The 72,089-nt window shown below is 36.6% G+C and overlaps 1 protein-coding gene and 1 pseudogene across 3 annotated transcripts; both read right to left on the reverse strand.

The window, feature by feature from the left end:
* Nucleotides 1–13,282: 13,282 nt before the first annotated feature.
* On the reverse strand, nt 13,283–42,851 carry LGSN (lengsin, lens protein with glutamine synthetase domain; the record flags this gene model as incomplete). 2 transcript variants are annotated; one of them, XM_079939467.1, is made up of 5 exons in its annotated part: nt 13,283–14,482; nt 16,637–16,803; nt 25,947–26,144; nt 28,896–29,025; nt 42,822–42,851. In XM_079939467.1, 5 exons carry the CDS (start codon nt 42,849–42,851, stop codon nt 13,283–13,285), a joined length of 1,725 nt encoding a protein of 574 aa, XP_079795593.1. The 2 variants fall into 2 exon arrangements, with proteins under 2 accessions (XP_079795593.1, XP_079795592.1); XM_079939466.1 differs by lacking the exon at nt 25,947–26,144 and adding an exon at nt 26,217–26,414.
* An 11,120-nt stretch (nt 42,852–53,971) lies between these two features.
* Nucleotides 53,972–55,529, reverse strand: LOC307195560 (Krueppel-like factor 4; annotated as a pseudogene). The gene has a single exon. The product of its transcript is annotated as a Krueppel-like factor 4 (transcript).
* Nucleotides 55,530–72,089: the final 16,560 nt, after the last annotated feature.

Raw genomic sequence — 72,089 nt, forward strand, 5'->3', positions numbered from 1 at the left:
CTACAAAATCCCCCAAAACTTTAAAAAACTGGCAACAAGTACACATCAATAATTACTTTATTAATGAACTAAGTGCTCTGATCATAACACATAGAGTGGCTAAATTGATGCAAAAACAAGACCCATATATATGCTGCCTATAAAAGACTCACTTCAGTACTAAAGACACACACAGACTGAAAGTGATGAGATTGAAAATGGTATTCAAAGAAATGGAAAGGAAAAGAAAGTTGAGGTAGAAATACTTAGACAAAATAAACTTCAAAACAAAGACTGTAAGAAGGACTAAAAAGGGTATATAATGATAAAGGGATCAATTTAACAAGATATACAGTTCTAAATATATATGCACCCAACATAGGAACACCTAAATACATAAAGCAAATATTAACAGACATTAAGGGAGAAATTCACAGTAACACAATGATAGTAGGGGCTTTAACACCCTACTTACATCAGTAAATTGGTAACCCAGACAGAAAATCAATATAGAAGCACTGTCCTTAAATGACACATTAGATCAGATGAACATAATATGTATGTATAGCACATTCCATCCAAAAGCAGCAGAATACACATTCCTTTCAAATGGACCTGGATCATTCTACAGGATAGATCACACGCTGGGTCACAAAAAAAATCTCAGTAAATTTAAGAAAATTGAAATCATATCAAGCATCTATTCCAATCACAACACTATGAAACTAGAAATCAATTACAAGAAAAAAACTGCAAAAAACCACAAATACATAGAGGTTAAATAATATGCCACTAAACAACCAATGGGTCACTGAAGATATTGAAAAGAAAATTTAAAATGCTTGGGGACAAATGAAAACAGAAACACAATGACCCAAAATCTATAAGATGCAGCAAAAGCAGTTCTAAGAGGGAAGCTTGTAGCAATACAATCCTACCTCAGGGAACAAGAAAATGACAAATAAACAACCTAACCTTACACCTAAAGGAACTAGAAAAAGAAGAGCAAACAACATCCAAATGTAGCAGAAGGAAATAAATAATAAAGAGCAGAGCAGAAATAGAAACTTAAAAAAGCAATAGAAAAGATCAATGAAACTAAGAAGTGTTTCTTTGAAAAGATAAGCAATATTGGTAACACTTTATGCAGACTCCCAAAGCAAAAGAGAAAGAGGGCCCAAATTTAAAATCAGAGATGAAACAGAAGTTACAAACAGCACTATAGGAATACAAAGGATTATAATAGATTACTACAATTATATGCCCAAAGAAAAGGGCAGCCTAGAATAAATGAATAAATTCCCAGAAACAAACAATTTCCCAAGAGTGAATCAGGAAGAAATAGAAAAAAGGAATAGACCAATTACTAGTAATGAACTTGAATCAGTAATCAAAAACCTCCCAAAAAACAAAAGAACAGATGGCTTCAAAGGAGGATTCTACAAAACATTTAAAGAAGAGTTAACACCTATCCTTTCAAACTACTCCAAAAAATTAAAGAGGAAGGAATGCTTCCAAACTCAGTCTTCAAGGCCAGCATCACCCTGATGCCAAAACAGGACAAAAATATCACACACATACACACACACACACACACACACACACGACAGTCCAATTTCAAACATAGATTTTAAAATTCTCAAGAAAATATTAGCAGACCAAATTCAACAATTCATTAAAAGGATAATATACCATGATCAAGCAGGATTATTTCCAAAGAATGAAGTATGTTTCAGCGCTCACAAATCAATCAGTGTGGTACACTTCATTAACAAATTGGATAATAAAAATCATATGATCATCTCAATAGATGTAGAAACAACTTTTGACAAAATTAAATATCCATTTATGCTAAAAGCTCTCAACAAAGTGAGCAGAGAGGGAACATACCTCAACATAATAAACCTCAACATAATAAAGGTTATATATGACCATCATACTCATCAAGCAGAAAATACTTTTCTCTAAGATCAGGAACAAGACAAGGATGACCACTCTCGCCACTTTTATTATGTAGTATTGGGAGCCCTAGCAATCAGACAAGAAAAAGAAGTTTAAAAATTCAAATTGGAAAGGAAGTAGTAAAACTGTCACTATTTGCAGATGACATGATAATAAACATAGAAAATACTAAAGATGTCACCAAAAAAACATTAGAACTAACAAGGGAATTCAGTAAAGTTGAAGGACACAAAATTAATATACATAAATCTGTCACATTTCTATATACAAATAATGAACTATCAGAAAAAGAAATTAAGAAAACTATCCCATTTACAGTCACATCAAAAAGAATAAAATACCTAAGAATAAATCTAACCAAGGAGTTAAAAGACGTATACTTGGAAAATTATAAGGCATTGGTGAAAGAAATTGAAGATGACATGAACAAATGGAAAGATATGTTGTCCCATGGATTGGAAGAATTAACATTATTAGAATGAACAAACTCCCCAAGGCAATCTACAGATTCACTGCAATCCCTATCAAAATACCAATGGTATTCACAGAACTAGAACAAATAATTCTAAAATTTGAATGGAAACACAAAGAGCCCAAATAACCAAAGCAATCTTGATAAGAAAAAGATCAAAGTTGCAAGTATCATGCTCCCTGATTTCAAACAATACTACAAAGCTACAATAACCAAAGCAGTATGGTACTGGCAAAAAAATAGACACATAGATCAATGGAGCAGAACAGAGAACCCAGAAATAAACCCACACTTATATGTTAAACTAATTTATGGCAAAGGAGGCAAGACTATATGATGGGTTGGCAAAACTGGACAGCTACATGCAAAAGAATTAAACTGGACTACTTTCTCACATCATATACAAAAGTAAACTCAAAATAGATTAAAAACTTAAATGTAATACCTGACACCATAAATCTCCTAGAAGAAAACACATATTGCTAAGTCTTAGCAAAATGTTTTTGGATATGTCCCCTTAGGCAAGTGCAACAAAAACAAAAATAAACAAGTGGGACTATATCAAACTAAAATCCTTTTGTACATATCAATAAAATGAAAAGACAGTCTACTGATAAATGGGGAAAGATACTTGCAAATGATATAGTGGTTAATGATAAGGGGTTAAAATTCAACATATACAAAGAACTCAACATCATACAAAAAACAGCAAATAACCCTATTAAAAAATTAACTGAGGACCTGCATACACATTTTTCCAAAGAAGACATACAGATGGCCAGCAGATACATGAAAAGATACTCAACATCACTAATCATCAGGGAAATGCATATCAAAACACAACAAGGGGCTTCCCTGGTGGCTCAGTGGTTGAGAATCTGCCTGCCAATGCAGGGGACATGGGTTTGAGCCCTGGTCCAGGAAGATCCTGCATGCCGTGGAGCAACTAAGTCCATGTGGCACAACTACTGAGCCTACACTCTAGAGCCTGTGGCTCACAACTACTGAAACCCGGGTGCCTAGATCCCGTGCTCTGCAACAAGGGAAGCCACCGTAATGAGAAGCCCATGCACCGCAACAAAGAGTAGCTCCTGCTCACCACAACTAGAGAAAGCCCGTGCACAGCAATGACCCAACACAGCCAAAAATAAATAAATAAAATAAATAAATTTTTTAAAAACACACAAAAATATATCACCTCACACCTGTCAAAATGGCTGTTATCCAAAAGACAAATAACAAATGTTGGTGAGAAGGTGGAGAAAAGGGAGCCATCATACACTGTTGGTGGGAATGTAAATTGGTGCAGCCACTGTGAAAAACATTATGGAGTTTCCTCAAAAAAATTAAAAATAGGATTACCATGTGATCCAGCAATTCCACCTCTGGGTATTTTTCTAAAGAAAACAAAAACAATAATTTGAAAAGACATATACACCCCATTGTTCATTGCAGCATTATTTACAACAGCCAAGATATGGAAGCCACCTAAGCATATATCAATAAATGAAGGGATAAAGAAGATGTGGCATACATGTACACAATGGGATATTACTCAGCCATTTAAAAAGGATGAAATCTTTCCATTTGCAACAATATGGATGGACATAGAGGGTATTATGTTAACTGAAATGTCAAAGAGAGAAAGAAAAATTTCAGAATCATAGATAAAGAGAATAAACAGATGGTTGTCGCAGTGGGAGGGTTGGGGATGAGTAAACCGGGCGAGAAAGATTAAGAGGTACAAAGGTCCAGTTTCAAAATGAGTCACAGGAATGAAATATACAGCATGAGGAATAGAGTCAATAATACTATAATAACTTTTTATGATGACAAATGGTTACTAGACTCATATGGTGATAATTTTGTGATGTATAGGTATATCAAAGCACTGTGTTGTGCACCTGGAATAAACATAGTGCTGTAGGTCAATTTTACTTCCATTTTAAGAAAAGGATACTATGGAAAAACTAAGCAAATTTGTATAGAGTATGGGCTTTGCTTAATAATAATGTATCTATAGTGGTTCATTAATTATAACAAATAGACATACTAAGATATTAAGAATAAGTGATACTGGGTGTGAGATTTATGGTACTCTGTGTAGTACCTCTGCAATTTTTCTGTAAATATAAAGCTGTTCTAAAATAAAAGGTTCATTTAAAAAATAAATACAAATAAAAAGCATTTGTAAACTTTAAAATATCTAACCATCCTTTTTCACTGTGAACACTAAAGAATAATAATTTCTGATTACTTCATAAAAACTGATTGGGTGTATGTTTCCTAGTGATCTCAGAAATAAATCACAGCAAGATCCTTTTTGACCCACCTCCTAGAGAAATGGAAATAAAAACAAAAATAAACAAATGGGACGTAATGAAACTTAAAAGCTTTTGCACAGCAAAGGAAACCATAAACAAGACCAAAAGACAACCCTCAGAATGGGAGAAAATATTTGCAAATGAAGCAACTGACAAAGGTTTAATCTCCAAAATTTACAAGCAGCCCATGCAGCTCAATATCAAAAAAAAAAACAACCCAATCCAAAAAAGGGCAGAAGACCTAAACAGACATTTCTCCAAAGAAGATATACAGATTGCCAACAAACACATGAAAGAATGCTCAACATCATTAATCATTAGAGAAAAGCAAATCAAAACTACAATGAGATATCATCTCACACCAGTCAGAATGGCCATCATCAAAAAATCTAGAAACAATAAATGCTGGAGAAGGTGTGGAGAAAAGGGAACTCTCTTGCACTGTTGGGGGGAATGTAAATTGATACAGCCACTATGGAGAACAGTATGGAGGTTCCTTAAAAAACCAAAAATAGAACTAGCATATGACCCAGCAATCCCACTACTGGGCATATACCCTGAGAAAACCATAATTCAAAAAGAGTCATGTACCAAAATGTTCATTGCAGCTCTATTTACAATAGCCAGGACATGGAAGCAACCTAAGTGTTCACTGACAAATGAATGGATAAAGAAGATGTGGCACATATATACAATGGAATATTACTCAGCCATAAAGAGAAACGAAATTGAGTTATTTGTAGTGAGGTGGATGGACCTAGAGTGTGTCATACAGAGTGAAGTAAGTCAGAAAGAGAAAGACAAATACCATATGCTAACACATATATATGGAATCTAAAAAAAAAAATTGTCATGAAGAACCTAGGGTTAAGACAGGAATAAAGACACAGACCTACTAGAGAATGGACTTGAGGATATGGGGAGGGGGAAGGGTAAGCTGGGACGAAGTGAGAGAGTGGCATGGACATATATACACTACCAAATGTAAAATAGATAGCTAGTGGGAAGCAGCCGCATAGTACAGGGAGATCAGCTCGGTGCTTTGTGACCACCTAGAGGGGTGGGATAGGGAGGGAGACACAAGAGGGAAGAGATATGGGGACATATATATATATGTATAACTGATTCACTTTGTTATAAAGCAGAAACTAACACACTGTTGTAAAGCAATTATACTCCAATAAAGATGTTAAGAAAAAAAGAAAGGAATTTAGCACTTTGTAAAATTTATTTAATTTGTAGATGTTTTAGAGGTTTTTATAATCTGATTCATTTACATCAACCTCCAAATAAGTAACAAATTATAGCTAGATTTTTTTATCCTTTCATGGTTTGTTAAATAGTAAATATTTCTTTCTTAGTCCTTTTCAGACTATTTATTCCAAATGCATTGCAGAGTAATCCAGAATTTTTAAAACCTGGATTAATTTCAGGCATCCCATAATGCATGTAGTGTTTCCATAGTTTCATATTTCTACTGGCTCTTGAATATACCCATAGATGTCAGTAATATTAAATATGTTCAATGTTCCTCTCTCCTCTCCCCACTGATATTGAGCCTGTACTTAATATCTGTAGACTTAAATATATTCACATGTAAGCCCTGTGATTGTAAATGCATATGTTATTAGTATTTTAATACATTGTTTATTTTTCAAGTATAATTGACCCACAGCAGGACATTAGTTCCTGGTACACAACATAGTGATCCGATATTTCTGTACATTTCAAAATGATCATCATGATAACTCTAGTTATGATATGTCACCATACTAAGGTATTACATAGCTATTGACTATATCTCCTACACTGTACACTTCATACTCATGAATTATTTATTTTGCAACTGGAAATTTGTACCTCTTAATCTCCCTCACCTATTTCTCTCAAGCCCCCACTTCTCCCTTTTGGCAACCATCTATTTGTTCACTGTATCTATACCTCTGATTCTGTTTAGTTATGTTTGTTCATTTGTTTTGCATTTTTAAATTTCACATATAAGTTAAGTCATACAGGATTTGTCTTTGTCCAATTTATTTCACTTAGAATTATACCCTCTAGGTCCATCTATGTTATCACAAATGGCAAGATTTCATTCTTTGTTATGGCTGAGTAACATCCCATTGTATATATATACCACATCTTCTACATCTATTCATCTATTCATGAGCACTTAGGTTGCTTCCATGTCTTGGCTATTTACAAATAGCCAAGCTATTTACAAATAATGCTGCAATGAACATAGGGGTGCATATATCTTTCCAAATTCATGTTTTCATTTTCTTTGGAAAAATACCCAAGAGTGGAATTGCAGCATCATAAGGTAGTTCTATTCTTAATTTACTAAGGAATCTCCATATTGTTTTCCATAGTAGCTGCACCGATTTACATTCCCGCCAACAATGCATGAGGGTTTCCTTTTCTCCGTATACTTGCCAACATTTGTTGCCTTTTTGATAATAGCCATTCTGACAGGTGTGAAGTGATCCTGATGATTGGTGATGAATCAACTGATCATATTGACCTTAAAAGGAAAAACTCTAAAAAGGAAAGAAAAGAAAAAAACTCTCATTGTGTGCTAGGTTCTAGTCAATTCACTTTAATTTATACCTTTTCCCTTCAGGTAAGCTGCCTGTTTTTTTAAAAAAAACATCAATGTACGTTCTTATGTGTTATTCCTTAAGCAGACATAGAGAAGTATCAAATATTTTATGCCCTCAGTGATTGCAGATTTCTTGTCAAGGAAGATTTCTGAAGGTGGAACAAAATAATTTCAGTTTAAATCCCAGGGACTTAGGGATTTCAACCAGGTATTTTTATATTCAAAAAATGATAAAAAATTTTATGGCTTAAATTACTATTCTTCTCTGAGAAAAGTTCTGAATGTAATATAAATGCTGTTATAGCATGATCTTCCTTTTTGATGAGATTTTCTGGCCTGTGTGGAGTAGCTGGCAGATAGCTATTACCTGAACAATCCCACATCTGGTTTGTTGAGATTTGTTTGTAGTCAAACACATTGAATAAAACTTAGTGAAACTACTTTAAATTGAAGTACATATTAACAAAAAAGAAAAGGTCCAATTATTTAGTTATCTAGCTAAAGAACCTACCTGTTGGTGCCCAGAAGCCTTAAAATTGAAACATAACATTCTTTTTAGTGACTCTGCTGGAACTCTACAGTGAATGGTGTTTCGGTGTGTAGCACGGAGACCATGAGACTCAAAGTGTGGGGCCTGGATTCACCTGCCAATTGTCTCCACACTTAACTTCTCTGAGTCTTACATCTCTTCCTATTAAAATAATGAGCATACTATTCTCATGAAATTGTAGGGAGCATCAAATAAGGCAGCGAACGAGAAAGCACCAGTGTGATGTAGCTTAATAAACTGGTACAAATCTACATCTAATATAAACATTAACTTGTTCCTACTTTTCTGATTAAAGAGCACTCCCTGCTTTCCCCCTTCCCCCTTATCAAAGTGTCTTGCTCTTTCTGTGTCCTTTCATAGACTGTTTTCAGTCAGGATACTTTTTGCAAATTCTAGCTAGCTTAAGCAGACAAGGAATGTATTAAAAGATATTAGATAATTCACAGAATCTGGGAAGGTCAGAAAATCAGGTTTGGAAGATAAGTCTGACTGCTCTGAGAGGCCCTAAGCGACTAACACTGGCAGAGTAATCCAGCTCGGTGCTTTGTGACCACCTAGAGGGGTGGGATAGGGAGGGTGGGAGGGAGATGGAGACGCAAGAGGGAGGAGATATGGGGATATATGTATATGTATAGCTGATTCACTTTGTTATAAAGCAGAAACTAACACATGATTGTAAAGGAATCATACTCCAATAAAGATGTTAAAAAAAAACCCGGATTAATTTCACACATCACATAATGCAGTTAATGTTTCTGTAACATTATGGATACATTATCCCTGGGTAAGCCTGAGGGAGGCCAGAGTGACAAGAGTCCAAGGATGCTGCCCCTGGGACTCTTGCCACCGTGGCCTCCCTCAGGCTTACCCAGAATGGAGTCCACAAAGGTTGAATGATTGCATCTGATTGACAGTCTTTGTACCATAGCTGTGACAGAAACTGGAGGTGAGGTTCTGACTTCTACCTTGCAAGACAGGAGACAAAAGGAGGGAAATTCCACAAACATAAAAAGAAACGAAATTGAGTTATTTGTAGGGAGGTGGATGGACCTAGAGTCTGTCATACAGACTGAAGTAAGTCAGAAAGAGAAAAACAAATACCATATGCTAACACATATATATGGAATCTAAACAAAAAAAGAGAAAAAGGTCGTGAAGACCCTAGGGGTAAGACAGGAGTAAAGACACAGACCTACTAGAGAATGGACTTAAGAATATGGGGAGGGGGAAGGGTAAGCTGTGACAAAGTGAGAGAGTGTCATGGACATATATACACTACCAAACATAAAATAGATAGCTAGTGGGAAGCAGCCAGGTGGGATAGGGAGGGTGGAAGGGAGGGAGACTCAAGAGGGAAGAGATATAGGAACATATATCTATGTATAGCTGATTCACTTTGTTATACATCCAAAACTAACACACCATTGTAAAGCAATTATACTCCAATAAAGATGTTAAAAAAGAAAAAAAAAAAAAAGAAAGCCATTGAAGGGTTCTGCTCGGCAAATAAGCATGACTATTCCACCCTGATCTCTGTTTTTTATGATCCCCATCAAGCTGATCAAATAGTGTTTACACATGAGTTTCTGAAAACAGAGGAAGCTAAAGAAGTTCACCTAATTGCAGGAATTTTAGGGCCAATAACAAATCACTGATTCTTTCAGTTTTCCCCATCTTTATTTCTCACTCTCTCTGGGTATGTGCATGTGTGTGAGAGTATTATACTATACTATAGAACTGTATTATGCCTATAGCATATAAGCTGTTTGATCAATCGATTGGTTAAACAGTTATTGAATTTCAGAATATCTGCAAGGAATAAAAAATATAAATATGAACAAGATCTGTGCCCTTCCTTCTTGGAACTCATATTCTAATTAGAAAATCTGTCATGGAAACTACTAATTATAGGCAATATGAGAAGAGTTTTAACAGGGAAGATACAAGGCACAGTGCACATATGTAACGTTTAGAGATACAGGTTTTAACACCTGTAATTGGAAACCCAAGATTAAAGGTATTGCCCCATAATATCCATATTACAAATATATTGGTAACCTATTTTGTCAAACAGTTGACTGAGGATATGTCAGTAAACTGTTATGTGTCACTGATAAGTTCAGACTTTACTACGTGCTTTCAATTTTTATTCATATTAAAGTCTTTAAATCTCTCATTGCCTTCAAATAAGTATTTCAAGCTTCGTTGTTATTCAGACAATCACTGTAAAATGAAATTTTAGATCATAAAATGTCCTTGAAAACAGAAGCTTCCTACTATGATACTGATATTTCTTTCCTTGCCTTATTATAGTCTTTAGTTTATACTTCTAATGGGTACTCACTTAAAAATCAGCCTTAAATTCAGTAATCACATTTCCCCTAATCTTTGATTAGAACAATTATAGTAATTGAAAATAAAGGAGTAATTTCGTGAAGAGATTCATAAAGTATCCTTTTCCAGCTAAAGTGCAGCCTTCTAACTAGTTTTTTCAGTATTAGGGCTACAAAAAATTCTTGCTGTTCTGTTTAAAATACACAGATCCCAAACCCTTTCATTGTCTGCTCATATTTGTCTTGGTCTCCCCTAGAACTGTGAGTCCCAGCAAAAGGCTTAGCACACAACAGATGTCCAATAGATGCTGTTGAATGACTGCTTGGCCCTCTTAACCTAGACTAAGACAGTAGAAGCATCAGAGAAAGTCCCTTCAAAAATAAAAAGCCTGTGAATGGATAAATAGGAAAGAAACATACAACAGAATTTGTATGTCTACTCCAATTTTTCTTTAGCTCTGAACTCTCTTAGCCAATGTTTATTTTTGGTTTGCCTTTAAAAGCAAGAATATATACATCAGAACACCCTAAAGGAAATCTCTGTGAAGATTGCCACACCAGTTTATATTATAAACCGATTGGTAACACATGGCTGAATATTTTCTGTCAACTCACTACTGTATACTGAACACCGATGATAGCGTTCCCAGTTACATAATTCCCTCACACTGCCATCCTGAATATTGTGGGTTTTTAAAGTTATTTTGCTAATATCATATTCCAGGAGAAAAAAAGGCTACAAACACCTTGATTAACAGAGTTTTTATGCCATCTTTTACACATTGTGGTAAAACTAAGCCAAAGCACTAGACACGTGTCATGAAGGCACATTAGGTGCATAAGGGGTCTGAAAGAAAAAGGCACAATGTAAGATCTGTGAGTTTAAGTTTTATTCAGGGTCTTACTGTGGACTGTAGCCTGGGAGACAGCCTCTCAGACAGCTCTGAGGAACTGCTCCAAAGAAGTGGGGAAGGAGCCAGGATATACATGACTTTGGGCTAAGGAATAAGGGCAGTCAACCAAGCATACATCTCAGTAAAAGATTATGTCTAGTCACAATGAAAAGGTAGTTCAGTTAATGATTTTAGTGCTTTTCTATGCATGGGAAGATACAAGAATCTGGGTTCATTAAAATTCTTCCTCAGATATGCATCTCACTGTCTAAAGGCCTGTTTTTCCAAAGCACATTTCATCCTGTTTTTCATCCTGAATTCTTTCTGGGGTACATTGTTCGTCAGTGACTGCAGTGGCTAAAGACTCGATCCTTGTAGAACTGAAGGGTGGGAAACACTCTTTGCTGTACAGGTCTATACAGCTCTGTTAGGGTGGGTGACAATGTAACTTTTTTGCATGTGTGAATCCCTCTAATTCAGATTCTCCTAGAATAGAAAGGTTGAGGAACTGATCTTTCTCTGGTTCTTTTACCTTTATTCTTTCATCCCCAAATCCCTCACATTTTCCCCACACACACTCAGACACACACACACACACACACACACACACACACACACACACACACACATACAATCACACTCACACACAAGCAAGAAAGGTGATTTTTGTCCAAGTAACGAAGACCCAAACTCATGGTGCCTTAAAGGAGATAGAAGTAAAAATCTGAATGTGGGCAAAGTGTGCTCTGCCCACAGGACAAAGCTTCCACCCCGTTACTATCCTGTGCAGCTCCATTCCTCAGTGCATCACTCTGGCCACATCACCTGCAGGTTAGTCGGCAGGAAGGTGAGGGCAGAAGGATGGGGAAAGGACAGGGAATGGAGAATCTGTCCTTGAAGGAAGTTTCCTAGAGTTTCCATGCTCAAAGGAAAGAGGGTGAGCAATTAGAAGAAGACAGTCTGACTTTCAGTATTAAAGCTACTGAGTACCATGGATTTGAATTAGGAGGATCTGAGCCATATTCTAATCCTGTGCCTGCATGTTTGCTCGCTCAACTGAGACCACAGTTGTTTTTAATTGAACATAAAATCTCCTATTTGATTCTAAGCAGTGGAATAGGGTTTTTATTTGCTAGTAAGTGGATTTTGAATTTCCTCCCAAAAGAAGCTAAACTTTGGTGATAGTTACAATAGTATCTCATTCACACAAAGGTCTAGAACATTTAAGATTCTCTGGGGAGATACCAACTTCTGTGAGCAGGAGACTCAGTAATTTAAAGACAATTTTAGCTGAAAGCATTGCCCTGGTTATCAAGGCAGTTGCTTTCATGCTCCACAAAGCACCAGAGGTATCTTTGAAATCTCCAGTTTCAAAGAGTGGTACAAACCAGGCAGAGCCCACCCACCACAGCCCATCCCCATTCCATCCGCATTTTATGAATATGGCTTCTATATGAGATACTGTTTAAAGAAACATTTTCACTACTTTTAAATATTTGACCTCATTGTTCCCAGCTCAAAATCTATTTCTTGTGGATTTGTTTCTAGTGGACATTACAGCCTTGAAATTCCTTGGCCTTTTAGGAACTGGTGACAAAGGGTAGAAAGAGAAGGGACATATGTGAAAACTTCTGCTAACTTGTCATCATGACATATTTTTGTAAAACTTAATTAAATCATTTAGAAGCACCACAATGATGCTTGCAAAGTAGACCTTCAGAATGCCTTGATGAGTGAGATTATATTAGCAAATACCTTTGTTTTCCTGGCAGTCACAACCTATGTGTATATTTGAAATTATTTCATTTTTTATAGTTATTTAAATTTTGCATTCTAATTCTTAAGTCTTTTTAATTGTGTGAATATATTGGTTGCTCCCACAAAACTGAATATTCGTATCTAGGTCAACATAGGCAGAGGCAATGACCACCGAGTGACAAGGTTTGCTGGGTTTTCACATCACAGCTGCACCACAACTTTATTGTTTGTTTCTGAATCAGAATCCTCTCAGCAACCCCACTTCATCTGTCAAATACTCCATGGGGACCAAAAAGAGAGAAAGCATTTGTAGTCTTGTTGTTGTTGCAAAAATCCAATCTTTTCTTTCTGGCAGATCAATTACTTAAGTAAAACTCACATCGCTAAAGGAACAGTCAAGGGTTTCACACTAAATAAAATACTCTAAGAATTTATTTCTCTCAGCATCTGTTTCTTCACTTTCCAACTCATATTTCTTCATGGCAACAAAATATCGAATAAAAGTTTCCCCTAGAGCCTGTCTCAGACATTGATCTTCCTCCAGTGCCATGAGGGCATCTTCTAGTTTCAAAGGGATCTCAGAAAATTTGGGCTGATGAAGGTCTGTGCCATCCTCTGGAGCAGCCAAAACACCATCGTTTCTTTGAAGTCCATCCAAGCCTGCAGCCACAGTGGCAGCCAGCACCAGGTAAGGGTTTGCCGTGGCTGAGCCCAGCTTATTTTCTATTCTGGTGCCTTTCTCACCATGGCACTTGATATTAAAAGCACAGCTGTTATCGTTGTATGCCCACGTTGTCGGCACACTCTCCTTCAGGTCTTTACTGTCCTTGAAATAGCGCTTCCGGCAGCTAGCAGCAGGAGCCATCAAGCAGCTGAGAGCAGCAGAGTGCTTCAAGAGACCTGCCAACCATTTTTTCCCAGTGGTCGTGAGCTGCTCCATTCCAGAACTGCTACAGAACATGTTTTTCTTTCCATCGACATCCCAGAGACTATGAGACAAAATTCCTGAATTGCAGAATCCAGTCTCAATGAAAAAGCTGGTGATGTAATTATATTTCCTTGCCACTTCTTTGACAGCTGTTCTAAAGGTAAATGCATTATCAGCTGAACTGATGCCAAATTCGGGCAGAAAGCAGATTTCCATCTGGCCAGGCCTGGTAGAGGAGGAAAAGCTCTCAACATTGGCCCCAGTGTGATACAACCCATCCACGAGTTCCTGGATGAAAGGCTGGTCGTGGTCATTTAGCAATGCTGAAGCAGGAAGAGATATGGTCTTTGAATTGATAATTTCGGGTACACCAAAAGTGCAAAAATCATAGATGAAGGCAGAGAACAGGGAGAAGCCAGAGTCCTGCAGCCGGCTCAGCTGCCTCTTTGCGATGTGCCTTGGGGAAGTCAGCAGAGGCTCGCCAGTCACAGTGAACGTGTCACAGATCACCCTTGCTGTCCTCTCGGCCCACGGCAAAACTCTGAAGGTCGATAGCTCTGGCATCAGGACTATGTCACTATTAAAACATGTTGCTCTTATGTGATCCACTTCATTGTCCTTAGGATTTGGTATCAATTCAAGATAACCTCGGGGCATGTAAACGCCATGGATCACTTTTTCCTAAAGAAGTTAAAGGATAGAGCAATCAAGTTTTGAAACTTGAAAACAAACAAAAACGTTGGGGGTGGGAGAACGAGAAAAAATGTTTAACATCTGTTGGTTAAAGCTAGCTTAGTATCAGATAAATTTTAAATAGTTTAAAATAGGACCCCCAAAGGTAATTTATAAACAAGTCTTAATAGCTTTAGCCTTGGAGACTTTATATGCTCATGTTCATGAAAACAGCACTCATAAAGAAAAGCTATAATGATAAAGAAAATGTCTATAGCAAATGACAAAGGTAAAACCTAACAGAATTATTTGAACTGCTCATAACCAAAAATATTTTTTAAAGCACTTTTTATCATGTGGCGTAGTGGCTAATACTTCAGATAAGGCTTATTCTATTGTAATCCCCACAGGTAATTGACTCTCCAAAGTCTACAGTAAAGAATCCTCAGTCTTTCTCAGAGAGCTGACTGTTGTCACACCCGGGACACACAGGACAGAAGAGCCAGGACTGCTGACAGCTGCACTCCTCTCTTCACTCACCTTTACAACACACTAACGAACAAACTACTTCACAGGCGCAGAGTTCCAGAAACCTTGCCCGTGAATGTGGACCTATGTTATAGTTTCCAAAATGTTGCAGCCTTCAAGTCAGCAGTCCTAACTCTGTCATTAATTCCTTGTGTGAAGTTAAGCAGGTCACAGAACTATGTTATGTGCCTCAGCCTCCATATCTGTGAAACGGAAGTGTTAGAGCAGATCATTGCTAAGGCACTTTCTAGTCAAATACCTCTTGGGTTCAATGGATTTAACTTTTATTTAACTTTTCTATGTGCCCTACAACAGGGAAATAATGAAGTTATAAAGTTGAACAGGCACATAAAAATGTAGAAATTGTGTAGTAGGAATATCAACAAGGTTTCATGTGTTGACGTTTCCATTAATGGGTGGAGAAAAAGCTGACTGTAAAGTTTGGTTCCTATGATGTCAGTGAACACCGTGAGGTTAACAAAACCTACTCACATTCTGCAAGCCAAATTGCTTGTTATATTACTTCCAAATCTCAAACAGGGTGGCTAATGAGGAAGGGCTGATGCTCGCAGAAGCGACTCTTCTGCAAGTGTCGGTGAGCCACTTCCTCCTTCACTTTCCACCATCTCTGCACATTTCCAAGTGCCGTTTGACCTGGATGATCCAAATCTGCTTTTGCCAGTAGTAAAGTTGAGTAAGTCAAGCACTGTTTATTCAGCGCCTGCTTAATTTTCAACCTACTCAAGGACCTATATACATAAACTTCGTGTGTGTGTGTGTGTGTGTGTGTGTGTGTGTGTGTGTGTGTGCAGGCAGATCTAAAGAATTTTTGAAGAAACAGATTTGAATCTTTTGGAATTCTTTAAAAAATGTTTTGAAGATGCCCAATTTTTCCCAATATAAAGCAAATGAGAAAAATTACAATTTGATATTGAAGTAATAAGTAAGATATATTTAAACAATAATCTTAGAGGATGCTTAATTTTCATACTTTTGTATATAATACTGATGTCCCTTCCTAAGAAATGATGTTTCAGTAACACAGTAAGTCAGTTATTAAAGTAAATACATGACATAAACTGAAAAATACTCAGAAAATCTCAAAACATATCTAAAAATATCATATTTCTTGATATCACTATTTTTGAGAACTTAATAATATTTATTGTCATCCAACAAAAATAGGATATATTCTTATCAGAATTAGAAGCTAAAAGGGATATACTTTTTATCTAGAAAATTCTATTTAATCTTATTTTTCTCTTTGTTTTTACTCCTAGGTCTTCTGTTGTAATTTTCTTATATCAAACAAATTATAATCTTCATAATTGCGATAAGAGAAAAAAGTAGTGAAATTATTCAAGGCTGAAGGATGAAATTTACCAGTCTTAATTAGTTTTATATTTATATTGGGTAAATGAATTGCTGTTTGGGAGCTGAAAGTATACATTCAGCTCTTAGGGGAACAATAATGTGTCTGGGGAGTGGCAAGGGAAGAAACAAAATGAATGATTGGTTTTCAACTAGAATTGCTGTATAGGTTACAATAAAATAAGAAAGAGCAATAAGGACCATTTGCTTGCAAATGAATTGAATGAAATTATATTCAATCATAACTCTACTTGCAAAACTCACTTGGAAAAATTGTGCAGGGATACTCTTAGACCGGGATACACCATGGAGGTCTGTTGCTTCAAATCGCACAAACTGAAGGTGATTTTTGGCCATCTCTTGTTTAATGTGTTTCATTCTAGAGGAGAGTTGAGGTGCAGTAGGAATTTGAGTGCTGTTCCCAGTGTTATCTGTAAAATAAAAAATGGTCTAAATCATTAGATCATGATGAACTGCGAAGTAAAATGAGGCTAGAGAATAGTGAATTAGTCATTATGATCATTAACAAAAGCATCATATGTTTCCATGTCTTTGGCTTATTCCTGAGAACATTGTCTCTAAACAGTCTAAGAGATTATCACCTGGGACAAGGTGAAGGTTAACTCTATTTGCTTAAGTAAATAGTAATATTATATGTAAGCACTTACTGAAAATGTCTTTGCTTATGGAAATTAGAATATATTTACATCACTATTTTGGCACCATATAAGGCTGTATATAGATGAGTATCATCAAAGAGACTTTAAGTTTCTTGAACTAACTGGTTTTACCCAAATAAAAAGTTCCTGTATGATTAAAGGTAAAATTATTTGTTTGTTTTATTTTCTGTGGGTTTGCTTTTTTGTTTCATTTTCTTTGCCAAAAGAGCTTTATATCTTTATAACGGCATCTGAATCTAAGACATCTACATCTCTGTCAAATTTAAAACTTGTATAAATGAGCATATAAAAGTGTTTTCCAAGAATGAGAGTGTAGGAGATGAAAAATCTAGACTGAGTACTCCATTTTTAAAAACTAGAAAACTTAAAAAGAAGTTTTTTTCAAGACTTTTAAGATAGTCTACAAATTCTAAAACTCTAGAGTTAGAAGAGACTGGAGATAACATCTAATTCAACCAACTCAGTAGCTTAAGTCCCAGAGAAGTACAACCAGGTTCCCTGAATCACGCTCTCAGTCCATCACCAAAATCGAAACTGGAACCCAGACCTTTTGATTCTGGGTGGGTGGCTCAATACCATAAAGTGACTGAATGAATCTAAAGTGTATAGAAGGATCGGGCACACAGTACACATCATAGATGTTGGCTACTGTCTGACTTTTAGGAGACGCAGCAGATTGTAGTCATTCAGCAAAAACACTGAAGCTCATCTGCCTCCCTACAAATCCTGCCTTTGCCCTGGCAACTTTCCTTATCTCAGCTTTCTTATGTGTCTCAGCTTTCTCACTGACACAATATTACCTATTTCATAGGCTTGTTATGATGATTAAACAAGTTATTTAACAGTTCTTGGCAGACAGTAAGCACCATATCAATGTTTCTTAAATGCATCAAGTGAGCACAATTACTCTAACCCTGGTAAATGGTACCATGATCATGTCTGAATCTGAATACCCATCAATCTGTCACATCACTGATGTTGAACAGCTGTAATTTTAAAGTGATGCTTGAGTATCATTTTTTGAGATATAATTAGGCTTTTAAAACATAAAGATTGACAGTTTAAAAACACAGATTAAGTAGATTTTAAGTACATGAAGCACATGTAGTCATTTGATTGGTTCTACCTATGCAATGACTGGTTCTACCTATGCAAATATATTAGGGATGCTGTCCCGTCACTGATAAATTTGGCTGCTCTCATGCTTCATAGGCTTTATAACTACCTTCCATTTAACAGAAACAATTAAGCTGTAGCAGTTACAGTGTTTTATGTCAAATTATCAGTTGCTGTGTTCCCAAACTTATTCTGAAGTATTGGGTGTTCTGCCCAAGATGAATAATTCTCCTTAAAGAAAATAAAATTTATAGGCATTTTAAAATATGGAAAATTTCAGATAATCAGTATTCTAAACCTAATAAGCAATTACATGTAAACCATAAATATATTAATAACATAAAAAAATCAGAAGACATCTCCTATTAAAAGAATAGTCATTTTACTGGTTCACCAATAATACAATCACAGGTAGTCATTAGTTCTTTGCCTTATCTGTATCATCTACAGTTACTACAATAAATGAGTGTTATTTTAAAATAAGAAAAAGGTTTATCCACTCAATATAGACTTTTTTTTTGTTACCACATACTATTTATACTGCACATATATTATAGGGGCAGCCAGAAAAAGGTTGGGCACCCTTAGAGAGCTTTATGTTATTGAGTGAGGAAGCTATAGACAATAAACATGCCACCAAATGCAAAGGTGGGATAATTTATCATGGTGAAAGTGCTGGGGAAAAATAACATAGCCATCTGAAGTATTAATTCTGTGAGATTTGATCACAATGTGGACAGGTCCAACCACTGATTCTCTCTAACATCACCAAGTTGCACTATGGCTGGACAGTGAGTGCATATATTAGTTTGCTAGGGCTGCCATAACAAATACCATAGACCAGGAGGCTTAAACAGAAATTTATTTCCTTACAGTTCTGGAGAGTAGAAGTCCAAGACCAAGGTGTCAGCAAGATTGGTTGTTTCCTTCTGAAGACATCTCTCCTTGGCTTGTAGATGGCCATCTTCTTCACATGGTCTTCCCTCTGTGTGTGTGTTTCCTAATCTCTTCTTATAGGGACACCAGTCATATTGGATTAGGGCCCATTCTACAGAACTCATTCAACATTAATTACCTCTTCTAAAACTCTGTCTTCAAATACAGTCACATTGTGAGGTAGTAGGGGTTAGAACTTCAACATATGAATTCTGGGGAGACACAATTCAGCCCATAATAATATACTGACCAGTTTCCATTTTCTTCAGGGTCCTAATCACCACCTGCCATGTTGTTGTGTAATACATGTTTACTGTCTTCACCACTTGCATGTTAGCTCCAGGAGAGCTTACTTATTATGTATTTACTTACTTGCTATTGTATCCCCAGTTCCTCCAAGCAGTACAGGCATATCATAGGCACTCACTGGCTATTCCTTTAATAATTTAATAATTAATGTGATTTAATTATTTAGTTAAGTAATTAATACATCATGTGATTTGACCTTGTCTAATTAAAAAGTAAAAATTGGCATCACATATTTTGATATGTATCCTAAGTATCAAATTTTCATTTAAAAGTTTAATTCTTTCACCAAATATGAGAGCCCTATTCAATCAAATTTCATTTTCATGACATCAACTAATCTGAATTGTCTGACTTTCTTTTCTTCAAATAAATTGCACTTCTTAGTTACAATTAAAACTTTTGGTCAGCCCTTCCTAGATGTGTATGATAGAACATACATGTGTATGATAGAAAAGAAGACAGATATTTGCCAGTTCAGGGGCTCATTTGTTTTACTTATACTGTGGCTCCTGAGAGGTGCTCTCCTTTCCCATCTCCTCAGAGAGTTAATAAATTAAATCAATGCGCTTTTATAGAGGAAGTTTCATGGCTGTGAATTTTTAAGGGGAAAAATAAGAAAACATGAAAAACCAAGCAAACCTCAAAGATCTATAGCAGCTAGAAAGCCTTGGAGAAATGTCCATGTTCCGTGACAATGAGGACATGTTTCAGTTATAGAGAACAAGCCATGGTCACTTATAAAAGGCAAATTAAATAGGTGTTTGGGATTTCAAAAGAGGAAAAGTGTGGGCTTCCCTGGTGGCGCAGTGGTTGAGAGTCCGCCTGCCGATGCAGGGGACACGGGTTCGTGCCCCGGTCTGGGAAGATCCCACGTGCCGCAGAGTGGCTGGGCCCGTGAGCCATGGCCACAGAGCCTGCGCATCCGGAGCCTGTGCTCTGCAACGGGAGAGGCCACAACAGTGAGAGGCCCGCATACAGCAAAAAAAAAAAAAAAAAAAAAAAAAAGAGGAAAAGTGCATTTGAGAGTACACTCTGTAATACATTCAGCTTAGGGACGGCTGCCATATTCCTTTCCTTCATCAACCTGGCTGCTCTGAGAGCCACACTGTTAATGCAGATGTGACCCCACCTTTGGCCACATCACATTAGCCCAGCAGTATTCGAAAACAAGGATGGCAGAATAACCTGGTATAAAAGCCAGGACAAAAACAAAAACAATAAAAAGCGAGGGTAGGGGGAGCTATTCTTTGAAAAAAATATATTTTTAATAAATTCAAAGTAGTTATTACAGAGAAGAAAATACCACATTGAAAATCCTTACACTTATTTTGGAGATTTATTTTTATATTTATTTTGAAATTATTTATTGGTGGTTTGTTTGGAGTTGTGAACTTCCTGGTACTTGGGGCCTGTAAAAAATCTAGCCCTGGGCCAAAGAAGAAGACTGTGAATTAATCAAGTTGAATCAATCAATAATTATACCCACACCCCTGGTCATAGTTGATTGGTAAGAAGAGAACTCATGACACAGTTCTTTTCTCAGGTATTTTAGACTTGAGTTATTTAGACTTGAGTCTAAACAATGGTAAATTCCATTTTTTTTATGCCTGAAACTATATAAAACAAAGGTCACAAACTGTGAAAGAGCCAGTGTAATCAGCAGATATTTTCTCATTAGCCTTCCCAGTGTTTGGAATTTTTTTTAAATTAGCTGACAGTTAAATATCAGAAAATTCCATATAAAAATCTTGAGTTCAACCTTCTCTTGAGAAAAGAGAAAGATTGGGCAACACTGGGTGAACATTTCTCTGCAGCAAACATTGGCTGGAACTCTGAGGTGGCCTTCAAATGGGGTATGTATGCATCCTCTAATTCATGGGTTGGCAAATGTTTTCTGTAAATGGCCAGATAGTAAATATTCACAACTTTGCAAGCCATGTGGTCTCTGAGTGAGTAGCACTCACTACTTTCTCACCAGCATGCCTCACTCATTGGCATTATCTGCCTGGCCCCTGTGGCATTTGTATTGATAGTCCCTGATGCTTGGAGGCTGTCAGTGCTCATGTTCTTCACTTCATGGAGAAATTCATGAAGCCAAACACAGAAAGAGACATTCATGAAGCCACGGAGAAATGCAGGCATGAGAGATGGTATGAATTGCCCCCGAGGATGTTGACACCCTAAACCCTGGAACATGTAGAATATGTTAAACTGCAGGGCAAACAGGACTTTGCAGATGTAATTAAGGTTATGGACCTTAAAACAGGGACATTGTCTTGTATTATTCAGGTGAGCCCTTAAAAGCAGAGAACTTTCTCCAGCTGTAGGCATAAAAGAGGTGTGGAAGATGAGGAATTCAGAGAAATTCCAAACATGAGAAATATCTGAGGCACCACTGGCTCAGAGATGTAGAACCAAAGGCTTCCAGGAGCTAAGGGCCACTCCAGCTGGCAGCCAGCAAGGAAACAGGAACCTCAGTCCTATGACTGCAAGGAACTGGATTCTCCCAACAATGTGAATGATCTTGGAAGTGTATTGTTTCCTAGAATCTCTGGCTAAGAACTAAGATGGCCAACACCTTGATTTTGGCCTTGACATACTTGAAGTACAGAAATCAGCTGTGCAAACCTAGACTTCCAATGTACAGAACTGTGAGATAATGAATTGCGTTCTTTTAAAATGCTAAATTTGTTATGGTGGCAACAGAAAATTAATATATATGGAATCCTTACAGTGTTCACTCCCAGGCTCTATGTCCTTCTTAGGCCCTGTGTGTGGTAAAGAATTTAACCTTGTCCAAAGAGAGCTCTGGCCTTTACCCTTGGCCCTGACTGGTAATCTCTAAGCCCTTAGAATGTCCTGCCTGACAAGAGTGTCTTTGTTTTCCTTGTGTCTCTGGCCACACTAGAAAGTCCAGCAATGTCATTTATTATTGAGTCATGTGGCATCAGCTTGACCGCAGTGGAGCTGGAGACTGAGGTCAGCCGTGTGACCAGTTGACTGTGGAGCTCCAATAAAGACCTGCACACCAAGACTAAGGTGAGCTTCCCTAGTTGGCAATACTCCATTTACATTGTCACACACCATTGCCAAGAAAATAGTGTTGTTCATGACTTCAGTGGCAGAGGACAAGTGGGAGTTCCATGCTTAGAACTTCCTTGGACTCTTCATCATGAATCCTTTCCTTAATTGAATTTAATCTGTATTTTTTTCATTGTAATAAACCATAACCTTGAGGATAATAGCCTTCGGTGAGTTCTGTGAGTTCTTATAGCTAATTATCAAAACTAAGGTTAGTCTTAGGGAACTCCCAATCTTGAAATTGGTTTCAGAAGTGAGAGTAGCCTGGTAGACACTGTATCTCTAACCTTACACCCTGCTATATTTCTACCTTTCCAAACTTTGTTTGTTCAATCTTTTCATCATGGATTCCTATGTGGAATAAATAAGTTTAAAATTATTTTCTATCACTTGGATCCCACAGATTTTTGACCAATACACTCATAGGTCAAAATAGCTATATCACTATTGATAACCCATAAATTTAGAATAACAGAATTTTTAGTATCTGGTCTTACATTTAGGTCTTTAATTCATTTTGAATTTATTTTTGTGTATGGTGTTGGAGAATGTGCTAATTTCAGTCTTTTCCATGTAGCTATCCAGTTTTCCCAGCAACACTTATTGAAGAGACTGTCTTTTCTCCATTGTATATTCTTGCCTCCTTTGTCATAGATTAGGTGACCATAGGTGTGTGGCTTTATCTCTGGGGTTTCTATCCTCTTCCATTGATCTATATTTCTGTTTTTGTGCCAGTATCATACTGTTTGATTACTGTAACTTTGTAGTGTAGTCTGAAGTCAGGGAGCCTGATTCTTCCAGCTCCATTTTTCTTTCTCATAATAGCCTTGGCTATTCAGAGTCTTTTGTGTCTCTGTACAATTGTAAAATATTTTGTCTAATTCTGTGAGAAATGTTACTGGTAATTTGATAGGGATTACTTTGTATATATAGATTACTTTGGGTACTATAATCATTTTGCCAATATTCGTTCCTCCAATACAAGAACATGGTATATCTCTTCATCTGTTTGTGTCATCTTCAATTTCTTTCATCAGTATCTTATAGTTTTCTGACTACAGATCTTTTGCCTCCTTAGGTAGGCTTACTCCTAAGTATTTTATTATTTTTGATGTAAGTGGGATTGTTTCTTTAATTTCTCCTGATCTTTCATTGTTAGTGTATAGGAATGAAAGAGATTTGGGCATATTAATTTTGTATCCTGCAACTTTACTGAATTAATTGATGAGCGTTAGTGGTTTTCTGGTAGCATCTTTAGGATTTTATATATATAGTATCATGTCAACTGCAAACAGTGACAATTTTACTTCTTCATTTCCAGTTTGGATTCCTTTTACTTCTTTTTCTTCTCTGATTGCCATGGCTAAGACTTCCAAAACTATGTTGAAAAACTCTTAGAGGAAAACAAAGGCAGAACACTCTCTGACATAAATTGCAGCAAGATCTTTTTTGATCCACCTCTGAGAGTGAAGAAAATAAAAACAGAAATAAACAAATAGGACCTAATTAAACTTAAAATCTTTTGCATAACAAAGGAAACCATAAGCAAAATGAAAAGACAAAGCACAGATTGGGAGAAAGTATTTGCAAACGAAGCAACCAGCAAGGGACTAATCTCCAAAATATACAAACAGCTCATGCAGCTCAATATCAAAAAACCAAATATTCCAATTAAAAATGAGTGGACAATCTAAATAGACATTTCTCCAAAGAAGAAATACAGATGGCCAAGAGGCAAATGAAAAGATGCTGAACATCACTAATTATTAGAGAAATACAACTCAAAACTACAATGAGGTATCACCTCACACCAGTTAAAATGACTATCATCAAAAAAGTCTACAACAATAAATGCTGGAGAGGGTGTGGAGAAAAGGGAACCCTCCTGCACTGTTGGTGGGAATGTAAATTGATACAGCCACTATTGAGAACAGTATGGAGATTCCTTTAAATACTAAAAGTAAAACCACCATATGACCCAGCAATCCCACTACTGGGCATATACCCTGAGAAAAACATAATTCAAAAAGAGATATGTGCCAGAATATTCATTGCAGCACTATTTACAATTGCTAGGACATGGAAACAACCTAAATGTCCATCAACGGATGAATGGATAAAGAAAATGTGGCACATATATACAATGGAATACTACTCAGCCATAAAAACGAAAGAAATTGAGTTATTTCTAATGAGGTAGATGGACCTAGTCTGTCATACAGAGTGAAGTAAGTCTGAAAGAGAAAGACAAATACCATATGCTAATGCACATATATGGAATATAAAAAAAAACTGGTACTGGTGTACCTAGTGGCAGGGCAGAAATAAAGACACAGATGTAAAGAATGGACTTGAGAACATGGGGGGTGGGAAGGGGGAAGCTGGGATGAAGTGAAAGAGTAGCACTGACATATATACACTACCAAATGTAAAATCGATAGCTAGTGGGAAACTGCTGCATAGCCTGGAGAGATCAGCTCGATGCTTTGTGATGACCTAGAGGGGTGGGCTAGGGAGGGTGGGATGGAGGCTCAAGATAGAGGGGATATGGGGATATATGTATACTTGTAGCTGATTCACTTTGTTGTACAACAGGAACTAACACAACATTGTAAAGCAACTATACTCCAATAAAGATATAAAAAATAAAATAAAAATAGAGCTACCATATGATCCAGAAATCCCACTCTTGAGCATATATCCAGAGAAGACCATAATTCAAAAGGATACATGCACCCCAACGTTCATTAGAGCACTATTTACAATAGCCAGGACAAGGAAGCAACCTAAATGTCCATCAACAGATGAATGGTTAAAGAAGATGTGGTACATATGTGCAGTGGAATGTTACTCAGCCATTAAAAAGAACAAAATAATGCCATTTACAGCAACATGGATGGACCTAGAGATTGTCATACTGAGGGAAGTACAAAGGGCAGAGAAAGACAAATATCATCCTATATGTGGAATCTTAAAAAAAAAGGTACAAGTGAACCAATTAACAAAACAGAAATTGAGTTATAGATGAAGAAAACAAACTTACATTTACCAAAGCGGAAAAGGGAGAGTGATAAATTAGGATTAACATATACACACTATATATATAAAATAGGTAACTAATATGAATCTTCCGTATAACACAGTGAAATAGTCAACACTCTGTAATGACCTATATGGGAATAGAATCTAAAAAAAATAATAATAATAATAACAATTTTACTTTTAGAAAAGACTTGAGAGACCATGCATGGCAACCCCTCCATTTTCCATATGAGCAGCCTAGTGGGGAAAGAAAACTGTAAAGCATTTTATAAATGATAGGTGTATAAATTATTTTAAGTGTTCTGACTTTCAGGCTAGCATCTTCAACCAACAACACAATATCACTAATTCAAATACAAATTTGGGATTAGCAACTAGACCCATATGCCAGTTTGTCCCAGAGTCCTTACCAGTATAGTTGGAGTTTGGGTGAAATTCACCATCAGGAGCGTTAACTGATCTTTTGATGGGCAATGGCTTTATCACTATTTTCTGATCTTTGGAATCCTTGTCATCTTCTGACAAATGAGATTCAGCAGAGCCAGGTCCCATGACTGGTTTATTGGTATCCCCCAATTTGTGACACACCATTTGGTTTCTAATCCTTTCTGTAGAAATAAAGAAAAATGTTAAGGTCTTCTGCCCATTTTTGATTTGCCAGTTTGTCCCAGAGTCCTTACCAGTATAGTTGGAGTTTGGGTGAAATTCACCACCAGGAACGTTAACTGATGTTTTGATGGGCAATGGCTTTATCACTATTTTCTGATCTTTGGAATCCTTGTCATCTTCTGACAAATGAGATTCAGCAGAGCCAGGTCCCATGACTGGTTTATTGGTATCCCCCAATTTGTGACACACCATTTGGTTTCTAATCCTTTCTGTAGAAATAAAGAAAAATGTTAAGGTCTTCTGCCCATTTTTGATTAGGTTGTTTGTTTTCTTGATATGGAGTTTTATGAACTGTTTGTGTATTTTTTATATTAACCTCTTGTTGGTCTCATTGTTTGCAAATATTTTCTCCTATTCCATATGTTGTCTTTTCGTTTTGTTGATGGTTTCCTTTGCTGTGCAAAAGCTTTTAAATTTGATTACGTACCATTTATTTATTTTTGCTTTTATTTCTTTTGCCTTGGCCTAAAGAAAATATTGACTGATGTAAGAAAATATGGCTACAATTCATGTCTCCTAGGAGTTTCATGGTGTCATGTCTTATATTTAGGTCTTTAAACTATTTTGAGTTTATTTTTGTATATGGTGTGAGAGAATGTTTTAAGTTCATTGATTTACATGCAGCTGTCCAACTTTCCCAACACCACTTGCTGAAGAGACTGTTTCTTCTCTATTGTATATTCTTGCCTTCTTTGTCAAATATTAATTGACCTTAGGTATATGGATTTATTTCTGGGCTCTCTATTCTGTTCCATTGATCTGTATGATGCTTTTGTGCCAATACTATGCTGTTTTGATAACCGTAGCTTTGTAGTATTGTCTGAAATCTGGGATGGTTATACATCCAGCTTTGTTCTTTTTCCTCAGTATTGCTTTGGCAATTCTGGGTCTTTCATGGTTCCATATAGATATTAGAGTTATTTGTTCTAGTTTTGTGAAAAACGTCATAGATAATTTGATAGAGATCACATTAAATCTGCAGATTGCTTTGGGTAGTATGGCCATTTTATCAAAATGAAATAGACATTTCTCCAAAGAAGACATACAGATGGCCAACAGGCACATGAAAGGATGCTCAATATCACTAATTATTAGAGTAATGCAAATCAAAACCACAATAAGGTATCACCTCACACCAGTCAGAATGGCTATCACCATAAAATCTACAAATAAATGCTAGATTAAAAAAGGGAACCCTCCTAAACCTTTGGTGGAAATGTAAATGGGTGTAGCCACTATGGAAAGCAGTACGTAGGTTCCTTAAAAAACTAAAAATAGAGCTACCATATGTTCCAGCAATCCCACTCCTGGGCATATATCCAGAAGAGATGAAAACTCTAATTCAAAAAGATACATGTACCCCAATGTTCATAGCAGCACTATTTACAATAGCCAAGATATGGGAACAACCCACTTGTCCATAAACTGATGATTGGTTTAAGAAGGTGTGGTATGTGTGATGTATGTGTATATATATATATATATATATATATATATATATATAAAATGGAATATTACTCAGCCCCAAAAATGAAATATTGCTATTTGCAGCAACATGGATGGACCTAGAGATTATCCTACTGGGTGAAGTAAGTCAGAAAGAGAAATATATGATAATCACTTATATGTGGAATCTAAAAAAGTAAGACAAATTTATATACAAAACAGAAACGGACTTACTGGTTCTGTAGTAGATTTAACGGTTTTCATAGAAACAAACTTATGGTTACCAAAGGGGAAGGGGAGAGTGCGGAGGGAAAAAATTAGGAGTATGAGATTGACAGATACACATTACTATATATAAAATACATAAACAACAGGGATTTACTGTATAACACAGGGAACAATATTCAATATTTTGTAATAACCTATAATGGAAAATAATCTGAAAAAATGTATATAACTGAATCACTTTGCTGTACACCTGAAACTAACACAGTATTATAAATCAACTATACATCAATTTAAATAAAGAAAGAAAAATGTTTAAAAATGTTGGCACTGTTTTCAACTGTCTTTCAATATGATGTAAAGAGGAATACTTGATAAAATAATTTATTCCTAGGCAATGACATACCAAATAAGGGGCAGTGGGAGTAGTTCACCCTGGTTTCAAGATATATGGGGTTGCATTTTCTGTAGAGAATTTTAAAACAATAATAAAGTTTACAAAAGTCTAACTGCATTTTATTGTTGCCATGCACTGGCCATTTGTACTGCCCCTGCCTTGGAACACCACTCTTCCTAGAATTGAGACTGTTGTCCACATCAACTCCTAGTTTCAGCACTGTTTCAAATCCACTGGAGTCTAGTTGGAATTCCAACATGTGTTATGAAAACTTGATCCACATCTTCATTGTGGCCTCTCTCAGTAATGATCTTTGTACTCATTCTCAGAGCAGAAATATGCTTCTTTACTTACTCATATGTTCCTTCTGTTCTGTACTCTCTTTTGTTCACACTACTATTTTCTTAGTTCTACTCCCTTAAAATTCTAAATATTTTTATTATTTTTATATATTTATACCGCAAGCCTATATTTTCCATCTTTTATGTTGCCTATGTAGGAATAAATTTTCTTTCTTTCTTTGCTTCTCCCATAGAAGAGAAGAAAAATGTTTTATGAAGAAGAGACCAAATAGAGATTATCTTTGACTACATATTCTTGAGGGATCATAGTAGCAAGATACCTTTTGAGTTGGCTATATCCACTTCTCCTATTTCAGTTGACAAACTATGTAGTTTAGTGACTTCCTTTCTTGTATTTCTTAATTTACTCATCCTGCTGGCTTTAGTCTCATTACCTTCATCTCTGATGTCCTGTAATAATTAATAAACAAAAAGTCAAATAACAGATCATGCACACAATGAAATTTGGAGGTCAAGAAAGAATGATGATATAAAAATGATTCTAGAAGACTTTAAAAACAAGGTAAATTTTGTTTCCACATCCACTTGAATAATTCAAAATTAAGAGGCTTAACATTCTGCTGACAGGATGGATTTTCTGTATCTCCTTTTATATGTGGTACAAAAAATATCACCAAATAAATTAAAATCTTGCCCAACTAGTCAGGATTTTCTATATTTTTTACTCTGGGATATTTTGCATTATTTATTCTTAAGTAATTTTACCAAACCCATTTTAGCTTTAAAAGCCCTCTTTTATAATTTCTCTCTCTCTTTTTTAGGATCTCTAATGTTTCTGACCAGAGACATAAGTATTATACCTAAGGAATTAGATTCTCCTCTTCTTACCCTCATCCTAATTGCGTCAATATTTACTTCAAAAAAGCACATGCTTTCATAAAATTCTATTTTGTGACTGTATTTTATGTATGTGAAACAATGTCATGCTCAAAGTGTTTTATAGCTTAGGAAAACCTAAAGAAATACATATTAAAACAAAATAACCTAACTTCAACACTATAGTTATAATCTTTGACAGGATCCCTTGACAGAGCTGTCAAGGGCAATTCCCCATGGGGAGCTGGACAGTGAGGCAGGGGCTGGGGATGGAGAGCTATGGTGTCTCTGCCCCATCAGTGGACAGAATAATCCCTGCAGTCCTGAGTCACAACTGAAATAAATAAGAATTTTTTAAAGTAAAAAGCTGACATTGATTTTTTTCATTTATACACTTTTATTTTTACTTCACTGAAATAATTTTTAAAAGAATCAATTATTTTCTACTCAAATGGCTTGATACTTTATGCACATCATAATGTACTGACTACAGATTCTATTTTAAGTTTTGTGTAGGTGTCATTACTTCTACCAAGTCAACTTTTCTGATTTTTTTTAATGAAGTGTAATTGCCTTACAATATTATATTAGTTTCAGGTGTACAATATTAAATATTTTTATAGAGTATACTCCATACAAAGTTATTATAAAATATTGACTATATTCCTTGTGCTGCACATTACATCTTTGTAACTTATTTATTATCTACCTAGTAGTTTGTATCTCTTAATCATCTACTCCTATTTTGCCCATCCCTCCCCACACCTCTCCCCTTTGGTAGTTTGTTCTCTGTATCTGCAAGTCTGTTTCTGTTTTGTTATATTTGTTCATTTTTTTAAATTCCACATATAAGTGAAAATATACAGTACTTGTCTTTCTCTGTCTGACTTATTTCACTAAGGATAATATGGCATATATATATAATGGAATATTATTCAGCCATAAAAAATGAAGTTTTACCATTTGCAACAAGTTGGATGAACCTGGAGGGAATTATGCTGTCACTGGTATTTTTAATGTTTTTTTACAAACTCCTCATTGTGGTTTGAGGTGAGAGGATCAGGGTCAAAAACTATATTCTAAAATGTTTCGAGCTATTTTCTTTTTGAAGAGCTATTTCTGAAGTTTCCATCCCTGGAGGCAAGTTATAAATACATGTCCAGAATGGTTGCTGGGGAACAACTGTACCATTTGTCAATTAAATCAATTCAATCTCTGAAGACTAAAAGAAGAAACATGAATTTAACTGTTTTGTGTCTACATATAGTTATGGTACATTGTTCTTATTGTTACCATGGTTTTTAAAAAGATATATTTCATAGGATAAAGTCTTTGTGTGATTTTTTTTCAAGAAACTAATATTTATTAAGCACTTAATGGATACTAAATACCAACATTATACTTTAAATTTTTTAAATTTTATTATGATAAGAACACTTAACATGAGATCTAGCCTTTTAAATTTTTAAGTTGGCCATAGTGTTTTTTTTTTTTAACATCTTGTGTGATTTTAAGTTTCACTTTTTAGAAAATTGGGGTCTTTCACTACAGATAATCTTATATTTGGATCATGTGATATTTATAGTAATTTATTTTTTTTAGTAGTTTATAATTTTTTTCAAATATTTGTGTAAATTATCCCTATGCACTTTGGATAGGATTCTGACAGTGACATACTAGCCTTATTGTATATATTCACAATTTCTAAGATTGCATTGCCAGAAATATACATTATATAGTTGTAATTTTGGCAAATGTTTTTACATATTCATGTCTCTGGTTATTTTTAAGAAGTCTTCTTTAGAAAATGACTTATTAGGCCAGTTACACAAATTTCAAAGGAAACTGAGCAGACTAATATTTGTGTTAGTTTGATTCATAGGGATCCTCTCATATACAGATTGATGGAATCAAATGAAACAAATTTTAAGATTTCTTCCAGCTTCAAACTCTAACTGCAACCAAATAACAATGTGCTACAATTGAGCACTCTGTCAGGCACATTTCTTCAGCATAACCCTCAAGATGGTAGAATCTCCATCCTACAAATGAGAAAAGTGAGACCCTGAATAACTTGCCCAGGGCCACAAAAGTGAATGGAAAGTACAGAGTATTGATGCAAACATGTCCTCTGGTTTCCAAAATGCCATTCTGCTTCCTAAATTTCAGAAACTCAAACCCAGAGAATGTTTATTTTAGTAATTTTCACCTGCCTTCATATAAACCAGACCAAAAGGGAAAGTTTATTAAGAGAAAAACAAGGACAATTTATCAAGTTCCTACACTGAGAATTTCACCAATAAAAACCCTAGAACTAAGTCATAGTATGTGCCTCTGACTCCAAAATAGATGCTCAATTTTTTTTCAAATGAAGAATACATTTAGTTCAGTCCTCTGATTTTTCTTTATATACTAAAATGATCATTTCTATAATAGCTCAAACAAATTTAGTGGATCCCTGATTTACCTCACCTCCAATAAGTATTTTTATTCTCCTTAATCTCTTAACTACATTTAGTTACAATGTGAATGATGTTTCAGTAAAAAAAAATCTACTAGTCAAGATTCATGTGATTTAAGTCCTAATTCTGACTTTTCCACTAAGTAGCAAGTCCTCTGGATCCTTGGTATTTTCATCTGTAAACACTGCTATAAGTACAATTCCCAAAAGTATATTAACATTTTACAAGTATTTTTATAACCAGTATTATAACAAGTATTTTAAAAAATATGTTATATCTTATTTAATACTCACAACTTTCAGGGAACATTTATTATCACCTACGTTTTGCCAAGGCAGAAACAGGTTCACCAGGAAATGATTTGTTCAAGGTCATATGACTGCCAAGGAAGAATAGGAATTATCTGGGGAGCTTCCCACATCACCATAGCAGACAGCTGAACTAGATGAAATTCCACTTCTATTTTATAAGATTATCTGTATGACTTGTAAAAATTTGTTCACTCAACTCCCTCAGTTACATATTCTTCTACAATTATATTGTGTTTTAATAACTCTTTCCTGAATAAGGGTTAAAACCATCTTAAGTCACTATTAGCTTAAACTTCATCAGTCCAAACAATGAGGACTATGGGTAAGGTAAAATCAAAGACATAAAAATAAATAAAACATGGTCCATTTCATAAAGAATCTTACAATCTAGTATAGGAGATAAAGTGTTGTTATTGAAGTTGAAGGCTCCCATGTTACAAAGAAAGAGATATAGTTAGGATACCCTAGTTCAGAGGCAGCAAACTCAATGCTGAGCAAGTAACAGAGATGCAGTGGGCTGTATGGTGAACACCAGAGCTGACATCCATCCAAGGAAGGAACCAATGTGTGGTTGTAGCCAACAGTTGCCGTGACAAAATGTGGCCCTAGTGATGCCAGTTTTCCAAATTTCCAAGGAATGCCAGAAATCTGGATTTTCATTTGAAATTCTATGATTTTTTAAAATGTTGACAATCAATTTAAAGTATAAAGTAGGTAGTAAAGAAGAGAAGAAAGATACTCAATTCCCATATAGCCAGATCTCAAAAAGACTGGAATGTTGTTCAGAATATTCAGCAGTGCTAGAGGCCCTGGGCACAATGATAGCAGCAGAGACCACCTATCTTTTCCCCATCAGTGGTGGTTAGTAGAGATGGTCAAGATATTTAACCATTAGTACAGATAATAAAAATAACAAATACTTTTATTTTACCTACTATGTGTCAGCTCTCTTCTAAATGCTCTGCGTTTCGTCTCAGAACAACCACTTGAGAGAGATACATTGTCATCTCCATTTTAGAGATGAGTAAAACTGAGTCAAAGAAAGACTAATTAGCCCACACATCTTGTAAGTGGTGGAGCTAGGACTCGAGCCCAGGAAACTGGCTCCAGAGCACAAGTGCTTAATGCATTATTAATGAATACAGTCAGTCAGAATGCCCCAGAATCATTGCTGGGGTGCTGGGAAGCCAGGACAGGATTCTAGAGGGTCCCTGCAGGACCAGATGTTAACTCTTTAGTAGATGGATTATGGAGAGGTCTAAGGGCCCCAGGGAAACAGTAGGAGAGCTAGAGAAATTCAGAGGGTTGGGGTATCTTCAAGGGACTCGTCAGCAGCTATTTACCAACCAGTTTAGAAATGTTGATCAAGTAATTGACATTACAGGTGCAGCCGACAAATTTCCTGGTTGCACCGTTTAGTCGGACAAGCAGTGCCTGGTGCGTGGTAAGTACTAAATAGATGTTAGTCATGATTATCTTTACCCAGGCACCATGCATTACTGAAGATCTCTGCTTCAAAGATACCTCTTTCTAGGCTACCTCATGGGCCCTTAACTCATGAGAGATGACTCTTATTCAGTCAGGCTCTAATCCCTCTCTTTTCTAAGCATCTCTAGACTCTGAACACAGTAAACTAGTGGAACCTCTCAGAGAGGTGAGGATATGTCAAGTAGTCTGAGGGTTCTCAGCTGGGAGCCAACATACTCATGCTTGTACTCTACAGCACTGCTATTAAACAGGCAGATTGTTTTATAAATAGGGTCTTCAGAGAGTCTTCAGGGAAACTAGGCCAAGCTTAAACAGAAGAGGGGACACTTGAACTAAAGATAGAAAGAAGTCAATAAACGAAGCTGGAAAAACCATGAGCATAAACACGGATATGTGTGAACATACAAATCTAATTTATGCTTAATTTGGACAGTCTCAAAATTCTACTACAACCGGTTGACTCTGATTTCTTTTGACATTTCCACCAGAGAAGCTTTTCACACTTCAGATACTTTTCTACTTTCATTCTATCAGATGACTTCAGTTCATACACAGGAATGGTCTTTAAAGAATATTTCATATTACAAGATATTTTCATAATTCATGTTTTTTTCATCACAGCATTTCCTTTGAAAATTGTTTATATGGCTTAGTATGTTTGTTATTTTGCATTTACACTCAGTGGCTGATCAAGTTATCTAAAAGATTTAACCTAAAGGGATACTGCCAAGCATTAAATTTAGGCATAATTTGACCTAATAAGTTTCTTTCCAATAAAGTAACCAGTGTTATTTAGATTCTAGATATCACTGATTCTGTTCATTTATTTTTAATTTTCTCTAACAGTTACCTTTTCAATGTCAATACTTTAAAAATCCTTGTTTTAACCCCTGTATACTGGCTATAGTCTGTGGTATAATTATTAATGCATTTACCATACACTCTGATTTTGTTGATGAGGGGAGATGCATGAAACAGCCAGCAAGAAAAAAAAAATCCCACATCCCTACATCAAGTATTTTTTTTGTTTGTTTCTTTTTAATTTTTGTTTTTGTATTTGCTTGCTTGCTTTTTCATGTACCTCCCCTCATTAATAAAATCAGAGTTTGGGGTTGACATGTACACACTGTTATATTTAAAATGTATAACAAACAAGGAACTACTGTACAGCACAGGGGAAAAAAAGCCACATCAAGTTTTAACCTGTGTTAGAAATAATGTTAAAAAGGATCAGTGATTATCAAATTTAAAAGAATATATCAAAGAGAAAAGAATTTCAGTTTCCTTAGAATGTATTCTTCAAAGAAAAGGGGAAGAAATGTGTTCAAAATATTTGTAGAAAGATACTTCAAAGAACATATTCTAAACTCACATCAGCTTATCTAAAAATATCCATACCTATTAAACATTTTCCTACTTCCGGCAACTTGGTCTAAGAAAATAATTCAAAATATGTAAAGTTATATGCATGTCCAGTGCCATCTTTGTTATAATAGTGAAAACTTGAAAGCAGCATAAAGTAGGAAGAGTTGAATACAGTGTGGTAATTCTGTTCAATAATTCCCCAGTTAAAAGTACGTGCTTCCATTTCCCACATTTTTCTTAGATTACCACAGTCATAACCGACTTTCTCCTTACCTTCAGTGTTACCATTCTCCTACCCATCCTCCAGACTTCTGCCCATATCACTTCTCTAAATCACAATTTTGGTCTTGTTATTTCTCTGCTTAGGATACTTCCACAGTTTCCCATCTCCTTCAGGAAAAATTCAAATTAGTATTCTCTGAGGCCCTGCATAACCCAGCCTTACCAATCTCTCCAAACCTTAAGGCAATGATTAGTTTAGCCCAAGTATCATGATTCCTTAAGTGCCAAGTATGTATTTAGGTGCCCCTTCTAGAATTAAGAACTTCTGCAGCCATAAACCAAGGAACTACTTAGACCTCCCAATATCCACTTGGGCAATCTAGGGTATAGATTACAGTGATCTGAACTAGGATAATGGCTGTAGAGATGAGGCAATAAATGAGCATACTACAGATATATTGGGGAGGTAGATTTGGCAGGTTGGTGTTTGACTGGATATAGGAAATAAAGTAGACAGAAGGATTAAAGATAGCAGTAAGGTTTCTGACCAGGAAACCCAAATGAGGAGGAGACCTGAGAGGAGAGTTTCTGGGTTCTATTTCAGGTATATAGAATCTAAGATAAGTGTGTCATCTGGAGGTACCCAGCAAATATTAGCCATATGGGTCAGAACCCAAAAGAAACAAAAGGAAAAAAGCAAAGGCCTGACAGTGGTTGGAATTATTAAGGAAAAAAAGAGCAGAGACTGAAAAAAATAAGGACTAAGATAAAAATGAGAACAACAATATTTAATGATTAAACATAGAAATTGAATCTCAGACAGTAGTCAGAGAACAAAGGATGAGAATGTGAAAGAAAAAACTGGGACAGGATGGCTTCATTGACATAAAAAGATAAAAGCTGTATTTCAAAGAAGGGAGCACCAATAGGCCATGCTACTGAAATGATAAATAAAGTTAGCATTAAAACTTGCCCATCGTTTTTTGCAACAAGGTCACTGGAGGCCTTGGTAAGAGCAGTTTCAGTGGAAGAATGTAAGCAGCAGCCAGAATGCAGTAAACTGAGGAGGATTCAGAAGTGTTCAGTCCTGGGTCCACACACAATAAGTGCACCAGAGGTGTCCACCACCATCGAGTGGAGACAGGCAGGAAATACAACTCAAAAATACAAGAGAAGAAGACAGAGAGGATGGCCAATGGGAGAGTAGTGCCTAGGGGTCCAAGAAAAGCTTATGTTGCTTTTAGGAAGAAAAGACTTACATGTATTGTATTTAAATACTTAATGAAAGGAGTCTATAAAGAAGGAGATGTTGAAGAAAGGAGAAAAAGGATAAAGCGAGATCCCTGAAAGGGCAAAAAGTATGGAAACTAGAGTTGAAATGAAGGAATAACTTTAATATATCTCCTTCCATAAGAGGAAGTAAAGAAGATAGAAGATAGAAGGTTAGAGGAGGGGAGAGAGGAAAAATCTGGAGGAAGAGGAGAATTAGGAGTAGGAGAGAAAGAAGGGAATCCTCAACATTTAATGAGTGCTTTTCAGATGACATAACTGTACCTCAGTAAGATTAATTGCACTTAATGAGTGGCAGAATCTGAATTTAAAACTAATTTTAAACTTCGATCTTTCTTATCCATTCTGGGTGTGCTCAGACAGTAAGTGTATGGAAAACTAAAGGTTTAAGAAGAATGGAAGTGGTTTGACATAGACATAGCAGAGAACAGAAAAATCCAACTCAGGAAACAAAAATGTCTAGTGTCTAAAAGAACTGAAGACTTTAAAGTTTTAGTGGCACCAATCTTCACAGGTAAATTATTTTTCTCCAGCAAAGCTCTGTTGGTGTTGTGAAAAACACATGGTTGAGGTTTTGTGATGATACAAACTCAGGAAGACAATGACAAAAATAAGTTGAAGATATTGGCAAGTAAGAGGCTAAAATAATGAGACATGAAATCCAAGACAGATGGCATAGGAAGTGAAATCAGGAAAGACTGACAAAGAGAACCTAGTCAAGGGATTGGAGAGTCCTAGAAGGGGCCATTTTAGATATACCCTTGAGCTTAATATATTGACTAGAATAAAATGGAAATTGATTAAGTATTTTCTAATAAATGAATGAATTAATGGCAACCAAGGTCTACCATGTTGAAACACAAGGCCAGAAGGGACATTTGATTCAGATCTCTCCTTCATAAATAATACCAAATGAGATTTCTTTAAATGTCCAACAGGACTTGATAGTAATCCAATAGGTTGACATAATCAAAACAGCTTTCCTAGATAAAATATTATGTGGAATCCTTCAAAGTTTTCTCGAGAAGGGCTTAGAGAAAGAGAAGCTTCTGCTGGTGACAAGCTGCTCCACAACTCTGTCCCCTCTCCCCATTAATTTCACCATTTCATAATTTCCTTCAGGGTTTTATTCACCTTATTTATCCTCAAAACACCTTATCTCCAGTGTTATGATTACTCCCTTTAAAATATAGAATCTTATTTCCAATCCTTCCTTATAGCATAGCTGAAACATGCTAATATTTCAAAAGAATGTTCTAAACATTAAAGAACTATATGAAAGAAAATAAAGAAAACTCAGAAACATTAAAGAGAACCAAAATATTCACTTTCAGTGAAAATATTCACTGGCAGTTAACTATGTTTGTATACGCTGATCTGTTCCATGTCTTATTTAAAACCTTAGTCAAAGTATTCTCCTTTTAAGTTGTCTGGCTTCCCAGATAAATGAACATCATTTGGAGTTTATTTAAAAATGTCAGGGATTTCCCTGGATGTCCAGTAGTTAAGAATCTGAGCTTCCACTGCAGGGGACACAGGTTCGATCCCTGGTAGGGGAATTAAGATCCCACATGGCAATAAATAATTAAATAGAAAAAGAAAAACTTCCACACCACTTTATGGCTTAGTGAGTAATTCACTCCTTCCACCAAGCTGTCTCTGCAAAGTCACTTTAGTCTTTCACTAAATTAGAGAGTCCCTGAGATCATTATGCACAAGGACCCAACTTATAGAAAATAAGATATTCTTACAAAGACACTATCTACATATCTACTTATTATAAAAACTAGACCTTCATCTTTATATTTTAAAGAATTTTCATCCTTAAACTGTGTTGCATTTTAGGAACCTTCATCTGAATACATGAAAAGCAATAAGAAATCTGAGTTTTTTTTTTTTAACTTCACATTCCAACCGAAGAGTGCCATCTCCATCCTTTGAAGTGAAACTATGCATCGACGAAAAATACAAATAAATTTTTTGGAAGTTACAGAGAATCCAAATTTTACTTAATATAATGGGCTAACATGGGATGGGCTATTTGGAAAAGTGTCAAGCTTCTTATCCTCAAGTTCATTTGTGGAGAGGTTAGAGAGTAAAATGTCAGAGATGACCCAGATCATTTCCAGTTCTACCACCATAGATGCTCACCACCTTTGCAATAAGATAATCTATATAGTAGTTGGCAGATTAGGTGGAACATAATATATATCCACATCCGCCCAAGAATTATAGAGAAACTATCATTATAAAAAGCCTCTGTGTGAAGCAATTGTCACAGTGTAAATGATATGGCTGTTCCTCAAGTGGAGAGTTCTGGATCTTGCTTCCATTCCCAGCAAGATGGCAAATAAGCAACATCAGCACCAAGCCCAGAGAAAATCGCAACTTCGGGGGCAAAGCAAAATATGCAACAGTACATTCTATACAAGAAAAAAAATGCCTAATCAGTAGTTTCAGATAAGGGAAAAATGTTCTTATAAAGGTCTAACACCATGTTATTTTCATAACATGAAACTAAATAACAAAGGAAGCTGAAATAATAAAGGAAGCAAAACGTTCGGTCAATTCCCTGGGCTTGGTGTTAGTATACCAGTCTTACTTTGCTTTTTCATAAGTGAACCAAAAAAGAAATCTCCACATTTTCCAGAGAAATTAAGATTTTCACCTAAAAATATATTTATCTGTGTAGATAGGATCAAAGTAATCTTTGACGGCTTTGTGCATGGGCAGAAAAGTAACAAATATACTTCAACACTAAGAAAAGACTTGTAGAAAAATTTTAATGTACATTTAGAATATAATATAATATTTATGATAATGGATTCTTGTAATATAGTTGAAATAAGATCCAAGAACATTATAGAACTGTTGGTGAAAATATCAACTGATAGGCTGCAGTAGATAAAAATACTGGGTCTCATCAAAAATATTTTAAATATGACAGGAGAAGGCATTCTATCTTTTTAAAAATATGATGTGCCTATAACTAGAATACTAAATATAGGTCTCATCACTATACCTTAGGAAAGACTTAATGGGCTAGAAGTGAATAGATGTGTGTTTATATAAATGTATACCACATATAATTATTTCATTATGACATAGAAAAGCAAATGAAGTTCTACCATGTAAATAAAAAGTGTAAAACTCTTTAAGGCTGTAAAAATGAAAACTTAGGGAAGATATTACTAGTCAGTCTAAAATATACTAAAGTATGTATGATAACTAATTCCTGTTTCATGAGTGCTCACTGTGTTGTAAGCACTATTCTAAGCACTTTGCATGTATTAAGACATTTAATCCCTCCACAATACCTCTTCCATTTGGTAATATTAATGTCCAAATGAAGCACAGAGAAGTCCAATAATTTGCCCTATGTGACACCGATAGTAAGTAATAGAGCTGAGATTAAAACACAGACATTTTGGCTTCAGGGAATGTACTCTTAGTCACTGCATGTGAAACACAAACCTAATTTTTAACATTGAGAGAGGCGCTTAATGAACTGGAAGGAGGTACATTTGAGGCAAATGAAAATAAGTATAAAATGAGCTAAAAACCTTGAAATCTGAAAACAAGACTTTGAATCCTAAAAGACAAAACACATTTAAAATATAAAAATAGGATCAAGAAGTCTTTATAAACTTGCACACACAGTAGCATAGAGCAGGAAAAGTAGGGTAAGTTGGGGTAGGTAAACCTGTAGCCTTGAGTGTGGCCTCAGTCAGTGACAGCCTCCCCCGGTGCCATGCTTGCTGCCAACACATACAGAGGCTGCAGAGGATGAGAAGCCTCTGGTCTCACCCCAGCTGGCACCCATTTCTCTTCCACATTTCAATGTGGAAGGCTCAGCCTTTTGTGTCCACCTGGGTGGATGTTTTCCGTATTGAGCCATAAGCATCTACAGGGCAGAGAGCAGATCTTACCCAGGTCTCTTGGCGTATCACGCAACTCAGTGCCGCGCTCAAGGTTTTTGATAGATAGATTTTAATTTTGATAACTTGATGTGCTGCTATTTTCCTCAGTTTCCCAATGTCATACACCCATAGGGTGTATTTTGAGGAATAAGAATGTGTTTTTGATCTATTTTCTTTTCACTGTTGATAAGAATTTGACTGAACACATGACTTCATGACATCGGAATAGGGAATGTCAATAAAATATTCTTTAGGGACATACCATATCTAAGGTTAATAGCAGTTCATTTTTACTGAAGATTCTGACAAAGAATTTGTTCAGATTGGGTACATGATCATCCTGGGGATTTTCTTCCTACATCTAATCCACCCTCCTGAATCCATTGGGCCTTTGTTAACCTCATGCTGCTGCTGCTTACTTTACCAGAGTGTCTGGTACAGCACACAATCACTGTCCTTTTCTAGGCATCAGTTAACAGGAAAAGGATATCATACACCATCTCCCTCGCTCCTCTCATATTCATTCTCTCTCTGAAATATGACCCTAGGCAGGAAAACACAGAGGAGGTTATTCAATGAAGAGTTGGGCAAAGTGGACACCAAGACTCACCTTTACTACATCTATTAAATATAATGTCCATCCCAGTTAGCAGGGAACTTTTTCCCAAAAGGCAGAATATGTCTTTTGTTGTAAAAATAGTGTACTTTAAAATCGTATTGTTGGTTTTTGTATTCTCCTAAGAGTGAACTACCAACATTTGGTCTAGGCTGGTCTTGGGGAGAGTGTGACTCATATATTTTCACAAAATCTGGGTCACCTGGAATCCTTAAAATTGTGGAAGGTGGGGGAGAAAACACAGTTCTGCCATAGGCTCAGGAGTAGTAAAACCTAATCCAAGAAGAAATTAAATAGTTAGAAATCAAAATTTCAAAAAGCTATTATGTGTATACTAACTACTTTCTCTAAGCCATCATTTGCAGCTACAAGTTTACTTTCAGACTAACTTGTTCTCTTACACATGTCTATCATTTGATGCCTCTGACAATGACAGGACACTACTTGATAAGCCACAGCCACTCCGCAGTGGGTCCCTTCTTCACACAGTGTAACCCGGTTTCCTCGTGGAAAGCACTTGTCTCCATCCCAAAGCACACTGCTTATGCTCATTAGACACAGCAGTTACCCCATTTTTCCTCAGGTGTTCGTTTTCTTTTTTAAATAAATTTATTTATTTATTTATTTATTTATTTTGGCTGTGTTGTGTCTTCATTGCTGCGTGCAGGCTTTCTCTAGTGGTGGCAAGCGGGGTCTACTCTTCACTGTGGTGCGTGGGCTTCTCACTGCGGTGGTCTCTCTCGCTGTGGAGCATGGGCTCCAGGCACACGGGCCTCAGTAGCTGTGGCATGCAGGCTCAGTAGTTGTGGCACACAGGTCTAGTTGCTCCATGGCATGTGGGATCCTCCCGGACCAGGACTCGAACCGATGTCCCCCGCATCGGCAGGCAGAGTCTCAACCACTGCACCACCAGGCAAGTCCTGCTTCCTTAGGTTTTTAGCTGTCTTCCCCACTAGATGGAGGAGTCTATTCTCTATTTGCCACTATTTCAAACACAGTGCATTGGTCTAACACTGTGCCTCACACAGAGTAGGCATGCTTCTTACACTGTATTTTCTTAACTTCAACTAATGAAAACCCACATACTCCCAGACTTGACCACAACATACCTCCCAGTCTACATTCTAGACTTTCAGAATGGTCTGTGAGAATAACAGGAGTCAAAGTTGGGTATATACACATTAAGAAGTAATGAGAAATGCTACATGTTGACAACTGAGTTGTTTAAATATATTCTAAAAGAGATGAGTGGCTGTCACTATTTAAAATGACGTGCATTTCAAATATAATTTGAAAATGGCATCTTACCTTTAGTCATTTAACCTCAAAGCATTTTTGTTTGAATGAAACAAAAACTTTGGGAAAACAAAGATTGTTCTCTCAATAACAACCAAAATAGGCATAAAAATTTTTACATCATACTTATGCTTCAAACTCAGTGCCTAATGAAGTTATTTTAAATGATTCATCAAACTAAATATGCTTTCCTAATGCAAATTCTGAATTTAGTTTTTATTACATTTATAAGCTCAATGTGTAGTAGAGAGTTTCTTCATAAACTTCCCCAGTGCAGACATAAAACAAGTGTAATCACGTTGTCCTTATTCATTCTGACACTCAAACAGTTGACATAGAATAATAAAAAGCTTTGCTGTCAGTATTTTGATAAATAACATGTTAATTATTAACTTCATACCTCCTTCAGAAGGTCCCCTTCATCATTCATCTCACACAGTTTTATTTAAGTTGGCTTAGGAAACCACAGTCTCCCCAACAAATGCATTCAACATGTATTTATATGTATACCCAAAACAAACACTGCAGATGATGAATTGCATAGAGGCTCTTTCCAGAGGGGTCTGACAGGTAACAAAAGATAAGCACCAGACTCTGATGTGTCATGCCCAAGGCACAATACACTAGAAATGCACTAGAAAAGTCTAATGACAAATGTTCATTTATGCCTGACTCCCTACAAACAAAGGATATACAAAGCTTAAAACTGTGTTGATCAACATTTTCTGCAACATACTGGTTTTGTTATATAACAATTGTATTCTGGAATGAAATCTATTGTTAGACTGAGATAATGAAATATTTATTAGACAACTATGCTATCGGAGTCCACAGACGAAAACATATTTGGAAAAATATACCTGTAAGTGACCCAGATTTTTACTGATGGCAAAGATCTACTTATTTGTAATTTCTATTTTTATTTTCCTTTCTAGCATCACTTCTAGTCTCTAAATTAATTCTGGTCCTGTGTTGTATAACTACTGTCATCTTTCTTTAGCCTTTTCAATTCTCCAAATGTCAGTCTCTGAAGAACCCCAGCCATTACAGCTGTCCACAATGAGCACAGAAATCATCTACAAGCTGCTCTACATGGTCCCAGAAACAATCCTAACTCAGTCAGAGGAAACAGGAAATGCTTTCTCAAAGGGAGTTTGCTGCCTTCAACCACAACTTCAAGTCTAGTTGATGGGGGATGGTAGGAGGCTTTTTCTGAATCCAGTCAAACCCTCTGTACCCTCCTCCTTGTGTGATGTATAGTCTCCACAGCTGATCACTCCTTTCCAGGGCGTCTAGGCCCAAGAAAGTCCAGGCCCAACTCCAACTGGTCAGCTGGGACTGACTCTCTTGTTCTATCTCTGCAATTGCATAGTCATTATTTTATGTTTGTTGTAATCAACTCTACCTTTTCCTTTATTTCTTTGATCATCGTTCCAGTTGTCTCTCTTTCCTACCTTATGAATGTCAATATCTTCTCCGTTTACCCTCTTTGTTTCTTTCTACTCAAACTGCAATATAAAATTCAAACATACTGTGTACAACAGTTGCTATATTGCTGAGAAATTTTTATCTCTGTTCTTAATTACAAAAATGAGTATTTGAAAGGGTTTTCATTTCTCTTTTAAAACTTAAAAAGCTTAAAATTAACCTATTTACCTGTTCACTTGGTTGTTTTTCATCCAAACCTAAATGCTGATTCTCTTTATAAAATTTAATAATGCATCTATCTATTTTGTAGAATCAAGATGAAGTAAAAACTTATACCTGAAGTTGCCAGATAATCAATATTATTTACATAAAACACAACAATCTAAATACAGTTTGCATCCACAGCCACAACTTTTTCCTAACCCTCCAAATTAATAACTCATCCTAATTCTAATATTTGAAGTAAAATGGAAAAATTGTTGTGTCATAAAACACGGAGTTGGTACATTTCTGACAAATAAATCAGATAAACTATTAGATCTTACTAAGTTGTTAGAACTTAGTTATTCTTCATTTATAAGATTTTCCATGTCATGAAGAGCTGTCTTATCTGCCCAATAGAGGCATAAACTGCACATTATTAAGTCAAAGAGATCTTAATTCAGAGATTCTCATTTCTAGTGACAACCTACTCACTGAGCATCCTTCCAACTCTGTTGTACTCATTGGGCCTGTACGTCATCATCTAACCTACTAATCAAATTATCTTTAGCCCCTCCTCATTATAATTGGACTCTTCCTGCACTAAACCTCAAGATTAACTGTTTTAACAGCTCCCCCCCACCCCGCCCAGCTTCTTCTCCCACGAGTCTAGTTGTATACTGACTGTGGTTATTTTCACAATTGTTTATCATAGTTGTGCTGGTTATTGCATACATGCAATTTAATTAAATATTATGTAAACTAATATGAAGAAAGATATTTAACACTTCTTCAAATCTAAGCTGAATGTTTTAGAAAGACTTGAAAATATAATACATGCCATAGTTTGGGTTTCTATAACAAAATACCATAGAATGGGTAGCTTGTAAACAATAGAAATTTATTTCTCACAGTTCTGGAGCCTGGAAAGTTCAAGATCAAGAACAGGTTCAACATCTGGGGAGGGTAGCTTCCTGATTCATAGACAGCTGTCTTCTCACTGTGTCCTAACTTTGCAGAAAGGGTGAGGGAGCTCTCTGGAGTCTCTTTCATAAGGGCACTAATCCAATTTATGAGAGATCAGTTCATAGCAGTATATGTCAAATACAAATTGTTGAATTCCGTTTGGGTAATATAAATGTAAAAAAAATTAAAACAATTTGTTAAATTTAGAATTCTCTTTCAGATTGTCTTACAATGGTTTTTAAAACCTAGCATCCAAGAAACAAAAAACAAAAAATCTTATAGTATTCTTATATGATGCACTATGATAATGGTTTTTTGCAAGAAAGACAATATGAGATTCAAACCAATGGATGTATACTCAAAAAAAGACATTGTTCTAAATTCAATATGTTGGTTAACAAATGTATAATTATACAACTCAATTTAAAATAATATGTTTAAAATATTTACTCTTTTTTATGATTCCTTATTTCTGCTGACTTTCTTGATTAACCAACCAATTTTCTTACCTGATTGTTTAGGATAAAATACGTCTTTTACCTTTATAAACTTTTCTTAAAAATGTTGATGAGGCCTTTTGGGGAGAAATGCCACATTTAATACATGCACTTACTTTTGCCTCTTTCAAAAAAAAAAGTTAACAAAATACCATAAGCAAAAAGCGAGAAAAGAAAATGGAAATGGGGACAAAAGAAAAAAGATCTGGGTGGAATAAAGCAGTAAGAAAAATTGTACCAAACATTTAACAAAACTCAGAGAGCTATTCCCACATAATTAGTGAGGAAAACCAGGAAACAATGCAGTGTACCACATAGAACTTTCCAAAAATAAGAGAAATAAAACAAAGAAATGGAAAATAAGATAGAAGGGATTAAAAAAGAAAAAGATGACCAATCCAGGAGGTTCAACATATGAATAATAAAAGATTCTGAAAAAGATGAGAGAAAATAGAGGGAAATAAACCTTCAAAAATATTTATTTCCCAGAATTGAAGGGCATGAGTTTCCAGAATGAAATGGTACTCTGTATACCTAGCTAAGTAGATTACAATTGATACAAGACTCACCGTCATAAAATTTCAGAATGTTAGCACATACCATGGATGAGGAATCAGAATGAACTCAGACTTCTTAATAACATCACTGGAACTTAGAAAACAATGGAGAAAGAATTTCAGAATCATGTGGGAAATTGTCTAACCCATAATTCTATACTGAGTCAAAACTAACAATCAAGTGAAGAGCAAAATGAAGACATGTTTCACATACCACTCATATACTTTTCTCAAAAAACTGATGAAAGATGTGTTTCTTCGAAATAGGAAACCAATACAGAGGAAAACCATAAAACCAAGTAACAGGAGATCCAAATGGTGGAGAGTAAAGGGAATCCCCAGGAAATTGATAAGGTGAAATCTCAGAATGACAGCTGAATGACATATATGATAGTACTTTACTTTTATAAGCAGTAAAGTACTATCAGATATGTTCAGGACAAAAGCCCAAGAAATAATTTACAAGAAGAATAAGTTAATAAAATACCTCTTGTACATGAATGTTGGGAAATAATTGAGGTTGAATTTCTAATATATATATGGGATAGTAAGCAACTAGGAAAAAAAGACAATTATTAACTCTGAAACCACACACCTTGGATAGGACTTGAAGCCAGCTGCACTTCAGATTGGGACTTGAACCCACAGTCTCTGATGTAGAAGGGAACTCAAACCCACAGTCTTTTGATTGAAACTGTACACCTGGCCACAGGACTTACTGAAGCTCAGGTTCTTTTGTCTCGGCACAGAGAGAATTCAGCAAGAGGCAAAGTGACAGGCAAAAAATGAGTTTATTAGCGAGGGATGCTTGTGAGAGATATGAGCAGGTAGGCAAGGGAGCGCAGCCCTAAGAACAAAGAGCGTTACATTTTTAAAATCAAAGAAAATTGGGAGGAGATAAGACTCCCTTCTTCCTCATTTTTGGGTAGACATCGAGGCTTATGTCATTAGTTCCTCCTTTGACCCTATATCGTATAACAGGGACTGTCATGGTGCTATTTAAATCATAGGTATATTAACAAAATGGTGGTAACGTATACTAAAATACGGTGATTCATCCCAGATTTTTGTATAATGTCCCCTTTCACCTAGTTTCTTTCCCCTTTCACCTGTATTCCTGTCTTGGTTACATGCAGAGATTCTACTCTTTGAGGACCCTTAACTTCCTGACTTCATGTAACAAGATTCAGACCCCATATCTATTGTCATGTGTTTTAATTATCAGGGTTTGTGGCTTGAGTGTGCCTGGTGCTTAAATGCACCTGGTCTTCCTTCAAGGTAAAATAAATTGTTGCTAGGCTACTGGATTATTTTCTTAAGTGGTCACTGGCTTACAACAGTCTTCCAAACTCCCTTAAAATTCCCTTTCTTCCTTTAATCTTCTAGTAGGATTTCTAAACTAACTGTTTAATTATACTACTCTATGCCTATCAACTCCATGGAAAAGAAAAAATTATATGAGCAAGGAAAAATTATCATATAATAATACTACATGGCTCAATTGTGGATAGCGTTACAATTGTGAATTACATTCACAATGTAAAGACTAAATATTTGTTCTACTAAAATCACAATACTTTATTAAGATGATTAGGAAAATTGAAAGTGTGCATGTGCATTCAGGGAGGAGGGAGGAAAAAGAGTTAAATCCTCATTTATCCAATGTGAGAAGTCAGTAGTTAATGTCAAACAATTACAGAGGAATAAATAGTAATTTAAGTATAATTTTTAGACATATTGAGTACAAACAAAAGATATAGCTAAAGAAATTGAGAATGGATGTCTTTGGAGGAGAAAAAGAGGTAGAACAAAGAACTGTTTAACTCTTTAAACCATGGGCATTTATAACTTTAATGATTGTAGACAAGTTGTCAGAGTAGAACAACTTGAGCTCGCCTCCTCTCATGAAAGCAAAATCGCAATGAACTGCTGAACAGCCATCAACAAAAAATGACTGGAACCTACCAAAAAAGATATTCTACATCCAGAGAAAAAGAAGAAGCCACAATGAGACAGAAGGCAGGGGCACTTTTGCAATATAATCAAATTCCATGCCTGCCAGGTGGGTGATCCACAAACTGGAAAATAATTATATTGCAAAGGTTCTCCCACAGAAGTGAGAGTTCTGAGACCAACATCAGGCTCCCAAGCCTGGGGTCTGGCATCAGGAGGAGGATTCCTCAGAGCATTTGACATTGAAGGCCAGCAGGGCTTCAGTTCAGGAGCTCCACAGGACAGGGGGAAACAGAGACTCAACTATTGGAGGGTTCACACAATTTTCACATGGACTGGGACCCAGGGCAAAGCAGGGATACCATAGGACCTTGGGCCAGACCTAACTGTAGGTTTTGGAGTGTCTCCAGGGGAGGAGGGAGTCAGCTATGGCCCACTGTGGGAGACAAGGACACTGGAGGTTGAAGCCCCTAGTGAATATTCCTAGGCATGATCACTTCTGTAGGTCACCATTTTGGCACCAAGACCTGGTCCCACTCAACAGCCTGCAAAGTCCAGGGCTGGGGCACCTCAGGCCAAACAAGCAACATGGTGGGAACACAGCACCACCCATCAGGCAGGCTGCATAAAGTCCTCCTCAGCCCATAGCCACCTCTAGACACACCCCTTGACACAGCCCTGCCCACCAGAGGGACAAGACCCAGCTCCACTCACCAGTGAGCACCAGTCCCTCCTACCAGGAAGCCTGCACAAGCCCCTGGACCAACTTCACCCATGAAGGGGAAGACACCAGAAGCAAGAAGAACTACAATTCAGCATCCTGCAGAATAGAGACCATGACACAGAACACTAGACAAAATGAGATGGCAGAGAAATATGTTCCAGGTGAAGTAACAAGATAAAACCCCAGAAGAACACCAATGTGAAGTGGAGGTAAGCAAGCTGCCTGAAAAAGAATTCAGAATAATGATAGTAAAGATGATCCAAGATCTCAGAAAAAGAATGGAGGCACAGATGGAGAAGATATAAGAAATGTTTAACAAAGAGCTAGTAGATTTAAAGAACAAACAAACAGAGATGAACAATACAATAACTGAAACGAAAAAATATGCTAGAAGGAACCAATAGCAGAATAACTGAGGCAGAACAATGAATAAGTGAGCTAGAAGACAGATTGGTGGAAATCACTGCTGTGGAACAGAATAAAGAAAAAAGAAATGAGGACAGTCTAACAGACTTCTAGGACAACATTAAACACACCAACATTCACATTATAGGGGTCCCACAAGGAAAAGAGAGAGAGAAAGGGCCTGAGAAAATATCTGAAGAGATAATAAATGAAAATTTCCCTAACATGGGAAAGGAAACACTCACTCAAGTCCAGGAAGCATAGAGAGTCCCATACAGGACAAACCCAAGGAGGAACACACCAAGACATATATTAATCAATTGACAAAAAACAGAAAATATTAAAAGCAGCAAGAGAAAAGCAACACATAACATACAAGGGATTCCCCATAAGGCTATCAGCTGATTTCTCAGCAGAAACTCTGCAGGCCAAAGGGAGTGGCACAATATATTTAAAGTGATGAAAGGGAAAAACCTACAACAAAGAGTACTCCACAGCAAGGCTCTCATTCAGATTTGACAGCGAAATCAAAATTTTACAGACAAGCAAAAGCTAAGCAAATTCAGCACCACCAAAGCAACTTTACAGCAAATGCTAAAGGAACTTCTTTAGGCAGAAAAGAAAAGCCCACAACTAGAAACAAGAAAATTATAAATGGTAAAGCTCACCAGTAAAGACAAACATACAGTAAAGGTAAGAAATCATCCACACATAAATACGATATCAAAACCAGCAATTGTGAGAAGAGGAGAGTGCAAATGCAGGATGTTGGAAATGCACATGAAATTAAGAGACCAGCAACTTAAAACAATGTTGTATGTATATAGACTGCTCTATCAAAACTTCATGGTACCCTTAAACCAAAAATCTACAATAGATACACACACAAAAAAGAAAAAGCAACCCAAATGCAACACTAAAGACAGACATCAAATCACAAGACAATAGACTAAAAGAGAAAGGGGAAAAACCTACAAAAACAAATCCAAAACAATTAACAAAATGGTAATAAGAACATACATATTGATAATTACCTTAAATGTAAATGGATTAAATGCTCCAACCAAAAGACATAGACTGGCTGAATGGATACAAAAATAAGACCCATCTATACACTGTCTAGAAGAGAACAACTTCATCTCTAGGGACATATACAGACTGAAAGTGAGGGGATGGAAAAGGTATTTTAGGAAAATGGAAATCAAAAGAAAGCTGGAGTAGCAGCACTCATATCAGAAAAAAATAAGCTTTAAAATAAAGACAGTTATAAGAGGCAAAGAAGGACACCACATAAAGATCAAGGGATCAATCCAAGAAGAAGATATAACAATTGTAAATATATATGCACGCAACATAAGAGCACCTCAAAATATAAGGCAAATGCTAACAGCCATAAAAGGGGAAACTGACAGTAACACAAAAATAGTGGGAGAGTTTACCACCCCACTTTCATCAATGGATAGACAATCCAGACAGAAAATCAATAAGGAAACACAGGCCTTAAATGACACATTAGGGCTTCCCTGGTGGCAGAGTGGTTGAGAGTCCACCTGCCGATGCAGGGGACACGGGTTCGTGCCCCAGTCCGGGGAGATCCCACATGCCGCAGAGCAGCTGGGCCCATGAGCCATGGCCGCAGAGCCTGCGCATCCAGAGCCTGTGCTCCACAACGGGAGAGGCCACAACAGTGAGAGGACCACGTACCGCAGAAAAAAAAAAAAAAAAAAATGACACATTAGATCAGTTGGAATTAATTGATATTTATAGAGCATTCCATCTGAAAACAGCAGAATATACATTCTTTTCAAGTGAATATGGAACGTTCTCCAGGATAGACCACATCCTAAGCCACAAAGCTAGCCTAAGTAAATTTAAGAAAATTGAAGTCATATCAACCATCTTTCCTGACCAAAAATGCTCTGAGATTAGAAATCTCATACAAGAAAAAAAACTGTAAAAAACACAAACATGTGTAGGTTAAACAACATGTTACTAAGCAACCAATAGATCACTGAAGCAATCAAAGAGGAAATGAAAAACACCTAGAAACAAATGAAAAAAACCACATGATGATCCAAAACCTTTAGGACAAAGCAAAAGCAGTTCTAAGAGAGAAGTTTATAGCAATACAATATTACCTCAGGAAATAAGAAAAATCTCAAATAAACAACCTAGCCATACACCTAAAGCAACTAGAGAAAGAACAAACAAAACCCAGAGTTAGTAGAAGGAAATAAATCATAATGATGAGAACAGAAATAAATGAAATAGAGACGAAGAAAACAATAGAAAAGATCAATGAAACTAAAACCTGGTTCTTTGAAAAGATACACAAAATTGATAAACCTTTAGCCAGCCTCATCAAGAAAAAAGGAATAGTGCTCAAATCAATAAAATTAGAAATGAAAAAGAAGTTACAAGACACCCCAGAAATATAAAGGGTCATAAGAGGCTACTACAAGCAACTATATGCCAATAAAATGGACAACCTAGAAGAAATGGACAAATTCTTACAAAGGTACAATCTTCCAAGACTGAATCAGGAAGAAATAGAAAATATGAACAAACCAATCACAAGTACTGAGATTGAAACTGTGATTTTAAAATGCCCAACAAACGAAAGTCCAGGAACAAATGGCTTCACAGGCAAATTCTATCAAACATTTAGAGAAGAGTTAACACTTATACTTCTGAAACTATTTCAAAAAATTGCAGAAAAAGGAACATTTTCAAACTCTTTCTATGAGTCCACCATCACCCTGATACCAAAACCAGACAAAAATGCCAGAAAAAAAAAAGGAAATTTACAGGGCAATATCACTCATGAATGTAGATACAAAACTCCTCAACAAAATACTAGCAAACCAATCCAACAATATAGTAAAAGGACCATACACCATGATCAAGTAGGATTTATCCCAGGGATGCAAGGATTTTTCAATATCCACAAATCAATCATTGTAATACATCACATTAACAAATTGAAGAATAAAAACCATATGACCATCTCAATAGATTCAGAAAAACCTTTTGCCAAAATTCAACATGCATTTATGATAAAAACTCTCCATGAAGTGGGCATATGTAAGTTCCCTACCTCAACATAATAAAGGCAATATATGACAAACCCACAGTTAACATCATATTCAATGGTGAAAAGCTGAACTCTTTCCTCTAAGACCAGGAAAAAGAAAAGGATGTCCACACTTACCATTTTATTCAACATAGTTTGGGAAGTCCTAACCATGTCAATCAGAGAAGAGAAAGAAATAAAAAGATTCCAAATTGGAAAAGAAGTAAAACTGTCACTTTTTACAGATGACATGATACATAGAGAATCCTAAAGATGCTACCAGAAAACTGCTAGAGCTCATCAATGAGTTCAGTAAAGTTGCAGGATACAAAATTAACACAGAGAAATCTCTTGCATTTCTATACATTAACAACAAAAGATCAGAAAGAGAAATTAAGGAAACAAATACCATTTACCATTGCATCAAAAAGAATAAAATACCTATGAATAAAACTACCTAAGGAGGCAAAAGACCTGTACTCTGAAAACTATAAGACACTGATGAAAAAAATCAAAGATGACACAAACAGATGGAAAGATATACCATGTTCTTGGATTGGAAGAATCAATATCATCAAAATGACTATACTACCCAAGGCAATCTACAGATTCAATGCAATCCCTATCAAATTACCAACAGAATTTTTCACAGAACTAGAACAAAAAAATTTTACAATTTGTATGGAAACAAAAAAGACCCTGAATAGACAAAGCAATCCTGAGAAAGAAAAATGGAGCTGGAAGAATCAGGCTCCCTGACTTCAGACTCTACTATAAAGCTACAGTAATCAAAACAGTATGGTACTGGCACAGGGAAAGAAATATCGATTAATGGAAGGGGGTAGAAAGCCCAGAAATAAACCCACTCATCTATGGTCAATTAATTTACGACAAAGGAGAAAAGAATATACAATGGAGAAAAGACAATCTCTTCAATAAGTGGTGTTGGAAAAACTGGACAGCTTCATGTAAAAGAATGAAATTAGAACATTCTCTAACTCCATACATAAAAATAAACTCAAAATGGATTAAAGACCTAAACATAAGACCAGATACTATAAAACTCTTAGAGGAAAATATAGGCAGAACATTTTGACATAAATTGCAGTGAGATCATTTTTTTTAAATTTATATTACATGTTTATTAAGACAAGGAACTATATATATATATAAAAATTCTGCTTAAGGCATATTTGGAGATAAACTGTTGTACAAATTATTGCCCAACTGAAACCACAGTGCATAAAAGACTCTCTGCCTAAAATGGTTAAAGTAAACCAGGTGCATTTACCTGACTTAGGTTATAAATGTAGACTCGAAGACAAAAATAGATTTTCTCATCAAAGTATGCAGCAGTTTGAAAATTTTGGCCTCATTTGGCACCTTTAGAACCAAGACTCACCAAGCACCATTGTTTAGGCTATTAAAACACATTTTCTGTACCTGATTTTCTTCTTCTTCTAAGATCGTAATAACGGCTTTCAGAAGAGAATACAAGGTGATCTTTATGCTTATATTGCATTGAAACAATTCAAGGTTTTCTGGTTTTCCCTCCCCCACACTCACTGATCTAATTTATACCCTGATATCCACCACTTCCAGTCGCCCCCTTGGTGTTTTTGAAGTCCAGGAATATATATTCAAGTTGGATTTAGAATTGGAATGATAGAAGATCCAGTCACAGACCCCATCTGTTCTTTGTCATTTGGTTTCCTCAGGTCTCCTGATTATCCATTCACAAGTTCACTCGTTGGGAACTTGACCATGATTGTAGTGCTTTCCAGCTGGGTTCCTTCTCTCACCAGAAAGACAGTGTGAAAGGTAAAAATACTGAATTATCTTCTGGCAAGGTGGGTCATACCCACTGTTTTGGGATTTAAAAGTGCCTCTTCATGTGTAAGGCGAAGTGGTCCAAACTCACAAATGCTGGGTCGCACTTCTGGCACTGGAAGGGGTGGTGCCCGGTGTGTTGGCGGTAGTGCCTGGTCAGTTCATCTCAGAGGGCAGATTTCTACTCACGGCCGTCCCAGTCACTGTGGTAAGGTTTCTCACCTGGGTGGGCTCACAGGTGTGTGCCTTGAGATGAGAACTCTTCCTGTAGGTTTTGCCGCAGCCTGCATAATCCCAGGTGCGAGTGGCCATCCTTTTCTGGGGCCACGACGTTCTTCCCTCTTTGGCTCAGGTTCCTCCCACATGCAGGAACTGGGTGGCATGGGCTCTTGGTAATGGAGCGGTGGGACCTGCGGCTGCATCTGGTAGGGCAGGAAGGGAGGGTAGTTGGGTGGGGATGGAAGCCTGGGGTAGCGGCAGGGCAGGATGACTGCTGCTCAGCAGTTCCTCGGCACCCAGGGTTGGGGTACTCCTGCTGGGGAGCTGCGACCCCAGGGGAAAGTCATGCGCCAGCAGCCTGAGGCCATTGCTGAGAGGGGGTCCAGTGACCAAGTGGGCCTCTAGGGGCAGACCGACAGGATGCATGAGGAGACAGCCTCACGCTTGACCTTGGGGCACAAGCGGGGCGGCCCACCACTGTAGGGTGCCGCCACCACCAAGTGGCTGCCATCCAGGCTGCCTTTGCTAACACCGATGATCGGGGCACTCAGCAATGCCTTCAACACAAACTTGCCCATCAAGGTGCTCATCAAGCCACCTGGCGGCTGCGGCTGCTACCATGGAGTGTACACTGGGTCCAATTCGGGCCACAGGAGCTCAGCCACGCAGCAGCCAGAGGGGTTCACGTGGTTGATGTCTGCCAGGTTGAAGGGAGCTGTTGCAGGGGGTGCAGATTCCCGGCCATGGAGCAGGCCACCGCCCTTGCTGCCTGGCTCCAAGCCTGGGTCGCCCCCAGCCTGGTCTGGACAGCTGAAGCTTTAGGTGGAGGGTGCACAGGCAGGACCGCTGCTCGAAGGGGAGGACGAGGATGAGGCTGATGCCGACGACACGGTGGAAACCACTGGCTCATGATGGGACAGCGAGTTGGAGAGATTAAAGTCCAGGTCCAGGAGATCACTGAACTCCTCCGTCTCCCTCCAGGGTAGGAGAGCCGGGTTGCTCTGTCGCAAGCCGCGCTGACTCTGCCACTCTGCAGGTCGGTGGCCACGGTCGCCGCCGCCAGGTCGTAGGGGCAGACAGGAAGCCCCGGGGGGAAGTCACTTCACGTGGGAGAGCTCCCCCACCCACGGTTATTTAGGACACCTGCTGGACGCAGTGTCTTCCCCCTTCCCTGGGGGCCGGATGGGACAGTGGAGAAGGATGGGAGCAGTGCGTCGCTGACAGCCAAGTCAGACTCGCCAGGTGGCTGCCTCATTAATGTGGGTGCCCAGAAGGTCCTCAGGAGTCTGAAGCAGTGGGGGTGCCCGAACACCAAAGTCAACAAAGAGGAAAAAAGACTTAGAAACGAGGCCAAAACCAAAAACCCCAAATTGCCCGAGATACTTCTTTGGATTAAATATAAAGGGGAAATTACTTTTAAAAAAAAAGTTCCTTTGTATACAAAAGTACTTAGAAAAGTTTTAAACCCATAAAAATAATCAGCAAGATGAGGAAGTAGGTCTGATGGCCGGGCTGTGCTCTCTTCCACTCAGCAGCGTCCACACCACACCCTGTCTCCCATGTGGAGGAGGGATATATTAGGAGTTGGGGATTGACATCTACACACTACTATCTATAAAATGGATAATCAACAAAGACCTACTGTAGAGCACAGGGAATGCTGCTCAATATTCTGTGATAATCTACATGGGGAAAGAATCTGAAAAAGAATGAATATAGGTACATGTATAACTGAATCACTTTGCTGTGCACCTGAAACTAGCACAACATTGTAAATCAACTATACTCCAACATAAAATTAAAAATATGAAAATGGGGGCATAGAGAAATGAATAAATTCTTGACATTCTTTCTTCAAAAAGCAGTTCTTTCAATTGTATTTATTTGATCTTTCTTTATTTGATGATATCTTATTTAATTTATGTACAGTTAGTCACTCTATCCTCTGGCTTTCATATAACTATATAGTGCTCATCAAGTTTTACTGTATTTTATCTGTTTTTATATCTCCCACCTAAGCTGTGAATTCCTAGAGTTTCACATAGCAGAGGGTTCACATCCTAGAATTTGGATTCTCTTTTGTAACTTGAGCAGCTGGAACACTGTCTATTTCATTACAAGAGATCAGTATACATTTGTTGAATGAATGAATGATATATGAGAAAAATGGAACTTATTATCTAGGAAAAAATGTTACATTTCTATTATGAGAATTAAGTATGTATTGCCAAAGAACAAATACTCTCTTATGCTGTACCAAATCAAATTTTTATGATGACCTAGTTTCTGGTGATATCCTCTATACTCCTGTCAATCACCATAGCCACAGTGCCTTCTTTCTATTAGATAAAGGACTGAAAACATCTACTGTCAGACATCTTCACCCATAAGTAATTATTTATATTCATAATTTTTTTCAGATAAAGTTAGAGCCCTTCACACAATTTACACACCAAACACTTTAGTGTTCTCTAACCACATTCCTGATTTAGAATGTAATCTGTATTATCTACTCCTGTTTCGGGTTTGTTAAGAATCATTCTAGGGGAGTCATTTAAGAGTCAAAAAATTAACTTGATATTCGTACCACATTGCCTCCTAGATAGTAGACAGAATTAAAGATAAGTTGTACCTTCTAATTGAGTCTAGATGACTTATGAATAATTTTGTCTGCAAAACAGATATAATTGTAATCTATATACAAATATATTTTAAAAAACCATAATGACATTAGATTCTCAAATAATAGGGCCCAAGATCATTTGAAGACTTTAGTTTCCATTGTATACTGGCTATTATAAAGGATGATAGATAATAATCTAAATGGTATATATCGCCTGTCCATTGGTGTGTTTTATGTTACAACACAATAAATAAATTTCTGATGGTATCATAAATTTTAAAGTAATATGTCTTTAATTAAGCAAACATGTTTTAGAAAAAGAAATAAAAATTTTTAAAAACTTCCCAAAAAACTTCTTTCCTCTGCTTATTAACCGAGCTTCTTCAATGAGAGCCCATGTGCCTACACAGCACAGTGTGTATCAGTCTCTTTACTTTGGAACTGTGACCTACATGAAGCTGGAGTATCCACACTGCTTCCTCCACTCCAGTTGTAAAAGTTTGTAATTACAACAAAAGCTTTAAGGATTTAACAAATATTTAGCACTGCTACATTATTGTAATGAATAAAATAAGATAGACTTAAATAGTTCTTAGAGTGAACTTCTAAGTGCTTTACAGATAGTAACTCATTTAATTACCAAAACCAATGAGGTAACACCATTACTACCACCGTTTTACAGAGGGGACAACTGAGGCACCGAAATCTTAAGTGTCTTGTGGAAGCCTCACACAGCTAGTAAGTGGCACAACCAGGATATGAACTCCAATAGCCTGTGCCCAGAGTCCATACCCTCAACCACAAAGGCAAGATGGGAAGGAATCCAGACTTTTAAAAAATTCAGCACCTAAGAAACTATAAATAGATGCATAAATATAAGGTGAGGAAGCTTCAGTAACCCTTTTCTCTTTTCATTAGTGAGACTGTCAGGAGCCATTCAGATTAAAGAAGCTCTATTCGTATCATTTCTTTGCCTCTAAAATTGTCCCATCTGAGTGGGAAATTTATTTGACCACTTACAGCAAAAATCAAATTGTCAATCGATTTTATGAGGGCACAGGTGTTTTAGAGTTTTTAGGAGTGATGTTTGATATCATATATTTAGCATTTCTAAATAGTAAAATCTTCAGTTGGAAGTCTACATAGGAGGAAATATAATTCTTTCATTTGTAGAAAGTGAGTGATAGCTGACAGTTTAAGGAAAGGAAAAATTTCAGAATGGCATTTATAGAGAATCTGAAACCAAAATGTATTTCACATACTTTTGTCTCTTCTTTTTCAGAAATTGCCAATTTGATTTTTTTCTCAATTTTTCAGAGAGAAAGAAAATACCTTGAAAGGAAAAGAATGCTTAAAAGGAAATATTTAAAAGATACTTAGCAAGCACGTGTGAATCTGAAGAATAAATCTGTTTTTTTGTTGTTATTGCTCCTGTAAATTTTATAAAAATTTGATCATATAAGCAACATAATACTCCATAATGGAAAAAATCAAATTCATTTAACTACCTTTCTATGCATGGTAATCTGGTCTCTTTTTTTTTTCTTAAGATGGATTGTATTCTTTTTCTATTGAGGTATAGTTGATGTAAAAAAATATATGTTACAGGTGTACAACATAGTGATTCACAATATTTAAAGGTTATACTCCATTTATAGTATTATAAAGTATGGGCTATGTTCCCTGTGTTGTACAATATATCCTTGTAGCTTATTTATTTTATATATAATAGTTTGTATCTCTTATCCACTACCTCTATCTTGCCCCACCCCCTTTCCCTCTCCCCACTGGTAACCACTAGTTTGTTGTCTATATCTGTGAGTCTGTTTCTGTTTTGTTATATTCACTAGTTTACTTAACTTTTTAGTTTCCACATTTAAGTGATATCATACAGTATTTGTTTGTCTTTGACAGACTTATTTCACTAAACCTAATACCCTCCAAGCCCATTTATGTTGTCTCAAATGGCAAACTTCCATTCTTTTTTGGCTGAGTAATATTCCATTGTATATATATACCACATCTTCCTTATCCATTCATCTGTTGATGGACACTTAGGTTGCTTCTTATCCGGGAAATTATAAAGAATGCTGCTGTGAACATTGAAGTGTATGTATCTTTTCAAATTAGTGTTTCCATTTTTTTTCAAATACATGCCCAGGATTGGAATTGCTGGGTCATACAGTAGTTCTAGTTTTAGTTTTTTAAGAAACCACCATACCATTTTCTACAGTGGCTACACCAATTTATATCCCCAGAAACAGTGTATGACTGTTCCCATTTCTCCACATCCTCACCAACATTTTTATTTGTGGTCTTTTTGACAATAGTCATGCTAACAGGTGTGAGGTAAAATCTCATTCTCGTTTTAATTTACATTTCTCTGATGATTACTGATGTTTAGCATCTTTTCATGTGCCTGTTGGCCAACTGTATGTCTTCTGTGGAAAAATGTATATTCAGGTCCTCTGCCCATTTTTTAATTGGGTTGTTTGTGTTTTTGATGTTGAGTTGTATGATCTATTTATATATTTTGGGTATTAACCACTTTTGCAAATATTTTCTCCCATTCAGTAGCTTGTCTTTTCATTTTGTCCATGGTTTTCTGTGCTGTACAAAAGCTTTTGTGTCTAATTAGGTCACATCTATTTATTTTTGTTTTTATCTCCGTTTCTTTAGGAGTCAGATCTAAAAAATATATTGCTACCATTTATGTGAAAAAGTGTTCTGTGTTTTCTTCTAGGAGTTTTATGGTTTCTGGTCTTATATTTAGGTCTTTAATCCATTTTGAATTTATCTTTGTATATGGTAAGAGAAATGTTCTGATGTCATTGTTTTACATGTGGCTGTCCAGTTTTCCCAGCACCACTTATTGAAGAGACTGTCTTTTCTGTATTGTATATTCTTGTCTTCTTTGTCATATATTAATTGATCATTCTGTTCCATTGGTCTACGTGTCTATTTTTTGTGCCAGTACCATAATGTTTTGATTATTGTAGCTTTGTGGTATTGTTTGAAATCAGGGAGCAGGATACCTCCAGCTTTGATCTTTTTTCTCAAGATTGTTTTGGCTATTCAGGGTCTTTAGTGTTTCCATACAAATTTTAAAACTATTTGTTTTAGTCCTGTGACAAATGCCATTGTTATTTTGATAGGAATTGGATTGAATCTGTAGATTGTCTTGGGTACCATGGTTACTTTAACAACATAAAATCTTCCAATTTATGAACACGGTATATCTTTCCATCTGTTTGTGTCATCTTCTGTTTCATTCATCAGTGTTTTACAGTTTTCTGAGTACAGATTTTTACCTCCTTAGGTAGGTTTATACATAAGTATTTTATTCTTTTTGATGCAGTGGTAATGGGATTGTCTCCTTAATTTCTCTTTCTGATAGTTTATTGTTAGTGCATAGAAATGCAACAGATTTCTGTATGTTAATTTTATAACCTGAAACTTTACCAAATTCATTGCTGAACTCTAGTAGTTTTCTGGTAGTGTCTTTAGGATTTTCTATGTATAGTTCACATCATCTGCAAACAGTGATGGTTTTACTTCTTCTTTTCCAATTTGGATTCTTTTTATTCCTTTTTCTTGTCTGATTAATGTGGCTAGGAGTTCCAATACTGTGTTGAATAAATGTGGTGAGTATGGCTATCCTTGCCTTTTTCCTGATTGTAGAAAAAAATTTTTCTGCTTGATAAGTATAATGAGTATGATTGTTAGCTGTGGGCCTTTATTATGTTGAAGTATGTTTCCTCTGTACTCACTTTCTGGAGAGTTTTTATCATAAATGAGTGTTGAATTTTGTCAAAAGCTTTTTCTGCATCTACTGAGATGATCATAGGGTTTTTATTCTTCAATTTGTTAATGTGGTGATTGACTGACTTGCAGATATTGAAAAATACTTACATCCTTGGGATAAATCCCACTAGATCATGGTGTATGATCCTTTTAATGTATTGTTGATTTAAGTTTGCTAATATAATGTTGAGGATTTTTGCATCTATGTTCATCAGTGATATTGGCCTATAATTTTTTTTGTGTGTCTGTGTGATATCTTAGTCTGGTTTTGATATCAGGGTGAGGCTGAACTCATAGAATAAGTCCAGAGACATTCCTTCTTCTGCAATTTTTTGGAACAGTTTGAGATGGATAGTTGTTAAATATTCTCTAAATGTTTAATAGAATTCACTGTAAAGCTATCTGGTCCTGAACATTTTTGGGGGGCAGTTTTTAAATTACTGATTCAATTTTTATTACTGGTAATTGGTCGGTTCATATTTTCTATTTCTTCCTGCTTCAGTCTTGGGAGATTATACATAATTTGTCCATTTCTTCTAGGTTGTCCATTTTATTGGCATATAGTTGTTTGCAGTAGTCTCTTATGATCTTTTGTATTTCTGTGGTGTCAGTCATAACTTCTCCTTTTTCACTTCTGATTTTATTGATTTGGGTCCTCTCTTTTTTTTTTTTTTTCTTGATGAGTCTGGCTAAATGTTTATCAATTTTGTTTGTCTTTTCAAAGAACCAGCTCTTAGTTTCATTGATCTTTTCTACTGTTTTCTTAGTCTCTATTTCTGCTCTGATCTTTATGATTTCTTTCCTTTTATTAATTTTAGGATTTGCTTATTCTTCTTTCTCTAGTTCCTTTAGGTCTAAGTTTGGGTTGTTTATTTGAGTTTTTCATGTTTCCTGAGGTAAACTTGTGTTGCTATAAACTTCCCTCTTAGAACTGCTTTTGCTGCATCCCATAGATTTTGGATTGCTGTGTTTTTGTTTTCATTTGTATCCAGGTATTTTTTTATTTCCTCTTTGATTTCTTCAGTGATCCATTGATTCTTCAGTAGCATATTGTTTAGCCTCCAAGTGTTTGTTTCATAGTTGTTTTCTAGTCTCATAGCATTGTGTTTCGGAAAAGATGCTTGATATGGTTTCAATTTTCTTAAATTTACCAAGGCTTATTTGTGGCCTAGTATGTGATATATCCTGGAAAATGTTCCATGTGCACTTGAAAAGACTATGTATTCTGATGCTTCCAGATGGAATATTCTATACATATATCTAGTAAGTCTATCTGGCCTAAAGTGTCATTTAAAGCCTTATTGATTTTTCTGTCTGGATGATCTGTCCATTGATGTAAGTGGAGTGTTGAAGTCCCCTACTATTATTGTGTCACTGTTAATATCTCCCATTATGCTTGTTAATATTTGCTTTAGGACTTTAGTTACACCTACGTTGGATGTTATATCTTCTTGAATTGATCCCTTGATCATTATATAATATCCTTCTTTGTCTCTTATAACAGACTTTAAAGTTCATTTTGTCTAAGTATTGCTACCCTGGCTTTCTTTTGATTTCCATTTGCATAGAATACCTTTTTCCATCCCTTCCTTTCAGTCTGTGTGCTTTATTTTATTTTTTTAAGAATTTATTTATTTATTTTATTTTTGGCTACGTTGGGTCTTTGTTGCTGCACATAGGCTTTCTCTAGTTGCAGCAAGTGGGGGTTACTTTTCGTTGTGGTGCATGGGCTTCTCATTGTGGTGGTTTCTCTTGTTGTGGAGCATGGGCTCTAGGCATGCAGGCTCCAGTAGTTGTGGCTCAGGGGCTCAGTAGTTGTGGCTCATGGGCTCTAAAGTGCAGGCTCAGTAGTTGTGGTGCACAGGCTTAGTTGCTCTGTGGCATGTGGGATCTTCCCTGATCAGGGCTCAAACCTGTGTCCCTGCATTGACAGGTGGATTCTTAACCACTGCACCACCAGGGAATCCCCAGTCTGTGTGTTTTTAGATCTGAAGTGAGTCTCTTATAGGCAGCATATATACGGGCCTTGTTTTATATCTATTCAGCCACTCTATGTCTTTTGATTGGAGCATTTACTGCATTTACATTTATGGATATAGTTATTGATATTTAGGTTCTTATTGCCATCTTGTGTTAATTGTTTTGGGGTGTTTTCATAGGTATTTTTTATTCCTTTCATTTTCTTTTGTTCTCTTCTTTTGTGATTTGATGACCATCTTTGGTGTTATGTTCAGATTCCTTTTTCTTTTTTGTGTGTTCATCTATTATAGACTTTTGTTTTGTGGGTACCATGAGGTTTTTACATAGTAATCTATATGTATACATGCTTGTTTTAAGTTACTGATATTAGTTTCAAATGCATTTTAAACATCTTGCATTTGTACTCTCTTCCCCTCACAAATACTATTTTTGATATCTTATTTTACATCTAATTATTTTATATATCCTTTAACTGCTTGTTGTGGATACAGATGATTTTACTACTTTGTCTTTTAACCTTCCTAGTAGATTTGTGTGTGGATGATTTCCTACCTTTACTATATGTTTGCCTTTACCAATAAGCTTTTTCATTTTATAATTTTCATTTTTCTAGTTGTGACCTTTTCTTTTTTGCTTAAACAAGTTCCTTTAACATTTCTTGTAAAGCCAGTTTTGTGGTACTTTTTTGGTTTTGCTTGTCTGCTAAGCTTTTGATCTCTCCATCAAATCTGAAGTAGAACCATGCTGGGTAGAGTAATCTTGGTTGTAGGTTTTTCCCTTTTATTACTTTAAATATATCATGCCACTGCCTTCTTCCCCACCAAATTTCTGCTGAAGATTCAGCTGATAGACTTACAACAGTTCTCTTGTATATAATCTATTGTTTTTCCCTTGTTGCTTTTACTATTCTCTCTTTATCTTTAAATTTTTGCCATTTTAATTACAATGTGTCTTGATGTGTTCATCTTTGGGTTAGTCCTGTATGGGACTCTCTGGACTTCCTGGACTTCTTGGATGTCTGTTTCCTTTCCCAGGTTAGGAAAGTTTTCAGCTATTATATCTTCAAATATGCTCTTAACACCTTTCTCTCTCTCTTCTTTCAGGATCCATTGTATTATGAATATTAGTGCACTTGATAGTGTCCCAGATGTCTCTTAAACTGTCCTCAATTTTTTTCTTTTTTTTTCTTTTTTCTGTTCAGCAGTAGTGATTTCCACTACTCTGTCTTCTAGCTCTCTGATCCATTCTTATGTATTATTTAATCTACTGTTGATTCCTTCTAGTGTCTTTTTCATTTTGATTACTGTATTCATCTATGGTTCTTCTTTATAATTGTAACTCTGTTAAAAATGTGTAACTTCTAGTTCTGTGTACCCATTCTTCTCCAGAGTTCTTTGATCATCTTTACAATCACTACCCTGAATTTCTTCTTGAGTAAATTGCTTATCTACACTTCACTTAGTTCTTCTTCTGGGGTTTTATCTTGTTCCTTTGTCTGGAACACTTTCTTCTATTGCTTCATTTTGCCTAAGTTGCTGTTTTTATTTTTATGTATCTAGTAGATTGGTTATGTTTCCCAATCTTGGAGAAGTGACATTTTGTAGGAGATGTCCCATGCATCCCAGCAGTGTACCCCACTCTTATCCCCCAAGCTATTTATTCTAGGGGTTCCTGTTATGAGGGCTGCATGGGTCCTTCTGTTGTGGGGGACAGATTATGTGTGTGGTCTCATGGACTTTGTTGCTCCCAGTCTGGTTTGTTTCCAGGTCATGCCTTGTGTAGAGGCTGCTGCTGGTGGTACTGCATCATGAATGGCTGACTGCAGAACTCCAGTGGTCTCCAGGGTTTGTGTTAGTTCACTAGTGGGTTGAGTTGGGGTCAAGAAGACTCCAGTACTATTGCCTACCCACTGGTAGGTGAAGCCAAGTGCTGCACTACTGACAGGCAGAGCTGGGTCCTGGAGCCTGCTTGTAGGACCCAGGTTTCTCAGAGTTGGTGTCAGATCAGTTGGGGGAAGGGGTGGTTTCTGACACAGTTGGGTATGGGCCCAGGGTGTCCCGAAACTTGTGTTGGCCTTCTAGTGGGCAGTACCAGGGCCCAGGTGATCCCAGGGAAGGGTCTGTCCTGCTGATGGGTAGGCTGGATCTGCAGGCTGTGGGACTGTGGTTTTCTTGAGTCTGGTGTCAGCCCTCTGGTGGGTGAGGCTTGTCCAGAGGCTAGAGGAGGCTCCCTAGAAGGCAGGGCCAGGGACCAAGGAATTCTGGAACTCGTGTCTGCCCAATGTTGTGTACAGCTGCATCCTGGGTCCTCTGGTGGGCAGGGTCATGTCCAGAGGAGGCTGTGGGCTCAGGGGGTCTTAAGGTAGCCTGTCTGTTGATGGATGATGTGTCCCCACCAATTTAGTTGTTTGGCCTGAAGAGTCTTAGCACTGGTGCCTACAGGCTGTTGGATGGGGCCAGGTCTTGGCCTAATGAGCTAGAGGGAGGATGCTGCAACGGCACTTGCCAACTCTAGTGTCCACGTGGTAAAAGGAGCTCCCAAAAATGGCTGTTACCAGTGTCTATGTCCCCAGAGTGAGCTGCTGTTGCTTTCTGCCTAAGTTCAGCAAATAGGTTTGACACAGGCTCTTCTCAAATTACTGCTTCTGCCCTCAGTCCTGGAGTGTGTGATATTTTGTGTGCACCCTTTAAGAGTAAAATCTCTATTTTCCCCAGCCCTCTGGGAATCCTAAATGTAAGCTCCACTCTCCTTCAGAATCAAATACTCTGAGAGCTCCTCTTCCCATTGCAGAAGCCCCGGGCTGGGGAGCCCAACATGGGGCTCAGACCTCTTACTCCTTTAGAAAAACCTCTGTAATGTAATTATTCCCCAATTTGTAGGTTGCCCGCCCAGGAGTATGGGATTGACTATATTGTGAGTCTACTCCTCCTACCCATCTCATTGTGGTTCTTTTTTTATATCCTTAGTTGTAGAAGATCTTTATTTGTAGGTCTCAGTCTTTTTCATTGATGGTTGTTCTGCAGATAGTTGTGATTTTGGTGTGCATGTGAAAGAAGGTGAGCTCAGGGTCTTTCTACTCTGCCATATTGGCCAATTTCTGTCTTGAATATTTTTAAACATTTTTAAATTATTCACTCAATAAGCAAAAGTTGAAAAAAGTTGATTACCTATATGTAAATTAATTAAATTAACTCATAAGTAACAATAAATGTGAATAAGCTCTGGAGTTAAGAAAACTAGATTTTTAGTTCTTTTGGCCATGTAATAGTCAACAAATACCTTGATTTCTTTCACTATTACTGTAATATGAAAAAAAAATTACTATAGTAATGAACTTGGATCAAGATGGCAGAGTAGGAAGATGCAGAACTCACCTCTTCCAAAGAACACATCAAAGATACATCTGCACATGGAATAATTCTCCCTGAAAATTAACTGGAGACTAGCAGAAAGACTCCTGTACAGCCAAGGCTTTGCAAATGATATGTCTGATAAGTGATTAATATCCAAATATATAAACTGTTCATACAATCCAAAATCACAAAAACCAACAACCCAATTAATAAATGGGCAGAAGACATGCATAGACATTTTCCCAAGGAAGATATACAGATGGCCAACACACACATGAAAAAGTGCTCAACGTCCCAAATCATCAGAGACAACAAGTCAATACCACAATGAGATATCACCTCACACCTGTCAAAATGGCTGTCATCAAAAAGTCCATAAATAACAAATGTTGGTGAGGATGTGAAGAAAAGGGAACCCTTGTACACTGTAGGTGGGATTGTTGCAGCTACTATGGAAAGCAGTATGGAAATTCCTCAAAACTAAAAATAGAAGTACCATATGATACCAGTTCCACTGCTGGTATATATCCAAAGAAAATGAAAACACTAATTCAAAAAGAGACAAACACCCCAATTTTCACAGCAGCTTATTTACCATAACCAAGATATGGAAGCAACCCAAGTGTCCATAAATAGATAAATGGATAAAGAAGATGTGGTATATATATATATATATATATATATATATATATATATATATATTACTCAGCCATAAAAAATAATGAAATTTGCAGCAATGTGATTGGACCTAGAGAGTATTATGCTTAGTGAAATAAGTCAGACAGAAAGACAAATACTGTATGTTATCAGTTATATGAAGAATCTAAAAAACTGAAGCAAAATATTGTATATAACAAAACAGAAACAAAGTCACAGACAGAGAGAACAAAGAAGTGGTTACCAATGGGGAGAGGTAAGGTGTGAGGAGTGAGATAAGGGTATGGGATTAAGAGGTACAAACTATAAAAGAGAAGAAACACAGGGAAATATAGCCCTTATTTTAATATAACTTTAAATAGAGTATAATTTATAAAACTATTGAATCACTACTCTGTACATCTGAACCTAACAAAAAATAAAAAAGAGTATCATGGAACAATTCTATATAAAAGATTATTGGCCTGCATTAAACACAATGCTTCTATTCCCACTTGGGGTTCTTGTGCAAATTCAACATCTAAATACTAGCTTACATATGTTCATGGCCTTTCTTTCCCAGTCATTATGTCATTGAAAAAATAATAATGTTTTTTTCCTTGGATATTCTCCTGAAAAAAAGGATTAGTTTCTATAAAAGTATCAACAGATTTTATAGTATTTAGTGGAGTCAGAAAAAAAATTCTGTTTTCCCCTAATATTTCAGTATGTTTTCTTCATAAAGCTGAATATACCTATAAAAAACCAATTACTGTACTAATTACTTCACAGTATTATTAGTAGTACCAAATTAACTAAAATATTTGAAGAAATTTATAAACTGTAAAACAGTTCACAGATTTTACTTATGATTGCTACTGGGTCTAGTCATAGTTATATGTTTGAAGACCATAGATTATCTCAGAGCACTAAAATTAGTCTGAACTGTAAGTGCACAGAATTTTTAAATTTTACTTTATTTCCAGATTGAATCAACAGCATACTTAAAAAGTGCTACATACACATCAAAAAACTACAAAGTAAACAATTCAGAAAAACAATTGTTAAGTAAACTAATTGGTATTTTATCCTAATAAAAAGAATCTGACACAATCACTGACATCTAAATGTATTTACAGGGAAAAAAAAACAGAACCAGATATTTATTTTATACATGTCTTGAATTTGAATCTGAAAATAAAACTAACAGCAATCCAGTAATCTTAACCTCTTTGAATTAGATTAGAGACTAAAGCATTATTAAAGTGGAGTTTCAATTATAGATACTGCATCTCTTTTCCAACTTCAAAATGATGTCAACATATTGGAGAAGATTTAAGGAATATTAGGTCACTTTCTCAGGATTTTTCCAATGTATCAGTGGAAGAATTTCTTGTAATGACCCTTTGGGTACAGTATTTAAAAGTAAGTAAGTAAATAAATCACTTCAAAAGAAGAAGGCATTGAGGTTAAAATGATCTTTGCAGAAAAAGAAATGCAGTTAGAGGGAAGAATATTGTTATATAAAGTGAATTATATGTACTAGTATGTATCTAGGCAAACAGCAGATGGCAACATCTACACAATCTTGTTTTTGAAAGGATTATATAATATCAATATAAATCAGGCTAATGGTTCATGAAATTTGGGACTTTCCAAAACTCATGTATTAGAAAAGATATATATGCACATACACATTTTGTTTTTATGCTTCCTATTTTACAATATCGTGCTTCTACCTTATTAGAAGGACTTCACTAAGATCATTAACCTAAAAAATGTTTTATTGTGAGTCACATTAGATTGCCTACCTAAACAAAGGGACAGTATTGTTTTTCCTCATATGAGTCGGCCAGATGAGGTGGTTGAGTTAGATAAGGATGAGGATTAATGGAAAAACAGATACCTTCTTTAATGAAAACTAACAAATAAATAAATCTCTGACGTGACCTCAATAATTGGAGTTGCAGCAAGCTGCGGCAGGAGGCACATCTGGTGGTCAAGGGAAGGTGCAAGATGCATCTATCAAGTTTCCTTTTCTCTTTTGAGGTCATACAGCCCCCACCTGCCTCTGTCAGCAACGCTGAAGCCTGAAGACATTCTCACAAACCACTTTCAAACCTAAGAAAACCACGGAAGTCACTGTGGACTTTGATGCCTAGGGGTATTTTTATTTTTCAGAATGATGAGATTTATTATTGATGGTTTTCCTGGTCAGAAATCAGAGAGCAGCTCTGCTGGCGAGCAGCAGTGTTGCTTTACAACAGCAGAGGTCACTAAGAGCAAAAGGGAAGGAGATGGAGCCATCCAGACAGAACCTGCTCCCACTTCCTTTGACAATCAGCAGGCAAGAGGCTGACACACATGAAGGATAACCTAACCCTAAGTGCCCAATAGGATCTCCTGGGCAAGCAATGGTTCTATCCTGGTCACAGTGTTTTCCTGGACATGCTCAGAGATGTTTAAGACCCTCCACACAGAGAATTAGTTCCTACCAAAGAGTATATTTTTAGGGAACCATAATAAAATATAGAGTGAAAATTTCCACTATATGATTTTACAATTATTGAAAATTTTCCTACCTCTCCAATCCTGGATGTGGATCCATCTTTAGAAAGAACAAATAACAGCCATCGCCCAACAACAACAACAAAAAAGAATGGGAAAAATAAAATAGTTTAACTCTGCATTCTTCAGCAAAAATGTTTGAGTGTCAGGCACTGTTCTAAGTACTCGGGTACAAAGGCAAACAAAATACATTACATCCTTTTCCTCATGGAACTTAAAGAGCCTGGTAGGAGCAGGCAGAAACTCAACAAAGAAATGGTATATCACACGTCAAGTGGTGTATTTGTTTTCTAGAGCTGCCGCAACAAAGTGCCACAAACTGCGTGACATAAAACAACAGAAATTGATTGTCTCATAGTTGTGGAGGCTAGAAATCCAAAACTGAGGTATCTGCAGGGCCATGATCCCTCTGAAACCTGAAGGGAAATCTCCCTTGCCTTTTCTTAGCTTCTGGGTGTTTACCAGGAATGCTTGGCTTGTATTGATAGATGTGTCACTCCAATCCTCCATCTTCACATGGCATTCTCCCTGTGTCTCTTCACAGACTCCTTTATATATGTTTATGTTTGTGTCCAAATTTCTCCTTTTTATAAGGACACCAGTCATACTGGACTAGGACCCACCCCAATAAACTTAACTTAGCTACGTCTGCCAAGAACCTATTTACAAATAAGGTCACAGTCTGAAGTACTGAAGGTTAGAGCTTCAACATATATTTTAGGGGGTGGGGACAAAATTTAACTCATAACCCATATTATGAAAAACTGAAGCAGAGTAAAGGAAATAGAGAGTAACAGGCAAGGGTAGGGAAGGCACACTGAGATACGGTGGTCAAGGAAAATGACATTTGAATAGAGAAAGTAAAATCTGAGGAATTGAGGCATGCAGGTAACTGAGAGAAGAGATATCTGCTCCTGAAAATACATGACTTTTAAGTGGCAAAATTGTAATACGACCAATTGTCTTCACTCTTTAAAATATTTTCATGATTATAAAGAAAGGCGTATTAACATCACAACCCCAAATCATTCTTTTTAACTCTAAACAAATTGATTCATTTTCCTTTAACTTATCCTTAACAAGAATAGAGGGGATACTGATTAATTGTAAGCTTAAATGATGATTCTCTAAACAAATATTCATTTTGTAGCAAATATTCATTTTTGTACACTTCTAGCTCCTGGGGAAAAAGGGAATAAAAAATGTAAAACTCTTTGCCTTCATGGAGTTTATATTTCAATAAGGGGGAACTGAATTTGACTTTTCACTGTTTCTCCCCCACTGGTTTGGAAATTGAAGACACCTGCCCAGAAAGAGTAAAGTGTGTCTTTGCAGCTATCAAGAATCATGAGATCTCATGAGGACCCATAAACTTTATCTGTTCCAAGTATTCATTGGATGGGGAACACTTTATAGACTCTCCTTCAAATGGCACTAACTTGTTTGGCAACACCATCAGCAACAGAAGTTCACAATCCCCCCAAACCCACCATCCACAGGAACTTCTTTCACCCTTGCTCCCTCTGTTCCAAAAATACAGTCCTGCTGCTTTTATTGGAAAACACCAGGCTCTGCACTTGCTGCTCTCCAGAAAATACCTTCCTGGCTAGGTGCTTCACATCCAAGTCTTTCCTAAAATGTCACCTTCTCGCTGTAAGTCTTTCCTGGTCTCTCCATTTAAAATTAATCCTCTGCCACTTCAACTGTCCTTATTCCCCTTCCCTGCACATTTTTCTCCAAAATATATATAACCGTCAAGTTTTTTAACTCACAGATTTTGTTCATTGTCTGTTTCCTCATATTGAAACATAAACTCCATGAAGACAAATATTTTTATCCTTTTGTTTTTTACTGCTATGTTCCCTGGAGTGAGAAGCATGCCTGGCACAAAACAAGAATGTGTTTAAAGAATGATCATTTAAACATAATCTGCAGCCCCTCTATTTGTGCTAAAGGAGAGTTGACTGCAAGCCGTCAACTTTTCCCAGGTGGGCCACATCTGAACATTGACACTGTCTCTTCAATGAAAGTCATAGGAAATTTAGAGACATTCCTTGAAATTGATGTTCCTCATATTTCTCTTTATAAATAGTGAGAATGTCTTTAAATCTTTATCTTAAGGAAGGGAAGACCAGTTCATGTGTGCTATTTTATGATGAACTAACCCATACACAGATAAAACCTGGAGAACTTGGCCCAGGAAGTCCTACAGTTATTGCACCAAACACTCAGCATGATCTTGATGGAATAAGTCATGTGACTTGCCCATATATGTGCTGCCTTTTCAAATGTAGGTAGAAGTCCATTATGATTAATAAGTACATACAGGAGAAATAATTCTGCATTAACTTGGCTGCACTCATATGCAGATATTAAGTATTAGATGGAAACAATGTTAGGTGACTTGAAATTTACTCTGATAATGAAAAGACTTTTCATTTGTACAATACTTTTCTATTGTACAAGAATGTAATCCCTGTCAGGATACTCAGAATTGTAGGTGGAGCAGTGCTTCTAGACTCAAATTAGAATCACCTGGGAAGATTTGTAAGCACGGCTGCCTAGTCCTCACCCCTCCAGAATTCTGCTTTAAATAGTGAAAGGTGGGGCAGGGGCTTCCCTGGTGGCGCAGTGGTTGAGAGTCCACCTGCCGATGCGGGGGGGACATGGGTTTGTGCCCCGGTCCAGGAAGATCCCACATGCCACGGAGCGGCTGGGCCCGTGAGCCATGGCCACTGAGCCTGCGCGTCCGGAGCCTGTGCTCCACAACGGGAGAGGCCACAACAGTGAGAGGCCCGCGTACGGCAAAAAAAAAAAAAAAAAAAAAAAAAAAAAGGTGGGGCAAATAGTT

The sequence above is a fragment of the Stenella coeruleoalba genome, assembly GCF_951394435.1.
Source record: "Stenella coeruleoalba genome assembly, chromosome: 12".
NCBI lineage: Eukaryota > Metazoa > Chordata > Mammalia > Artiodactyla > Delphinidae > Stenella > Stenella coeruleoalba.